Source organism: Nicotiana sylvestris, chromosome 10 (assembly GCF_000393655.2).
Source record: "Nicotiana sylvestris chromosome 10, ASM39365v2, whole genome shotgun sequence".
Lineage (NCBI taxonomy): Eukaryota > Viridiplantae > Streptophyta > Magnoliopsida > Solanales > Solanaceae > Nicotiana > Nicotiana sylvestris.
In genome coordinates, this window is record NC_091066.1 from 143,518,502 (window position 1) to 143,590,590 (window position 72,089).

Below are 72,089 nucleotides of genomic sequence, written 5' to 3' on the forward strand. Positions count from 1 at the left end.
CACAAGCCTCCGGACGAATAGAATCTAGTAAATTTCCAACCAAACAATTCAATTTAAGCCTTAGGAACTACCCACGATAGCAAGGAATTAAATATAGGCCATTTTTTTAAAAAGTCAACAAAAGTCAACACCTGGGCTCGCTTGGTCCAAACCTAAAATTTGGACCAAAACCCGATTATACATTCACCCCCGAGCCCTGATATATAATTAGTTTTGAAATCCGACCTCAATTTGAGGTCTAAATCTCCAAATTTCAAAATTTCTAAGTTCTACCCAAAAATTCCCAATTCCACCATGAAAACCCCAAGATTCTAGGATGAAATCTTGTGAAAGAAGTAAAATATTGAAAGAAATGAGTTAAGAATCACTTACTTACGATTTGGGGAAGAAAAAGTGTTTGGATAATCGCCTCTTGAGGTTTAGGTTTTGAAAAATTGGGAAATGAATCAAAGATCGCGTCTAAGTCCCTTTTTATACAGCTGCAGATGTCGCATTTGTGACCTGAGCTTCGCAATTACTAAGGAGCCATCGCAAATGAAAAGCCCTTCACAATCTTTCTGCCTTCGCAAATGCAAGGAAAGTGTCTCAATTGCGATCACTAACCTCGCAAATGCGAACAAAAGATCGTATTTGCGATCCTGACCCTTCCCAGACTCTCTTCGCAATTGCGAAGATAACCTCGCAGATGTGAGAACTGCTGGCCCAGCCTTCTAATTGCAATTGCGATGAAGGCCTTGCAAATGCAGAACCTGCAGGGTTTGCAATTGCGATGCTTGATCTCATAAATGCGAGATCAGGGGCCTGCAACAAGCTGAAGCACACCAGCTATTTTTCCTATGTTCCAAATCACTCCGTAGCCTATCCGAAACTCACCCGAGCCTTTGGAGTTCCAAACCAAACATGCACACAAGTCTTAAAACATCATACAAACTTGCTCGCGTGATCAAATCACCAAAATAACACCTAGAACTACGAATTTAGCACCAAATTACATGAAATCTTCAAGAAAGTTTTAAAACTTTTAACTTTTCAACCAAAGGTTCGAATCACATTAAATCAGTCCTGATTCTCACCAAATTTAACAGATAAGGTATAAATATCATAACAGACTTGTACTGGGCTCTGGAACCATAATACGGGCTCGATACCAACAAGATCAAATTCTTTAAATTATTACATTTTCAGCCTTTTAATTTTCTTTAAAAAATTATTTCTCGGGCTAGGGACCTCGGAATTCGATTCCGGGCATATGCCCAGGTCCCATATTTTTCTACGGACCCACCAGGACCATCAAAATATGGGTCTGAGTCTGTTTACCCAAAATGTTGATCGAAATCAACTAAAATCAACTTTTTAAGCCAAAAGTTATTATTTCTTCAATTTTCCACATAAAGGTTATCCGGAAGAATGCCCGGACTGTGCACGCAAATTGAGGAGGTATAAAATGAGGTTTTTAAAGCCTCGGAACACATAATTAACTTTTAAATCATAAGATGACCTTTTGGGTCATCACAACTCTTGACATTGGTTTTCTCGTACAGCATAGACAATTTCGTCTAGCGTACGGAGGGGACCTCAGTTGGCGGATAGTAACTGCACTGATATAAATTGCTTAGACTTACGTCGCCCTTCCAAGGAATCTCAGGAAGGCACCACATTTCAGTAATTATGATCCCAAGAACAACAGCCCAGTGTATTTTCACAAGTGGGGTCTGGAGAGGATAGGATGTACGCGCTTCCAAGGAATCCAAGTGTCTTTCTTTTCGGGTAAATTTCACAAATTATCATATAACTATAATATATTTTCACCAAAGTCATATATCTATTTTTTCTCACACAAAAATCATCATAGTGATCGAAAAATACAACTTTTCACTTAGAAAGTGATTTATTCCCCCCCTCTCCCCCTCCCTCCCCCCACACACAAACCCTATCCCTCCTAATATGGGATTTACGATGTAAATCCGAATTTAGTCAGGCCCCGATACCGGATACTAAGTAGGAAACAAGAAAAAAGCATATTTAAACGCAAACTTTCGTGATGTTTATACACCACGCCCAACTCGCAGAAATTATGTTGCAACGCAGTACGCTTGTTTTGTTGCAATTTAATGAGTTCCCTTAATTATCATGATTAGTTATTTTAGAGAATATATATGGTTTGGTCCCAAATGATCGGTCACGTGATTTGATATCATGAGCTTATAATTGTGACGACCCGACCCGTCGTCTCGTGAGTTACCGTCCCGTTTTCCCCATTTTCTATTTCTTTATGCTTCATTATCAGTATTGGGTGTGAACGAGTTGATTTGGATTGGTTTTAGTAGGAAATGAGACATTTAGTCTTTTTAAGGAAGGTTTGTTTTGAAAAAGTCAACCGGACGTTGACTTATGTGTAAATGATCTCGGATCGGAATATTTATGATTTGTATAGCTCCATTAGGTAATTTATTACTTAGTAGCACGATCGAAATTGGTTTTGGAGGTCCGGTGTGGAATTTGGCTTGAATTGGCGAAAGTAGTATTTTAGCGATTTCCGGTTGATAGGTGAGATTTTGATCCAAGGGTCAGAATGGAATTCAGAGAGTTGATGTAGCTTCATTATGTGATTTGGGATGTTTGTGCAAAATTTCATGTCATTCGGAGGTGATTTGGTCGGGTTTTTGATCAAATGCGTGTTTCGGAAGTTTTTGGAAAACTTAGGCTTGAATTCGATGTGAATTGATGGTTTTGATATTGTTTGAGGTGTTTTGTTGATTGGAAAAAGTTTGAATGATGTTATGGGGTGTGTTGGCATGTTTGGTCGGGGTCACATGAGGCTCGGATAAGTTTTGGAAGAGTTTTTGGAAGATTTTTGCCGTTTTGAGCATAAGCACGTAATGATCCAAAGGTCCATTTTTAGTTCTAGAGATCGAAATTTTATTTCGAGATTTCCAGAATTTAAATAATGAATTATAGGAGTGATCTGGAAAGTTTGGTCTAATTTCATCAAGTCGCGATTGGGTTTTTGACGCGAAACATGAGTTAATTATTTAACAAGCGAAATGGATATCGCACTAAGCAAACGAGCTCCGAATTGATTTTTGATTGAAGGACTATGTTCGTATCATTATTTGAGACTCATAGGAACAAGAATCATCAAATTCCGAGTTCGTATGGTGGAGTTAGAGCCTTTTTAGTGAATATAAATATTGCTGGTGGAGAAGGTTCTGGTGTGCACCTTTAGCGACCAGATTTGGGACTTTTAGCGACGGGAATGGGTCTTTTAGCAACCAGATTCGGGTTATTAATGCTGTTCTGGTTTTCTTTGCTCATTTTCACGTTTTTTGGTAAAAGAACACGGATTGGGGCGATTTTTGAGCAAGAAATCATGGGAAATCTTGAGGTAAGTCACTTGTGATCATTTCTACTCCATAATATTGAATTATCATCGAATAATCCGACTAGATTACATGTTTTTGAGGAGTAAATTGGGGATTTAGGCCTAGGGATTTGAAAATAAGATTTGAAGATTTGAGGGTCGAGTTGATGTCCGATTTTGGTAAATTTTATATGTATAGACTCGTGGCGAGATAAGGAATCCGTTGATGTTAATTTTTCTGAATTTTCGAAAAGTGGGCCCGGGGCTCGGGTTTTGCCAAATTTCGGGATTTTGATGTTTTTCAGTTATTTTCGATTGGGTATTGTTCCTACAGCATAATGTGACATATTCGTTCTAATTTTGGATAGATTCGATGCACGAAGAGGCTAATTCAGGGGGCAAAGGCGTCGCGAATTAAAGAAATAGCCGGTTTGAGGTGAGTAATTGATGTAAATGATGTCCTGAGGGTTTAAAACCCCCGAATTTCACATCATAACGCTATATTGAGGTGACTTGCACGCCGGATAACAGGCGAGGGGTAGAGCACCATTGGGGATTGTGACTTGGTCCGTCCCGAGAGATGTTTTTTTACCGTGTTTTCTACTTGAACTAAATTGAGAATCATCCTTACTTAGATTTGATTGTTACATTTGGGCTTCTTGCTAATTATTTGAATCCTTCAGGGATTGATATCACTATTTTCGCATATTTTGCATATCATTTGACCTCAGTCCAAGGTTTTAAATACTGTTTTGCAAACTCAGCCATCTTTCTAAGATTTAAAAACTTAAATAATATTTCTAAATGATATTTCAGGCTGAGAACTATTGTTTTACGAATGCCCAAGGGGCTTATGATGATTTCTGGACTGAGCATGGATCGGGTTGCGCGCCGCAGCAGTGTTACATTGATATTGAGGCCGAGAGCCTAGTTGATTACATTGATATTGAGGCCGAGAGCCTGGTTGATTACATTGATATTGAGGCCGAGAGCCTGGGTGATTATACTGATATTGATATTGAGGCCGAGAGCCTGGGTGATTATACTGATATTGATATATGAGCCTGGGTGATTTGATGTCACGAGATGGCTTGATATTGCGCTTGAGCAGTAGGAGCCCCTCCGGAGTCTGTACACGCCCCCAGTGAGCGCCGTCGACGATAAATAAATATGGATGGCTCGGGCTGCACGCCGTAGTGGGTACCAGAGGGTACTGTCATATGCATTGCATTACACTCATGCATTTATTCCTTATCCGCATTATCTGCCATAATAATTATGTGCTCTTATTTCATTGACTGGTTGCTTCATACTGTTCTAAGCCTGAGGGGCTGATACTGTTCTAAGATACTGAGCCCGAGGGGCCGATTTCTACTTATTATTTTGATACTGAGCCCGAGGGGCAGATTTCTAATTACTATTTTGATACTGAGCCCGAGGGGCAGATTTCTACTTGTTGTTTTGATATTGAGCCCGAGGGCAGGTTTCTACTTGTCATTTTACTACCAAATTACCTATTTTACTGGTTTAAAACAAATTTCACATGATATTTCACTGAATTATTATTTTAAATGATTTCACTGCTTCTGTATAAAATGTTGTGTGCCCTAACGTGTTTTCTTACCTTCAGTCATTATTTATATTTATTATTCACTAGGTCAGAGTACTCACATTACTCCCTGCACCATGTGTGCAGGTACAGGTATTCCTGAGGCATAGAGCGAGTTTTCTGCTGTTCAATTTTCATCGGAGTTATCGAGGTAGCTACATGGCGTTCGCAGACCCGTTTTATCTCTTATCTTCTGTTATTTATGATGTCTTCAGACTTTGTTCCTAATTCCATACTTTGTAGAATTTTAGTAAACTCTGTAGTAGCTCATGACTTGTGACACCCCGGTTAGGGCTGAGTTGGGTTGGATTTCCGTATTTTATCTATACTTTCCGCTATTGGATATTATTAAACCATGTTTATACTATAATTGTGTTAATTAATTGTCTTAAAAGGATGAATTGGGTTGAATGGCTGGCCTTGTCTTCATGAGAGGCGCCATCATGACCAGGTTCGGGAATTGGGTCGTGACAAGTTGGTATCAGAGCCTAGGTTACTAGGTCTCGCGAGTCATGAGCAGGTTTAGTAGAGTCTCGCGGATCGGTACGGAGACGTCTGTATTTATCCTCGAGAGGCTGCAGAACCTTTAGGAAAACTTCATATTCTTGAATTCTTATCGTGCGTCCTTGATTCACCTGGAAAAAAAATAACTCTTACAATTCCATCCACGTGTTCGTATGCGCGAACGAGCGCTCAGTATTAGATGTGCCTTGATGACTTGTAATTCCCCAGACAAAGGGCAAGATGTAATCGCTATGAGTTTGATGTTAGGCCAGTCTGGAGGACTTGAGGCTGGATCCTTGCCTATGGCTTGAGCACCGAAGTGCTGATTGTACGAGCAAGAGTTTTGAAATTATATGTCCAGTATTATCCCTATTAGTGGGAATGATGGTTGGATAGCCACGTGAGGAGTATGTTAGTACCACAAGATATATCTATATGACTTGGAGGTGACGAGGAAGGGCATCAGGATAATAGATGAACTATTAAGTGTTTAATTTTCATTGTGATCTGATGTGTAGCCCCGGGTTATGGGTGCGTGAAGAATCTTTTCATGTCTCCTGTTTGGAGTGAAGTAAATTTCATATTACGGTATGAGTTTATACTCAGGAAGACTAAGTGATTGTGTAATGTGAATGATGGTGGAAGGAATACAAAAATATTAATTAGAAGTGAAACATGTGGGTTATCTCCTGCGGAGTGTTCTAAGGTGGTGCGATTCTTATACTGTCTATTAGAAGATCTCATTTACAAGTAAAGAATATGCGTTGAAATCTAAATTTGGTCACCTAGAGAGTGGGCTTAACTGTTATGGGAGTGAATGCAAGAATTGCAGAAGAGTTAAAATTCTAGATGATTTGTGTTTCCACAAGCTTATGAAGGAGTGAGTTTAATCTCACTATGGTATTACGACAATAATAGAGTATGTGCGTTATGATTTATTGAGTGCGTTTTGATCTATGTCTTTGAGCCAAGTTGGGGAGTTTGCTATTAAATAAGTTGATTACACGATTTTATGCTATATTGGTTCTAGTTTGAGGCGTGTTGGTGAGTCAGTTATTGCTTGCGGGGATTAAGGTCGATCAGGCGGTGGACGGGCCTGTTTTTTTTATGCTATTGCTTCAAATGCTATCATTACAGGAATTGTCCAGTCTGCCACAGAGATGCCTCTGTATTATTCGATCCCGGTTCCACCTATTCTTATGTGTCCTCATATTTTGCTCATTATTTGGGTACGCCCCGAGAGTTTCCTTCTTTACCTGTTCATGTATCAACCCCGGTGGGCGATACTGTTGTTGTGGACCGTGTGTACCGGTCATGTGTTGTGATTATTGAGGGTCTGGAGACCCGAGTTGATCTATTTCTATTGATCATGGTGGACTTTGATGTTATATTGGGCATGGATTGGTTATTTCCGTGTCATGTTATTGGGCATGGATTGCTAAGACAGTTACTTTGGCTATGCCGGGTGTACCGCGGATCGAGTGGCGTGGTATGACTGATTATGTTCCTAGCAGAGTAATTTCTTTCTTGAAGGCCCAACATATAGTTGGGAAGGGTTGTCTATCATATCTAGCGTTTGTGCTAGATATTGGAGCTGAGACTCTTAGTATTGATTCTATCCCAGTTGTGAGGGATTTTTCATCCATTGCATCTCCCTTGACCAAATTGACTCAGAAGGGTGCACCGTTTGTATGGTTGGACGAATGTGAGAAGAGCTTTCAGAAGCTCAAGATAGCTTTGACCACAACTCTAGTGTTGGTTTTGCCATCAGCTTCAGATTCATATACCGTATATTGTGATACTTTACAGATGTTTTATGGCAATATTTTTGGGTTGGTGACCTACATGGCCTGGTCAAGCCAGAGGAATTCCGTTTTGATAACTTGGGTATGTGTGAGCAGATTTGAAAGTTTTCTTAATGGTTTTACCATAGTTCGAGCCAGATATCTTCTACCGGTGTGCGGAACATATTGTATATTACGAACTCCTCCTAAATGGGAGTAAATAGAAGATTTCTAACAGCCGGACTGTAATTTTCCTATAGCCCAGAAATTTCTAATGAGATTTTGTGTTTGCAACAAGATGGCAAGATAGACGTGGTGTGTGGTACATGATTAATATTTTCATGTGCAACGTGGCAGTTCATTCTTAAAGGGAAGGTCACGAGTTCTGGATGGAATAGTCAGTTTCAGGTATTTAGATGAATGTTATAACTGCTCGGTAAGACCTTAGAAGGGTGCACACTATATTTTAACCAACAAATGTCTATTGGTATTTCAACACCCACTTGGTTGATCGACTGCCAATATTTCGATCTTGCTATGTATTGTAGGAAAATTTTGAGAATAATTATCATGAAATGATCGTACTTGAGGGATGTGTCAGTCATTGAGTGCTGAGGTTGTGATCAGTTACTGTGATTTATGTAATCTAGGAATTTGAAGATGAGGAATTCTCAAAAATATACTATTTCAGGATTGTGGCATGTTTGAGGTGAGTGTCTTATCTAAACTGGATGCACTAGTTGAGCTAATTGATGGTGGTAACTATGCGCTGTGAGCGCGAATATATGTGAGGGTTGAACCTGTATGCAAGCACCGAGCTAATATTCATGCTCTGAAGATACGTAGGCTATGATATGCCTAGAGTGGGATATTGGGCTAAGGTATAATGTTTCTCGTATTTGTAACTCTGTTAAGAACTATCTGGACTGTACTTGAGATTTCCAAGATGCTAAATTCCAGAACAAACTTGGTAATTACTAATTCTGTGTTAACTTGCTAATTTGAGCTATGACAGCGCAGTTTGCTCATGCCTACGATATAGAGTGTTATTTATTCCAGTCAATGAGAATGAGAATCTTGTTTCAGTTAGCATATACATGTGTACTTGTTGGATTGCTTCTATATGATATGCTTGGACTGGAGGTCTGTGACCGTGCCAGGTGGATTATGTTATTGGCAGCTAAGTTGCTCGTGAGTTTGATGTCAATGTGAGCTATAGAAGAGTTGGTTATTATTGTTCTATTCATATATCTTGGTTCCACTGTGATTGACGAGCCCATAGCATATTGTTGGGGTGGTACTTGTGGAACTTGCAAAGCGGCTCTTTTCTTTAAGGCATTCTTCCTTTTTGGGGTAACCGGATGGCGCAATAGGGAGGTTTTCCGGTATGGCATTGTATTATGTACTTCTCTGTGGGTATGGTGATTCATTGGTGGTACTAGATATCAAATTGCGCTTGGTTGATGATTTTGAGCATGGTGACTTGGGGCGTCTCATGTGAACTAGTGTCTGGATAGGGTCGTACATTGCAGCGAAGCTATGTGGATATGACCTTCCGGGTTAGATTCGTATGTTATATTACTATGTTGTGAGACGGGTTCTCAACCTTGTGTTGTGGTGATACTGGTGAGCTTGAGGTACGACTCTTTTGTTTGAGTCATTTTCATGAATTGAGTATGCTCGAACTGTTGCTTATTGGCGCGCGTATTGTGCGAGTGGTGGCTTAGACCTGTATTGATGTGTCATATCACTAGAATAATATGTTGGATTAGAAGAGATCAGTGGGATCATTAATGAATACAAACGGATTTGATTTCAGCATGTTGGAAGGATAATATCGAGCTTCGACTCAGAAATTTGATGTAGCATTTGCCAAAGGAGAAGTGGCTTCATGAATGGTTGATATGGAAAATGGTTATGGCTTACCGCATGATTTAGTTAGCATTGGCAGTATGTAAAAGTGTTGAGATGACACTTTAGTTGATAAGAGTTTTTCTATCGGTATTCGGGTGTTGTGTGCAACTGCTGTGATTAGAAGTTATCACTACAAGCGTTTGTGTTATGTGGTCTATCATGTAATTGCACCTGAGGTTGCAGGTATCGGTTATTACAGCTGGTTCGGGCTTATTTTGAATATTGATGTGAGGTTCTAATCTTGTGTATAATTTCGGAAGGTGCAATGTGGTTCTATGGTTTATGGACTAGATGGAGTGTGAAATTTCAGCTATGTTGTGTTATCGGACCTATACGAGATGGGGTAGTATGGGATCACCCACGGGTATATTCTTGGTAAGGTCGTTCAGCTATTGGTTGGCTTCTAGGACAACTCTGGGTACGCTCGAGGACGAGCGTTTGTTTAAGTTGGGGAGGATGTGACGACCCGACCCGTCGTCTCATGAGTTACCGCCCCGTTTTCCCCATTTCCTATTTCTTTATGCTTCATTATCAGTGTTGGGTGTGAACAAGTTGATTTGGATTAGTTTTAGTAGGAAATGAGACACTTAGTCTCTTTAAGGAAGGTTTGTTTTGGAAAAGTCAACCTGACATTGACTTATGTGTAAATGATCTCGGATCAGAATTTTTATGATTTTTCTAGCTCCATTAGGTAATTTATGACCTAGGAGCGCGATCGGAATTGGTTTTGGAGGTCCGGTGTGGAATTTGGCTTGAATTGGCGAAAGTAGTATTTTACCGATTTCTGGTTGATAGGTGGGATTTTGATCCAAGGGTCAGAATGGAATTCCGAGAGTTTCTGTAGCTTCATTATGTGATTTGGGATGTGTGTGCAAAATTTCATGTCATTCGGAGGTGATTTGGTCGGGTTTTTGATCAAATGCGTGTTTCGGAAGTTTTTGGAAAACTTAGGCTTGAATTCGATGTGAATTGATGGTTTTGATGTTGTTTGAGGTGTTTTGTTGATTGGAAAAAGTTTGAATGATGTTATGGGGTGTGTTGGCATGTTTGGTCGGGGTCACATGAGGCTCGGATAAGTTTTGGAAGAGTTTTTGGAAGATTTTTGCCGTTTTGAGCATAAGCACGTAATGATCCAAAGGTCCATTTTTAGTTCTAGAGATCGAAATTTTATTTCGAGATTTCCAGAATTTAAATAATGAATTATAGGAGTGATCTGGAAAGTTTGGTCTAATTTCATCAAGTCGCGATTGGGTTTTTGACGCGAAACATGAGTTAATTATTTAACAAGCGAAATGGATATCGCACTAAGCAAACGAGCTCCGAATTGATTTTTGATTGAAGGACTATGTTCGTATCATTATTTGAGACTCATAGGAACAAGAATCATCAAATTCCGAGTTCGTATGGTGGAGTTAGAGCCTTTTTAGTGAAAATAAATATTGCTGGTGGAGAAGGTTCTGGTGTGCACCTTTAGCGACCAGATTTGGGACTTTTAGCGACGGGAATGGGTCTTTTAGCAACCAGATTCGGGTTATTAATGCTGTTCTGGTTTTCTTTGCTCATTTTCACGTTTTTTTGGTAAAAGAACACGGATTGGGGCGATTTTTGAGCAAGAAATCATGGGAAATCTTGAGGTAAGTCACTTGTGATCATTTCTACTCCATAATATTGAATTATCATCGAATAATCCGACTAGATTACATGTTTTTGAGGAGTAAATTGGGGATTTAGGCCTAGGGATTTGAAAATAAGATTTGAAGATTTGAGGGTCGAGTTGATGTCCGATTTTGGTAAATTTTATATGTATAGACTCGTGGCGAGATAAGGAATCCGTTGATGTTAATTTTTCTGAATTTTCGAAAAGTGGGCCCGGGGCTCGGGTTTTGCCAAATTTCGGGATTTTGATGTTTTTCAGTTATTTTCGATTGGGTATTGTTCCTACAGCATAATGTGACATATTCGTTCTAATTTTGGATAGATTCGATGCACGAAGAGGCTAATTCGGGGGGCAAAGGCGTCGCGAATTAAAGAAATAGCCGGTTTGAGGTGAGTAATTGATGTAAATGATGTCCTGAGGGTTTAAAACCCCCGAATTTCACATCATAACGCTATATTGAGGTGACTTGCACTCCGGATAACAGGCGAGGGGTAGAGCACCATTGGGGATTGTGACTTGGTCCGTCCCGAGAGATGTTTTTACCGTGTTTTCTACTTGAACTAAATTGAGAATCATCCTTACTTAGATTTGATTGTTACATTTGGGCTTCTTGCTAATTATTTGAATCCTTCAGGGATTGATATCACTATTTTCGCATATTTTGCATATCATTTGACCTCAGTCCAAGGTTTTAAATATTGTTTTGCAAACTCAGCCATCTTTCTAAGATTTAAAAACTTAAATAATATTTCTAAATGATATTTCAGGCTGAGAACTATTGTTTTACGAATGCCCAAGGGGCTTATGATGATTTCTGGACTGAGCATGGATCGGGTTGCGCGCCGCAGCAGTGTTACATTGATATTGAGGCCGAGAGCCTAGTTGATTACATTGATATTGAGGCCGAGAGCCTGGTTGATTACATTGATATTGAGGCCGAGAGCCTGGGTGATTATACTGATATTGATATGAGGCCGAGGGCCTAGATTTGATGTCACGAGATGGCTTGATATTGCGCTTGAGCAGTAGGAGCCCCTCCGGAGTCTGTACACGCCCCCATTGAGCGCCGTCGACGATAAATAAATATGGATGGCTCGGGCTGCACGCCGTAGTGGGTACCAGAGGGTACTGTCATATGCATTGCATTACACTCATGCATTTATTCCTTATCCGCATTATCTGCCATAATAATTATGTGCTCTTATTTCATTGACTGGTTGCTTCATACTGTTCTAAGCCTGAGGGGCTGATACTGTTCTAAGATACTGAGCCCGAGGGGCCGATTTCTACTTATTATTTTGATACTGAGCCCGAGGGGCAGATTTCTAATTACTATTTTGATACTGAGCCCGAGGGGCAGATTTCTACTTGTTGTTTTGATATTGAGCCCGAGGGCAGGTTTCTACTTGTCATTTTACTACCAAATTACCTATTTTACTGGTTTAAAACAAATTTCACATGATATTTCACTGAATTGTTATTTTAAATGATTTCACTGCTTCTGTATAAAATGTTGTGTGCCCTAACGTGTTTTCTTACCTTCAGTCATTATTTATATTTATTACTCACTAGGTCAGAGTACTCACATTACTCCCTGCACCATGTGTGCAGGTACAGGTATTCCTGAGGCATAGAGCGAGTTTTCTGCTGTTCAATTTTCATCGGAGTTATCGAGGTAGCTGCATGGCGTTCGCAGACCCGTTTTATCTCTTATCTTCTGTTATTTATGATGTCTTCAGACTTTGTTCCTAATTCCATACTTTGTAGAATTTTAGTAAACTCTGTAGTAGCTCATGACTTGTGACACCCCGGTTAGGGCTGAGTTGGGTTGGATTTCCGTATTTTATCTATACTTTCCGCTATTGGATATTATTAAACCATGTTTATACTATAATTGTGTTAATTAATTGTCTTAAAAGGATGAATTGGGTTGAATGGCTGGCCTTGTCTTCATGAGAGGCGCCATCATGACCAGGTTCGGGAATTGGGTCGTGACAAGTTGGTATCAGAGCCTAGGTTACTAGGTCTCGCGAGTCATGAGCAGGTTTAGTAGAGTCTCGCGGATCGGTACGGAGACGTCTGTATTTATCCTCGAGAGGCTGCAGAACCTTTAGGAAAACTTCATATTCTTGAATTCTTATCGTGCGTCCTTGATTCACCTGGAAAAAAAATAACTCTTACAATTCCATCCACGTGTTCGTATGCGCGAACGAGCGCTCAGTATTAGATGTGCCTTGATGACTTGTAATTCCCCAGACAAAGGGCAAGATGTAATCGCTATGAGTTTGATGTTAGGCCAGTCTGGAGGACTTGAGGCTGGATCCTTGCCTATGGCTTGAGCACCGAAGTGCTGATTGTGCGAGCAAGAGTTTTTAAATTATATGTCCAGTATTATCCCTATTAGTGGGAATGATGGTTGGATAGCCACGTGAGGAGTATGTTAGTACCACAAGATATATCTATATGACTTGGAGGTGACGAGGAAGGGCATCAGGATAATAGATGAACTATTAAGTGTTTAATTTTCATTGTGATCTGATGTGTAGCCCCGGGTTATGGGTGCGTGAAGAATCTTTTCATGTCTCCTGTTTGGAGTGAAGTAAATTTCATATTACGGTATGAGTTTATACTCAGGAAGACTAAGTGATTGTGTAATGTGAATGATGGTGGAAGGAATACAAAAATATTAATGAGAAGTGAAACATGTGGGTTATCTCCTGCGGAGTGTTCTAAGGTGGTGCGATTCTCATACTGTCTATTAGAAGATCTCATTTACAAGTAAAGAATATGCGTTGAAATCTAAATTTGGTCACCTAGAGAGTGGGCTTAACTGTTATGGGAGTGAATGCAAGAATTGCAGAAGAGTTAAAATTCTAGATGATTTGTGTTTCCACAAGCTTATGAAGGAGTGAGTTTAATCTCACTATGGTATTACGACAATAATAGAGTATGTGCGTTATGATTTATTGAGTGCGTTTTGATCTATGTCTTTGAGCCAAGTTGGGGAGTTTGCTATTAAATAAGTTGATTACACGATTTTATGCTATATTGGTTCTAGTTTGAGGCGTGTTGGTGAGTCAGTTATTGCTTGCGGGGATTAAGGTCGATCAGGCGGTGGACGGGCCTGTTTTTTTATGCTATTGCTTCAAATGCTATCATTACAGGAATTGTCCAGTCTGCCACAGAGATGCCTCTGTATTATTCGATCCCGGTTCCACCTATTCTTATGTGTCCTCATATTTTGCTCATTATTTGGGTACGCCCCGAGAGTTTCCTTCTTTACCTGTTCATGTATCAACCCCGGTGGGCGATACTGTTGTTGTGGACAGTGTGTACCGATCATGTGTTGTGATTATTGAGGGTCTGGAGACCCGAGTTGATCTATTGCTATTGATCATGGTGGACTTTGATGTTATATTGGGCATGGATTGGTTATTTCTGTGTCATGTTATTGGGCATGGATTGCTAAGACAGTTACTTTGGCTATGCCGGGTGTACCGCGGATCGAGTGGCGTGGTATGACTGATTATGTTCCTAGCAGAGTAATTTCTTTCTTGAAGGCCCAACATATAGTTGGGAAGGGTTGTCTATCATATCTAGCGTTTGTGCTAGATGTTGGAGCTGAGACTCCTAGTATTGATTCTATCCCAGTTGTGAGGGATTTTTCATCCATTGCATCTCCCTTGACCAAATTGACTCAGAAGGGTGCACCGTTTGTATGGTCGGACGAATGTGAGAAGAGCTTTCAGAAGCTCAAGATAGCTTTGACCACAACTCTAGTATTGGTTTTGCCATCAGCTTCAGATTCATATACCGTATATTGTGATACTTTACAGATGTTTTATGGCAATATTTTTGGGTTGGTGACCTACATTGCCTGGTCAAGCCAGAGGAATTCCGTTTTGATAACTTGGGTATGTGTGAGCAGATTTGAAAGTTTTCTTAATGGTTTTACCATAGTTCGAGCCAGATATCTTCTACCGGTGTGCGGAACATATTGTATATTACGAACTCCTCCTAAATGGGAGTAAATAGAAGATTTCTAACAGCCGGAATGTAATTTTCCTATAGCCCAGAAATTTCTAATGAGATTTTGTGTTTGCAACAAGATGGCAAGATAGACGTGGTGTGTGGTACATGATTAATATTTTCATGTGCAACGTGGCAGTTCATTCTTAAAGGGAAGGTCACGAGTTCTGGATGGAATAGTCAGTTTCAGGTATTTAGATGAATGTTATAACTGCTCGGTAAGACCTTAGAAGGGTGCACACTATATTTTAACCAACAAATGTCTATTGGTATTTCAACACCCACTTGGTTGATCGACTGCCAATATTTCGATCTTGCTATGTATTGTAGGAAAATTTTGAGAATAATTATCATGAAATGATCGTACTTGAGGGATGTGTCAGTCATTGAGTGCTGAGGTTGTGATCAGTTACTGTGATTTATGTAATCTAGGAATTTGAAGATGAGGAATTCTCAAAAATATACTATTTCAGGATTGTGGCATGTTTGAGGTGAGTGTCTTATCTAAACTGGATGCACTAGTTGAGCTAATTGATGGTGGTAACTATGCGCTGTGAGCGCGAATATATGTGAGGGTTGAACCTGTATGCAAGCACCGAGCTAATATTCATGCTCTGAAGATACGTAGGCTATGATATGCCTAGAGTGGGATATTGGGCTAAGGTATAATGTTTCTCGTATTTGTAACTCTGTTAAGAACTATCTGGACTGTACTTGAGATTTCCAAGATGCTAAATTCCAGAACAAACTTGGTAATTACTAATTCTGTGTTAACTTGCTAATTTGAGCTATGACACAGCAGTTTGCTCATGCCTACGATATAGAGTGTTATTTATTCCAGTCAATGAGAATGAGAATCTTGTTTCAGTTAGCATATACATGTGTACTTGTTGGATTGCTTCTATATGATATGCTTGGACTGGAGGTCTGTGACCGTGCCAGGTGGATTATGTTATTGGCAGCTAAGTTGCTCGTGAGTTTGATGTCAATGTGAGCTATAGAAGAGCTGGTTATTATTGTTCTATTCATATATCTTGGTTCCACTGTGATTGACGAGCCCATAGCATATTGTTGGGGTGGTACTTGTGGAACTTGCAAAGCGGCTCTTTTCTTTAAGGCATTCTTCCTTTTTGGGGTAACCGGATGGCGCAATAGGGAGGTTTTTCCGGTATGGCATTGTATTATGTACTTCTCTGTGGGTATGGTGATTCATTGGTGGTACTAGATATCAAATTGCGCTTGGTTGATGATTTTGAGCATGGTGACTTGGGGCGTCTCATGTGAACTAGTGTCTGGATAGGGTCGTACATTGCAGCGAAGCTATGTGGATATGACCTTCCGGGTTAGATTCGTGTGTTATATTACTATGTTGTGAGACGGGTTCTCAACCTTGTGTTGTGGTGATACTGGTAAGCTTGAGGTACGACTCTTTTGTTTGAGTCATTTTCATGAATTGAGTATGCTCGAACTGTTGCTTATTGGCGCGCGTATTGTGCGAGTGGTGGCTTAGACCTGTATTGATGTGTCATATCACTAGAATAATATGTTGGATTAGAAGAGATCAGTGGGATCATTAATGAATACAAACGGATTTGATTTCAGCATGTTGGAAGGATAATATCGAGCTTCGACTCAGAAATTTGATGTAGCATTTGCCAAAGGAGAAGTGGCTTCATGAATGGTTGATATGGAAAATGGTTATGGCTTACCGCATGATTTAGTTAGCATTGGCAGTATGTAAAAGTGTTGAGATGACACTTTAGTTGATAAGAGTTTTTCTATCGGTATTCGGGTGTTGTGTGCAACTGTTGTGATTAGAAGTTATCACTACAAGCGTTTGTGTTATGTGGTCTATCATGTAATTGCACCTGAGGTTGCAGGTATCGATAATTACAGTTGGTTCGGGCTTATTTTGAATATTGATGTGAGGTTCTAATCTTGTGTATGATTTCGGAAGGTGCAATGTGGTTCTATGGTTTATGGACTAGATGGAGTGTGAAATTTCAGCTATGTTGTGTTATCGGACCTATACGAGATGGGGTAGTATGGGATCACCCACGGGTATATTCTTGGTAAGGTCGTTCAGCTATTGGTTGGCTTCTAGGACAACTCTGGGTACGCTCGAGGACGAGCGTTTGTTTAAGTTGGGGAGGATGTGACGACCCGACCCGTCGTCTCATGAGTTACCGCCCCGTTTTCCCCATTTCCTATTTCTTTATGCTTCATTATCAGTGATGGGTGTGAACGAGTTGATTTGGATTAGTTTTAGTAGGAAATGAGACACTTAGTCTCTTTAAGGAAGGTTTGTTTTGGAAAAGTCAACCTGACATTGACTTATGTGTAAATGATCTCGGATCAGAATTTTTTATGATTTTTCTAGCTCCATTAGGTAATTTATGACCTAGGAGCGCGATCGGAATTGGTTTTGGAGGTCCTGTGTGGAATTTGGCTTGAATTGGCGAAAGTAGTATTTTAGCGATTTCTGGTTGATAGGTGAGATTTTGATCCAAGGGTCAGAATGGAATTCCGAGAGTTTCTGTAGCTTCATTATGTGATTTTGGATGTGTGTGCAAAATTTCATGTCATTCGGAGGTGATTTGGTCGGGTTTTTGATCAAATGCGTGTTTCGGAAGTTTTTGGAAAACTTAGGCTTGAATTCGATTTGAATTGATGGTTTTGATGTTGTTTGAGGTGTTTTGTTGATTGGAAAAAGTTTGAATGATGTTATGGGGTGTGTTGGCATGTTTGGTCGGGGTCACATGAGGCTCGGATAAGTTTTGGAAGAGTTTTTGGAAGATTTTTGCCGTTTTGAGCATAAGCACGTAATGATCCAAAGGTCCATTTTTAGTTCTAGAGATCGAAATTTTATTTCGAGATTTCCAGAATTTAAATAATGAATTATAGGAGTGACCTGGAAAGTTTGGTCTAATTTCATCAAGTCGCGATTGGGTTTTTGACGCGAAACATGAGTTAATTATTTAACAAGCGAAATGGATATCGCACTAAGCAAACGAGCTCCGAATTGATTTTTGATTGAAGGACTATGTTCGTATCATTATTTGAGACTCATAGGAACAAGAATCATCAAATTCCGAGTTCGTATGGTGGAGTTAGAGCCTTTTTAGTGAAAATAAATATTGCTGGTGGAGAAGGTTCTGGTGTGCACCTTTAGCGACCAGATTTGGGACTTTTAGCGACGGGAATGGGTCTTTTAGCAACCAGATTCGGGTTATTAATGCTGTTCTGGTTTTCTTTGCTCATTTTCACGTTTTTTTGGTAAAAGAACACGGATTAGGGCGATTTTTGAGCAAGAAATCATGGAAAATCCTGAGGTAAGTCACTTGTGATCATTTCTACTCCATAATATTGAATTATCATCGAATAATCCGACTAGATTACATGTTTTTGAGGAGTAAATTGGGGATTTAGGCCTAGGGATTTGAAAATAAGATTTGAAGATTTGAGGGTCGAGTTGATGTCCGATTTTGGTAAATTTTATATGTATAGACTCGTGGCGAGATAAGGAATCCGTTGATGTTAATTTTTCTGAATTTTCGAAAAGTGGGCCCGGGGCTCGGGTTTTGCCAAATTTCGGGATTTTGATGTTTTTCAGTTATTTTCGATTGGGTATTGTTCCTACAACATAATGTGACATATTCGTTCTAATTTTGGATAGATTCGACGCATGAAGAGGCTAATTCGGGGGGTAAAGGCATCGCGAATTAAAGAAATAGCCGGTTTGAGGTGAGTAATTGATGTAAATGATGTCCTGAGGGTTTGAAACCCCAGAATTTCACATCATAACGCTATATTGAGGTGACTTGCACGTCGGATAACGGGCGTGGGCTAGAGAACCATTGGGAATTGTGACTTGGTCCGTCCCGAGAGATGTTTTTTACCGTATTTTCTACTTGAACTAAATTGAGAATCATCCTTACTTAGCTTTGATTGTTACATTTGGGCGTCTTTCCAAATATTTGAATCCTTCAGGGATTGATATCACTGTTTTCGCATATTTTATATATTATTTGATCTCAGTCCAAGGTTTTAAATACTGTTTTGCAAACTCAGCCATCTTTCTAAGATTTGAAAACTTAAATGATATTTCGGGCTGAGAACTATTGTTTTACGAATGCCCAAGGGGCTTATGATGATTTCTGGACTGATCATGGATCAGACTGTGTGCCGTAGTAGTGTTACATTGATATTGAGGCCGAGAGCCTGGTTGATTACATTGATATTGAGGCCGAGAGGCTGAGTGATTATACTGATATTGATATGAGGCCGATGGCCTAGATTTGATGCCACGAGATGGCTTGATATTGCGCTTGGGATGTAGGAGCCCCTTCGGAGTCTGTACACACCCCCAGTGAGCGCCGTCGACGATAAATAAATATGGATGGCTCGGGTTGGACGCCGCAGTAGGTACCAGAGGGTACTGTCATATGCATTGCATTGCACTCATGCATTTATTCCTTATCTGCATTATCTGCTATAATAATTATGTGCTCTTATTTCATTGACTGGTTGCTTCATACTATTCTGAGCCTGAGGGGCTGATACTGTTCTGAGATACTGAGCTCGAGGGGCCGATTTCTACTTATTATTTTGATACTGAGCCCGAGGGGCAGATTTCTAATTACTATTTTGATACTGAGCCCGATGGACAGATTTCTACTTGTTGTTTTGATATTGAGCTCGAGGGGCAAGTTTCTACTTGTCATTTTACTACCAAATTACCTGTTTTACTGGTTTAAAAGAAATTTCACATGATATTTCACTGAATTATTATTTTAAATGATTTCAGTGCTTCTGTATAGAATGTTGTGTGCCTTAACGTGTTTTCTTACCTTCAGTCATTATTTATATTTATTACAAACTAGGTCAGAGTACTCACATTACTCCCTGCACCATGTGTGCAGGTATAGGTATTCCTGAGGCATAGAGCAAGTTTTCTGCTGTTCAGTTTTCATCGGAGTTATCGAGGTAGCTGCATGACGTTCGCAGACCCGTTTTCTCCCTTATCTTCTGTTATTTATGATATCTTCAAACTTTGTCCCTAATTCCATACTTTGTAGAATTTTAGTAAACTCTATAGTAGCTCATAACTTGTGACACCCCGGTTAGGGCTGAGTTGGGTTGGTTTTCCGTATTTTATCTATACTTTTCGCTATTGGATATTATTAAACCATGTTTATACTATAATTGTGTTAATTAATTGTCTTAAAAGGATGAATTGGGTTGAATGGCTGGCCTTGTCTTCATGAGAGGCGCCATCACGACCAGGTTCAGGAATTGGGTCGTGACAATAATTCCCCAATAGTGGCGGCTCAACAACATCTGAGGCCTAAAGCAAAGCCTTATTCTTTGGCATATATATATATATATATATATATATATATATATATATATATATATATATATATATTAGTTAATGAGAATTATTATTTTTTAAAAATTAGACAAGCGAGGATGTGAAATGAAAAAAATGAGAATGGGGTTTTATAAAGTACAAAAAATTAAATGAATTTAATGTTGATTGCATCACAACTAAAATAGGAGAACCCAGAAAACATACTTCTTCCATCCCAACTTATGTGACTCCTTTTTTTAGTCATCCCCCTTCTTATAAAGTAACAATTCAAACTTAGATTTTTCTTTTTATCCTTAATGAGATGATTTCTGGCCCACAAATTTCTATAATTTATTTTAGATTACAAGTTTCAAAAGTCTTCCTTTATTTCTTAAACTCCATGTCCAGTCAAACACTTTCATATAAATTGGGACGGAGAGAGTATAATTTATGTAAGAAAAATAAATGATAAGTTAGATTATTAGATATAGTTACGTGACTAACTAATGAATAGAGAAGTATAATTCTGTAGAAACGTAAAATAAGATTGACAGAAAACTATTTTGGTTATATTAATTAGTAGAAGAAATTGAGTTATTAAAAATTACAACAAACAACAAACAACAAACCCAGTATGTTCCCAACAGGTGGCGTCTGGGGGAAGGTAGTTTGTACGTAGACCTTACCGCTACCTAATGCAGGTAGAGAGGTTGTTTCCAATAGACCCTTGGCTCATGAAGGGTAGGAAGCAGAAGGGGAAAGCAAGGAAGTAAGAAAGAAGGAAGAGAAAAGAAATAGGCGAAGATAAAGGATAAGTAGTACCAAATAATATGACAATAAAGAAATAAATTTATCAACAATAAGAAATAATTATATAAATAATATGTTGCTATATATAGAGAAATAGTAATTTTGGGGCCCTTAAAATTTTGGGGCCTAAAACAAGTGCTTCACTTGCTTTAAGGTCTGGCCGCCCCTATTTACCAAACAATATAGTTCACATTGATTCTCCTCCCAAGCACGTTGCTATCTGCCAGTGTGAACTATATTGTGCGTCAAAGTGTGATGAACCACTTGTTTTAAAATGAAACTTTGCATTCTGAGGCCTTAAATACCTCTTTTAGCATCACCTCGATTTGTGTGCGCAGTCCGGGTGAATAGCTGGAAAGCTTAAATCTGTGAAAAATGATAAATTTTGACTATAAAATGAATTAATTTGACTTTGGTCAATGTTTTGGGTAAACGGATACGGACCTGTGATTTGACGGTCCCGAAGGGTCCGTAGGAAAATATGGGACTTGGGCATATGCCCGGAATCGAATTCCGAGGTCCCAAACCCGAGAAATGAATTTTTGAAAGAAATTATTTTCTGAAAAATATAAAGGGTTTTGAAAGTGAAATGTTACGTGAAACATGTGGTATCGGACCGGTATTATGGTTCCGGAGCCCGGTACAAGTTTGATATGATTTATATGTGTTGCCAATAAAGTTTGGTAAGAAACGGAACCCGTTTGGCATGATTCGGACCTTAAATGCAAAATTTGATGTTTAAGAAGTTTTGATTAATTTCATTGATATTGAGGTTTAATTCGATGTTTCTGATGTTATGAGTACACGAATAAGTCCGTGGGATATTTTTTGAGGTTGTGTGTATATTTGGTTTGGAGCCCCGAGGGCTCGGGTGAGTTTCGGGTAGGTTCCGGGGTGTCTTAGGATTAAACATGGCTATTGGATGTTTCGAAAAAACTGCAGCTCTCTGAACCTGCTAGTGCGGTCTGCACTGGTTTTATGTTGTCCGCACTGGTGGCTGTGCAGCCGCAGTGGATCTTGTGCGGTCCGCACAGGTTCACTGGTGATTGTGCAGCCGTAGTTGATTTTTTGAGGTCCGCACAGGTTCACTGGTGGTTGTGCGGCCGCAATTGATTTTGTGCGGTCCACACAGGGAGTTTGAGAGGGGTATATTAAGACATGATTTTCAGTTATTTTTCATTCTTCAAAACCCCAAAAATATAAGAGGCAATTTTTCAAGCAACCTTTTTTCTCCAAAATATTGGTAAGTGATCTCTAACTCATTTTCTTCGATCATTAACATGTTTCCACATGATTTCAACCCAAATCAATGATTTTCATGGAGGAAATTGGGTGTTTTGGGTAGAACCTAGGTTTTTCAAAAATTGGGGATTTGAACCTCGATTTGAGGTCCGATTTCAAAACAAGTTATATATTTGAGTTCGTAGGGGAATGAGTAATCGGGTTTTGGTTCGAACCTCGGGTTTTGACCATTTGGGCTCGGGGCGATTTTTGACGTTTTGGGTAAAACTTCAGAAAACTCATTTTTATGCATTCAAATTGATTCATTTAGCGTTTATTGATGTAATTAAGTAACTTGTGACTAGATACGAGCGTATTGGTGGTGGAATCAAGGGGTAAAGATATAATTGAATCGAGAATTATGTTCATGGCATCGAGGTAAGTGTTTGGTTTAACCTTAGCTTGAGGGATTAGGAGTTGAGTCTTACTTGCTATGGCATAGTTGCTATGGGGTGATTCTTTGTTGATATCTGAGTTATATTGTTTCTTTCATTACTTGATGTCTTTCTATTCGGAATTGTTATCTCCCCCATAGCATGCTCCCCTTCCCATATTGACTGGTTATTTATGTATTTCTTTCCGCTGTATATGTATTTGAACTGCACAGGTTATTTGGTAGTCTGGTCCTAGCCTCGTCACTACTTTGCCGAGGTTAGGCTAGACACTTACCAGCACATGGGGTCTGTTGTGCTGATACTACACTCTGCACTATGTGCAGATCCCGGAGCAGCTTTTGGACCGTAGTGTGGAGGTTACCTTCAGTCCTCACGGAGATCCAAGGTAGACCTGCAGACGGCTGCAGACCCTGGCATCTCCTTCTATCCCTATTTTCTATTTCATTTTCCTTTTATTCCGAAACAGTGTATTGTCATTTTCTTCAGACTTTGTATGTAGTAAATCTTAGACCTTTTGTGACACCGTGACTCCAGGTTTTGGGTGCTTTAGGTTTTAAGAGTTGTAATAGATGTAGATTTCAGGTATTTACTGGCTATCTTCCGCTTAATTATTTAAAGTTCTTGTTTTCATGTTATACCCTTATATTTGTTAAAAAGAAATGATTGGATAATGAAGTAAGTAGTTAAAGGATTGACTTGTCTAGCTCACATTAGTAAGCGCCATCACGACTCCCGAGGGTGGGAAATCCGGGTCATGACACAAAGTGTCAATTGCTTATTATTGTCAAGCATATTTAAGCCAGAAATTTCTTCAAGAGTATTCAAACTTAAAAGAAGTAAGAAAACAAAATTTTGGTAAAGGGTGTTCAATATATATTATATACCTCTAAAACCTAATATTTTACTAAGGCACTTTGTCCCTCATCGGAAAATGAAAACAAAATACTTGTGTTATATAGAAAAGCACATCTTCTAGCTCTTAAAAGAGTTGAGAAAAAGTGGTGCCTCGCGTTGTTGTTGCTTGGCTTCGGCTTTGACTATATCCTTATGTTTTTTCTTACTGTTAATTTGTAAAAACTTTTTAAAAATCTTATGTATTGTTAAAATTTATGTAAGACATACAAAACAAAATTAAAAGGAAAAAAGTTCCAATTCAAATTTACACTATTATAAGAGAGTCTAAGATGAATAATTTTCCGGTGATCAGGAGAAGAAATTAACTTCTGTGATCTATTTCAGGGTTCGAAGTCTTGGCACCCTTTAATATAACAATTGGGTGACTTTATGTTTCATGTGATCCCAGTGCTATTTCTCATATACAATTCACCATCAATTATTTTTTACCAGAATCACAGTTTTGTATAAAAATTAAGAAAATACAATGTAATACATTATAATAGCCTATTACCTATATCCACAATGTAATAGACTGTAGTTTCGCCCCTATCTGAGGTGGAGCTGAACAATCCTTCTTTCGCCATTGTACTTGGAGTGGAGAATCAAAAATATACAAGGATAATTACAAATGTTGGTGATGCAAGTTCCATTCATGTTGTTGGCATCTCTCAAATTTCGGGAGTTCATGCAGTAATTGAGCCTATATGGCTTATGTTCACCAAGGTGAATCAACAAATCACATATACGATATCCTTGTGAAATTTCTAGAGGTTTTGTTTAGGGGTCAATATCATGGATCTTAGAAAAGCATGTTGTTAGGAGTCCAATCTCTATCAGCTTAAAACAAGGAATACTTGCCAACGAGTCACCGGAAGTTCACATCGGCTTTGTATTTCATGCCACTCTGCTTGATTTATTTTATTGTATTTTTAATTATTTTGAAATTGCGATAGTATCCATAAATTCAAGGAATATTTTCTAATCCTTCCTATTATTCTGGCACCGATTTCATTATCATCCCAAGTATTGAATATGCATAAAATCTTGCTCAAGCAGTTTTAAACAATGAAAATCGAATTCATGTGTCCTTGGTTTTTTTGAGTAGTTTAATTTATCCCACTGAGAGAAAATTAAATATTTTCTAAATCCAAATGTTAGTTTAACTTTCATTTCATTTGGAGGAAATATTAACTAGTAACTGTTGTTGGGTTTTTATCTAATTTAATAAAAAAAGTGTGAATGGGAAATAGAGGGAAAAGATTTGGAGGAAAATAAAAAATTTGAAGTGTTCCTTTTATTAAAGCACTTTGTCCCTCATCGGAAAATGAAAAGAAAATACTTGTGCTTATATAGAGAAGCACATCTTCTAGCTCTTAAAAGAGTTGAGAAGAAGTGGTGCCTCACGCCGTCGTTGCTTGGCTTCGGCTTTGACTATATCCTTATGATTTTTCTAATCTTCCAGAATCATTTCAATTCGTAATTGAATTGGTGGCCTAAAGCAAAGTCTTAATGAAATGTCTGAAGTAAATAAAATAAAACAAGTTTCAGTGTGCGCCTCACGTGCATCTCGTGCTCCACACGTGCATCTTCTGTTAATTTGTAAAAACGTTTTAAAAATGTTATGTAATGTTAAAATTTATGTAAGATATATAAAACAAAATTAAATGGAGAAAAATTCCAATTCAAATTTACAGCATTATAAGAGAGTCAAAGGTGAATAAGTTTCCGGTGATAAGGGGAAGAAATTAACTTTTGTGATCTGTTTCATGGTTCAAAGTCTTGGCACCCTTTATATAACAATTGGTTGATTTTATGTTTCATGTGACCCCGGTGATATTTCTCATATACAATCCACCGTCAATTATTTTTTATCAGAATCACAGTTTTGTATACAAATTGAGAAAATGCAATGTTATAGTTACATTGTAATATCCTATTACCTATATACACAATGTAATAGGTTGTAGCTTCGCCCCTGACTGAGACGGACTTGAACTATCCTTCTTTCTCCATTGTACTTGGAGCGGAGAATCAAAACTATACAAGGATAATTACAAATGTTGGTGATGCAAATTCCATTTATATTGTTAGCATCACTCAAATTTCGGGAGTTCGTGCACTATTTGAGCCTATATGGCTTATGTTCACCAAGGTGAATCAACAAGCCACATATATGATATCCTTTGGAAATTTCTAGAGTTTTTGTTTAGGGGTCAATATCATGGATCTCAGAAATGCATGTTGTTAGGAGTCCAATCTCTATCAGCTTAAAACAAGGAATACTTGCCAACGAGTCACCGGAAGTTCACATTGGCTTTGTATTTCGTGCCACTCTCTGCTTTATTTATTTTATTGTATTTTGAATTATTTTGAAATTGAGATAGTAGCCATAAATTCAAGGCATATTTTCTAATCCTTCTTATTATTCTGACACCAATTTCATTATCATCCTAAGTATTAAATATACTTAAAATCTTGCTCAAGCAATTTTAAACAATGTAAATTAAATTCATGTGTCCTTGGTTTTTTTGAGTAGTTTAATTTAACCCACTGAGAGAAAATTAAATATTTTCTAAAAACCAAATGTTAGTTTAATTTTCAATTCATTTGGCGAAAATATTATAACTAGTAACTGTTGTTGGTTTTTTTTATCTAATTTGATAAAAAAAAAGTGTAAATGGGAAATAGAGGGAAAAGTGTTGGAAGAAAATGAAATATTTGAAATATTCATTTTATTAAGGAACTTTGTCCCTCATCGGAAAATGAAAAGAATATACTTGTGCTTATATAGAGAAGCACATCTTCTAGCTCTTAAAACAGTTGAGAATAAGTGGTGCCTCGCGCCGTCGTTTCTTGGCTTCGGCTTTGACTATATCCTTATCATATTTCTAATCTTCCAAAATCATTTCAATTTGTAATTGAAGTGGTGACTTAAAGCAAAGCCTTAATAAAATGTCTGAAGTAAATAAAATAAAACTAGCTTCAGTGTGCGCCTCACGTGCATCTCGTGCTCCACACGTGCATCTCGTGCTCCACACGTGCATCTTCTTTTAATTTGTAAAAACTTTTTAAAAATCTTATGTATTGTTAAAATTTAAGTAAGACATATAAAACAAAATTAAAAGGAGAAAAGTTCCAATTCGAATTTACATCATTATAAGAGAGTTTAAGATGAATAAGTTTTCGGTGATCAAGGGAAGAAATTAGCTTCTGTGATTTGTTTCAGGGTTCAAAGTCTTGGCACTCTTTATATAACAATTGGGTGATTTTATGTTTCTTGTGACCCTAGTGCTATTTCTAATATACAATCCACCATCAATTATCTTTTACCAGAATCACAGTTTTGTATACAAATTGAGAAACTGCAATGTTATAGTTCCATTGTAATAGCCTATTACCTATATACACAATATAATAGGATGTAGCTTCGCCCTTGTCTGAGGCGGAGTTGAACTATACTTCTTTCTCCATTTTACTTGGAGCGGAGAATCAAAACTATACATGGATAATTACAAATGTTGGTGAAGCAAATTTCATTTATGTTGTTAGCATCAATCAAATTTCGGGATTTCATGCAGTATTTGAGCCTATATGGCTTATGTTCACCAAGGTGAATCAACAAGACACATATTTGATATCTTTGTGAAATTTCTAGAAGTTTTGTTTAGGGGTTAATATCATGGATCTCAAAAAAGCATGTTGTTAGGAGTCCAATCTCTATCAGCTTAAAAAAGGAATACTTGCCAAGGAGTCACCAGAAGTTCACATCGGTTTTGTATTTCGTGCCACACTCTGGTTGATTTATTTTATTGTATTTTGAATTATTTTGAAATTGAGATAGTATCCATAAATTCAAGGAATATTTTCTAATCCTTCCTATTATTCTGGCACAAATTTCATTATCATCCTAAGTATTGAATATACTTAAAATCTTGCTCAAGCAGTTTTGAACAATGTAAATTGAATCTATGTATCCTTGGCTATTTTGAGTAGTTTAACTTAATCCATCGAGAGGAAATTAAATATTTTATAAAACCAAATGTTAGTATAATTTTTATTTCATTCACAGGAAATATTATAACTAGTAACTGTTGTTATGTTTTTATTTAATTTAATAAAGAAGTGTGAATGGGAAATAGAGGGAAAAGATTTGGAGAAAAATAAAATTTTTGAAGTGTTCCTTTTACTAAGAAAATATTTGTGCTTATATAGAGAAGCGCATCTTCTAGCTCTTAAAAGAGTTGAGAAGAAGTGGTGCCTCGTGCCGTCGTTGCTTGGCTTCGGCTTTGACTATATCCTTATGATTTTTCTAATCTTCCAAAATCATTTCAATTCGTAATTGAAGTGGTGACCTAAAGCAAAGCCTTAATAAAATGTCTCAAGTAAATCAAAAAAACTAGCTTCAGTGTGCGCCTCACTGCATCTCGTGCTCCACACGTGCATCTTCTTTTAATTTGTAAAATCTTTTTAAAAATCTTATGTATTTCATAAAACTTATGTAAGACATATAAAACAAAATTAAAAGGAGAAAAGCTCCAATTCAAATTTACATCATTATAAGAGAGTCTAAGATGAATAAGTTTTCGGTGATCAAGGGAAGAAATTAGCTTCTGTAATTTGTTTCAGGGTTCAAAGTCTTGGCACTCTTTATATAACAATTGGGTGACTTTATGTTTCCTGTGACCCTAGTGCTATTTCTAATATACAATCCACCATCAACTATCTTTTACCAGAATCACAGTTTTGTATACAAATTGAGGAACTACAATGTTATAGTGACATTGTAATAGCCTATTACCTATGTACACAATATAATAGGATGTAGCTTCGCCTCTGTCTGAGGCGGAGCTGAACTATCCTTATTTCTCCATTGTACTTGGAGCGGAGAATCAAAACTATACATGGATAATTACAAATGTTGGAGAAGCAAATTCCATTTATGTTGTTAGCATCACTCAAATTTCAGGAGTTCATGCAGTATTTAAGCCTATATGGCTTATATTCACCAAGGTGAATCAACAAGCCACATATTTGATATCTTTGTGAAATTTCTAGAGGTTTTGTTTAGGGGTCAATATCATGGATCTCAGAAAAGCATGTTGTTAGGGGTCCAATCTCTATCAGCTTAAAAAAAGGAATACTTGCCAAGGAGTCACCGGAAGTTCACATCGGCTTTGTATTTCGTGCCACACTCTGCTTGATTTATTTTATTGTATTTTGAATTATTTTGAAATTGAGATAGTATCCATAAATTCAAGGAATATTTTCTAGTCCTTCCTATTATTCTGGCACAGATTTCATTATCATCCTAAGTATTGAATATACTTAAAATCTTGCTCAAGCAGTTTTGAACAATGTAAATTGAATCTATGTATCCTTGGCTATTTTGAGTAGTTTAACTTAATCCATCGAGAGGAAATTAAATATTTTTTAAAACCAAATGTTAGTATAATTTTTATTTCAATCAGAGGAAATATTATAACTAGTAACTAATGTTCTGTTTTTATTTAATTTAATAAGGAAGTGTGAATGGGTAATAGAGGGAAAAGATTTGGAGAAAAATAAAATTTTTGAAGTGTTCCTTTTACTAAAGCACTTTGTCCCTCATCGGAAAATAAAAAGAAAATACTTGTGCTTATATAGAGAAGCGCATCTTCTAGCTCTTAAAAGAGCTGAGAAGAAGTGGTGCCTCGTGCCGTCGTTGCTTGGCTTCAGCTTTGACTATATCCTTATGATTTTTCTAATCTTCCAAAATCATTTCAATTCGTAATTGAAGTGGTGACCTAAAACAAAGCCTTAATAAAATGTCTCAAGTAAGCCTGAGGTTTTCCCTTTAGACCTGTCGAGTATGCCACCTGACAGGGATATTGACTTTTGCATTTATTTGGCTTCGGGCACTCAACCCATTTCTATCCCGCCGTATCATATAGCCCCAACTGAGTTGAAGAGTTGAAGGAGCAGTTGCAAGACTTGCTTGAGAAGGGTTTTATTAGGCCGAGTGTTTCAGCTTGGGGTGCGCCGATGTTGTTTGTTAAGAAGAAGGACAGATCGATGAGAATGTGTATTGTTTACCGGCAGTTGAACAAGGTTACAATCAAGAATAAGTATCCATTATTGCTGATTGATGATTTGTTTGATCAGCTTCAGGGTGCCAAGGTATTCTCGAAGATTGACTTGAGATCTGGCTACCATCAGTTGAGGATTAGGGCATCCAATGTCCCTAAGACAGCTTTTCGCACTCGGTACGAGCATTATGAGTTCTTGGTGATGTCATTCAGGTTGACAAATGCCCCAACAACTTTTATGGATTTGATGAACCGAGTGTTCAGGCCTTATTTAGATTCAATCGTTATAGTCTTCATTGATGATATTTTGATCTATTCCCATAGCCGGGAGGAGTACGAGCAGCATCTTAGAGTGGTTCTTCAGACCTTGAGGGATAGTCAGTTATATGCTAAGTTCTCGAAGTGTGAGTTCTGGTTGAGTTCATTTGCATTCCTGGGTCATTTTGTATTAGCAGAGGGTATTCAGGTTGATCCAAAGAAGATTGAGGCAGTCAAGAACTGGCCTAGACCAGCATCAGCTATAGAGATTCGAAGTTTCTTGGGATTGGCAGGCTACTATCGTCGGTTCGTGGAGGGGTTTTCATCTATCGCAATCGCGATGACCAGGTTGACCCAGAAGGGTGCCCAGTTCAGATGGTCAGATGAGTGTGAGGCGAGCTTTCAGAAGCTCAAGAAAGCTCTGACTATGGCACCAGTGTTGGTTTTGCCCACAGGTTTAGGGCCTTATACAGTCTATTGTGATACATCTCGTATTGGACTTGGTGTAGTATTGATGCAGGATGGCAAGGTCATTACCTATGCTTCGCGGAAGTTGAAGATTCATGAGAAGAATTATCCATTTCATGATTTGGAGTTGGCAGCCATTGTTCACACGTTGAAGATTTGGATACATTATCTGTATGGCGTGGTATATGAGGTATTCACGGATCACAAGAGTCAGTAGTACTTGTTCAAGCAGAAGGAGTTGAATTTGAGGCAGAGAAAGTGGTTGGAGCTATTAAAGGACTATGATATCTCTATCTTATATCACCCGGTAAAGGCCAATGTGGTGGTCGATGCTTTGAGTAGGAAGTCAGCCAGTATGGGCAGTCTTGCTTATATTCCGGTCCGTGAGAGACCGCTTGTTTTGGATGTTTAGGCTTTGTCCAACCAGTTCATGAGGTTGGATGTTTCTGAACCCAATCGTATGTTGGCTTGCACGGTTGCTCGTTCTTTTTTATTAGAGCGTATCCGTGATCGGTAGTTTGATGATCCCCATTTGTGTGTCCTTAAAGACATGGTGCAGCACGGAGGTGCCAAGCAGGTTACCTTAGGTGATGATGGAGATTTGAGACTGCAGGGTCGAGTTTGCGTGCCTGATGTGGATGGGCTTCGAGAGTTGATTTTAGAGGAGGCCTATAGTTCCCGGTACTCTATTCATTCGGGCGCCGCGAAGATGTATCAGGATTTGCGGCAGCATTATTGGTGGCGGAGAATGAAGAAGGATATCATTGCATTTGTGACTCGGTGTTTGAATTGTCAGCAGGTTAAGTACGAGCATCAAAGGCCCGGTGGTTCGTTTCAGAAGATTGAGATTCCTGAGTGGAAGTGGGAGCATATCACTATGGACTTTGTTGTTGGTCTCCCACGGACTTAGAGGAAGTTCGATACACTGTGGGTTATTGTTGATAGGCTGACCAAGTCAGCACATTTCATTCCTATGGCAGTCTCTTACTCTTCCGAGAGGTTAGCTGAGATCTATATCCGGGAGATTGTTCGTCTTCATGGTGCCCCCGAGTCTATCATTTCGGACCAAGGTACACAGTTTACCTTACATTTTTGGAGAGCCGTTCAGCGAGAGTTGGGCACACAGGTTGAGTTGAGCACAACATTTCATCCTCAGATGGACGGGCAGTTCGAGCGGACTATTCAGATTTTGGAGGATATGGTCAGAGCTTGTGTCATTGACTTTGGAGGCTCATGGGATCAGTTTTTGCCCTTAGCAGAGTTTGCCAACAACAACAGCTACCAGTCGAGTATCCAAATGGCTCCTTATGAGGCTTTATATGGTAGGCGGTATCGGTCTCCGGTTGGATGGTTTGAGCCGGGAGAGGCTCGGTTGTTGGGTACAGATCTGGTTCAGGATGCCTTGGACAAGGTCAGGATTATTCAGGATAGGCTTCGTATAGCTCAGTCCAGGCAAAAGAGTTATGCCGACAGCAAGGTTCGAGATTTGCCTTTCATGGTCGGTGAGCGAGTATTTCTCCAAGTGTCTCCTATGAAAGGCGTGATGAGTTTTGGGAAGAAGGGAAAGCTTAGCCCTAGGTTCATTGGCCCGTTTGAGATTCTCGATCGAGTGGGAGAGGTGGCTTATAGACTTGCAACGCCGCCGAGCTTATCAGTCGTGCATCCAGTGTTTCATGTGTCCATGCTTCGGAAGTATCACGACGATCCATCCCACGTGTTAGATTTCAGCACTGTCCAGTTGGACAAGGACTTGTCTTATGAGGAGGAGCCGGTAGCTATTCTAGACCGGCAGGTTCGTCAGTTGAGATCGAAGAGTTTTCCTTCTGTTCGTGTTCAGTGGAAAAGTCAACCTCCTGAGGCATCGACCTGGGAGTCCGAGTTCGAAATGCGGAGCCGTTATCCCCATCTTTTCCCCGACTAAGGTACTTCCTTCTTTTGTCCGTTCGAGGACGAACGGTTATTTTAGAGGTGGAGAATGTGATGACCTTTTGGGTCATCACTTATTTTAAAATGAAACTTTGTGTTCCGAGGCTTTAAAAACCTCTTTTAGCATCACCTCGATTTGCGTGTGCAGTCCGGGTGCTTAGCCGGAAAGACTAGATGTGAAAATCTATGAAAAATGATAAATTTTGACTATAAAATGAATTAATTTGACTTCGGTCAATGTTTTGGGTAAACGAACCCAGACCTATGATTTGACGGTCCCGGAGGGTCCGTAGGAAAATATGGGACTTGGGCGTATGCCCGGAATCGAATTTCAAGGTCCCAAGCCCGAGAAATGAATTTTTGAAAGAAATTGTTTTTTGAAAAATATAAAGGGTTTTGAAAGTGAAATGTTATGTGAAACATGTGGTACCGGGCCCGTATTATGGTTCCGGAGCCCGGTACAGGTTTGATATGATTTATATGTGTTGCCGCTGAAGTTTGGTAAGAAATGGAACCCGTTTGGCGTGATTCGGACCTTAAATGCAAAATTTGATGTTTAAGAAGTTTTGATAAATTTCATTGATATAGAGGTTTAATTCGATGTTTCTGATGTTATTTTGGCGATATGAGAACACGAATAATTCCGTGGGATGTTTTTTGAGGTTGTGTGTATATTTGGTTTGGAGCCCCGAGGGCTCGGGTGAGTTTCGGGTAGGTTCCGGGGTGTCTTAGGCTTAAACATGGCTATTGGAGGTTCAGAAAAAACTACAGCTCTCTAAACCTGCTAGTGCGGTCCGCACTGGTTTTGTGTTGTCCGCACTGGTGGCTGTGCAACCACAGTGGATCTTGTGCGGTCTGCACAGGTTCACTGGTGACTGTGCGTCCGCAGTTGATTTTGTGTAGTCCCTACAAGTTCACTGGTGGATGTCACACCTCCTCTTTCACCGGCGCCCGCCGGGGCGTATGGGGAGTTTTTCCAATTAAGAGACAATCGAAACGAGATTTATTATTTAATTCAGATTCACCACCTAGGAGATTTATGGTATCCCAGGTCACCGATTGAATCCCGAATCGAGGAAAAGATTGACTCTGTATTACAGTCCGCGAACCAGAAATCCAAGTAAGGAATTCTGTTAACCCGAGAGAAGGTGTTAGGCATTCCCGAGTTCCATGGTTCTAGCACAGTCGCTCAACTGTCATATTCGGCTTATTTATCTGATTTTAATACATGTTGAACCTATGTGCAAATTTTTAACTGTGTACCGCTTTTATTAATATTATTTTTACCGAGAATTGCAACATCGTGAAAATACATCTCGAACCACGTCACATCAATGCACCCGCGGTTGTTGACATATTTCAACTCTGTTGAGATTTGGATTTGGGTCACATAAATGTGCACCCGAGTTTAAGAGGATAACATTATTAAATACGCGCCTAAAGCGACTAGCGTATCATTATTTTGGTAGGGCCGTGAAATTTTGCTAAACGGCCCATCCCGAAATCTAAGTAATTTTACCAACACGTATAGAGGGGCCCCGCAGCTTGTATATTTTTGTTTGTCGAGGCTCGTCTCATTCATTATTTTTAAAAGGAATTTGCAACGTCGTGGAAATGCATCTCGAACCACGTCACAATCAATGTACCCATGATTAGCGACACATTTCGACTTCGTTGAGATTTGGATTTGGGTCACATAAATGTGCACCCGGGTTTAAGAAGGTAATGTTATTTAAAATACGCGCCTAAAGAGACTAACGCTGGGTTATTTTGGGAAATGGCCATGAAGTTCGCTAAGCGGCCGATCCCGAGTTCTAAGTAATTATACATACATTTGTGAGGGCCCCGCAATCTGTGCGTTTTATTTGGCGAGGCTCATCTCGTTTATTTCAAGGATATCCTAAAGTGACTATGATTTTCTATTTATTGGTCTCTAAGAATAAAGAAAAATCCTAATCAATTAGCATTAAAAGTTCGGGCTTCAAGTTCAAGTCCGGGTCCGAACGAAAGGAAATATCTTCTAGTTTGAACCCGCCACCTAATTTAAGATCTGCCGCCTGCCATTGTAAATATTAACAAACCAGCTACCATTTCGATCCAGTTCAACTTTAGCTTTATTATATGAATTGGACTATTGGAATTAACTATGTGGAATGCAAAGCCATTTTGAGCTCTTTTTACGATTTGTTGAAAAATGCATCAATGCTTAAAAACTGACATCAAGCTAACATTTGAGAACTAACATTAGTTACTAACATTATTAACATTGCTATTTAAAATGATGTTATTTACTTAAGTGAACTCGCAATTTCAGAATTAGACCTGTTAAACCAACATGCTGATTTCCATAAACTATTTGAACCTGTTTTGTGACATAAACTATTTGAAACTATTTCACGACTGCTGAAAAAAAGAACTAATTACAGTATATTTCCTAACTAGTAATCACCAACTAAGATTAATTACAATTGATATTCCATGTTTGTAGAAATAGATTCAATCAGTACAGTTTATGCATTCCAAAGTCGTTCCAATACATACTATGAAATATCAAGTGAACTACTGCTTATACATCAAATTAAAAACAAAGAAATAGGGAAAATTCAGAAATCCATTCCAACAACTCTTTACTTCCTTTCCATTAAATTTGAGAGCTTTAGAACGTGTACGTGGATAATGAAAATACAAGAAGATGAAGGAGCAGTCAACAACAGTAATAACACAGCAACGCAGTGACAGAACAACCCAGTGACAGATTAAAAAGGAAGGAACCAGCAGAGTTCCAGCAACACCCAATGAAAATAGTAGCCAATAACCAATAGTAAACTCAAGAAGAACCAATTGAAACCCCAGAAATACCAAACAACAACACCAATAAAGCAGCAACAGTACTAGTTCTGATATTCAGCAGCAAAAGAAAAGACTCTCTTTTCAGTTTCTTAGCTCTCCAAATATTGAACCTTTTAGGATTAAAAACCAGCCTGTTTTTTACTCTCAAATTACTAAACTTTTAAATGTTCAAAATCCAGCCTAAACTCTCTGAAAAAAGGACTGAAAGAGAACTCTTTTCCTTCCAAAAACCAGCCCCTCTTTTCTCTCTTGAAATGACCCTATTTATAACCCAAAAACATGTATGGCAACATATTTTAATCAATCCTTTTTAAACTTTTCATACCATTATGTTTTGTTCCCCACACTTGCATGCCTTGTTCCCCACACTTGCATGCTTTGTTCCCCCACTAGCAAATGTCTTGTTCCCCACTAGCAAATGTCTTGTCCCCCACTGTGTATTAAACAATGCCTTATTTTAATATTATTAGTGTTAAGTGGACAGAGCACTCAAATTAATCATTTTTAAAACTTTAAATCCCATAATACCCCTGAAACTATGAAATTACCATTCTACCCCCATCAGCTATATCTAATCCTCCTAATCAATTAACCAAACTATAGCAACTATAACCAATCTTAAGTGAAAAATCCTAACAATTGACTAATTAAACACATGAAACTAACAACATTAGGACAATTCAACAAGGCCAGATTCATATCAGAACAAACTTAGCAGAACAAACAAGTATATCTAAATCACTAAACATAATCATCAATTGAACTCAAAATAGTAGGAAAGTCATTAAAACACATACACATATAATTTCAACGAATATGCAGTAGGATACTTCATGCGAAAACTTTATCAAAATGAACCCACATTAAAACGAAACCACAAATAGATCTGTGAATAGCATAGATTCGAGGTAAGAGATATGACCTTTACTACTGCACTTTCTTGCTCCGTTACGCACAGTGAAAATGAAACTCCAAAGAAAAAGCAAAAAAATTCGTGAACGAGCTATGGCTGACCTTTATGCTAACGATCCGACATCGAACAATGATAAACTTTCGATGAAACACAGCTTCGTTCACAACACTGTTTCGATGCTTGACTAACAAAAACGGACTCGGACGGAACCTCGACGCACTCCCTCGACGTACGAGTGAGCACGACCTCGGATGGTTGGTCTTGTTTTGGACTGGAGGGTGGCTGGTCTTGTTTTGGACTGGAGGGTGGCTGGAGAAGGTGAGGCGGGCTATTTTAGGTGGTCAACGAGCTGATGGAGTCGACGGTAGTGGGGCTGGCATGAAGGGAGGTGGTCGTGGTGGGCGTGAGGCGGGCTGTCGACGAGTGTTGGAGTCGTCGGTGGTCGTTGGACATCGATGGAGAGGGCTGCCATGGATGTCGAGGAGGGGTCGTTGGTTCGAAGAAGAAGAAGGATGGAAGCCATTAAGGTCGTTTGGAGCTGGAGGGGTCGTTTGGAGAAGATTAAGAGAAGAGGGCAGCCATGGGGGTGGTCGTGGGAGCTGGAGGGGTTGTTTGGAGAAGAAGAAGATGGAGGGCAGCCATGGACGTGGTCGTGGGAGCTTTTAGCTGTTTGGAGAAGATGAAGAGGAGAGGGGGTGGGTGGTTTAGGGTTTGTTGTTAGGGGTTGGAAATGAGAAAATGAAAAATGGAAGAAGGGGGGTGGTCGTTTGGGCTATAGGGCAGACCGGGTCGGGAATGAGGTATGGGCTGGGTATCTGGGTTTCAATTTCAAAGGGGAAGAAAAATTATTTGGGATGATGGACTTTACATTGATTTGGCCCAAATATGACTTAACACTCTTTTATTTTGCCTTTCTTTTCTTAAACTAATAAAACTAAAAATTCCAAAAATCCTAAATTAACTTATAGGACTAGATTAATTTATAAAAGTACTAACTAACTTTTAATAACAATTAACACACACAATCAAATAAAATCACATAACTTGGACATGAAATGCTAAAAATGCAAAAATACATTATTTTGTAATTTTCTTTCTCTTAAAAACAAAACATGGTTCAATTAATTCCTAAGTGCACAATTAAATCTCAAATGTGCATGCAACATATATTTTTTGTATTTTTTTTAATTAAAGTAGAAATAAACATGCACAGACAAAATATAAATAAATCACAAACAACACAACACCATTTTATTTTTTGAATTTTTTGGGAGTAGTTCTCATAGGGCAAAAATCACGTGCTCACAGTTGCCCCTCTTTGTCCGAAAACACAAAGAGTTTTTGTGCAAAGATAAAGTGAGCGGATACGAGCGATTTTTGCCCGTTGGAATACTCCGTGTGAAGCATTTTTGAAAAGATTTAACTAAACCTTTGCTTCAAAGGTTTCCTACATATCCCTGGCTAGAAGGGAATCAGGTTAATGTAGTTTGGGAAGTTTTGGTAGCTAGGACTACCATGGGACTGCAATGTTACTGTTGTTGCATGCTGTTATTACTGTTTTCCGACCTCCTTACTACACCATTGCTAGAAAGAAAACAAAAGGCTAGACTAGACTAATGATTACATAATCTTATCTATCTTCGACTTGCTCTTGTAGTCTTCTTTCAGATTTCTGAAATGGGATTCATGCTGGGGGTATTTTTGTTGTAACCCTCCACATTACTGACTTCTGGCTTGATCTTGAAATGTATTCCTCTGTTCTGCAGGTGGGCTCCTGACTTCAACTTGAATGTGTACTCCTTTGTTCTACAGGCGGGCTCCTGACTTCTTCAACTTAAAATATAACAACCTCCATTCTACAGGCGGGCTCCTGACTTCTTCGACTTAAAATTAACAACCTCCATTCTAGAGGCGGGCTCCCGACCTCAACTACGACTCAAAATGTAATACCTCCATTCTTCAGGCGGGCTCCTGACCTCAACTACTTCTTAACAATATAGCACCTCCATTCTCCAGGCAGGTTCCTGACTTCTATAAACAATTTAAAGATAATACCTTCATTCTCCAGGCGGGCTCCTGACTTCAACTACGACTTAAAAGATAATACCTCCATTTTCCAGGCGGGCTCCTGACTTCAACTACTTCTTAAAAATATAGCACCTCCATTCTCCAAGCGGGTTCCTGACTTTGATAAAAAATTTAAAAAGATAATACCTCCATTCTCTAGGCGGGCTCCTGACTTCAACTACTTCTTAAAGATATAGCACCTCCATTCTACAGGCGGGTTCCTGACTTCGATAAACAATTTAAAAAGATAATACCTCCATTCTCCAGGAGGGCTCCTGACTTCAACTACTTCTTAAAAATATAGCACCTCCATTCTACAGGCGGGTTCCTGACTTCAACAGCTTCTTAAAAATATAACTCCTCTATTTTTTAGGTGGGCTCCTGATTTAAACAATTTCTTAAAGATATAACACCTCTATTTTTCAGGCGGGACCCTGACTTCAACTATAATTTGAGATATAACACCTCCATTCTTTAGGCGGGATCCTGACTTCGACTGCAACTTAAAGATATAACCCCTCTATTCTCCAGGCGGGCTCCTGACTTCACTACTTCCCAAAACATAATACCTCCATTCTACAGGCGGGCTCCTGACTTCAACTACAACTTGAGAATATAACAACCTCTATTTTCCAGGTGGGTTCCTGACTTCAATAAACAATTTAAAGATAATACCTCCATTCTCCAGGCGGGATCCTGACTTCAATAAACTTTAAAATGTAACACCTCCGTTCTTCAGGCGGGCTCTTGACTTCAATAAACTTTAAAATGTAACACCTCTGTTCTTCAGGCAGGCTCCTGACTTCAATAAACTTTAAAATGTAACACCTCCGTTCTTCAGGCGGGCTCCTGACTTCAATAAACTTTAAAATGTAACACCTCCGTTCTTCAGGCGGGCTTCTGACTTTAATAACTTCTTAAAATTATAACACCTCCATTCTCCAGGCCGACTCCTGACTTTAATAAACTTTAAAATATAACACCTCCATTCTCCAGGCGGGCTCCTGACTTCAACTATTTTGTAAAATGTAATACCTCCATTCTCCACGCGGGTTCCTGACTTCAACTTCTTCTTAAACAAAGCGTTTTATTGATGTTGTTCCTTCCTGCCTCCCGAATCATTTTCCTTCTAACTTGAATCATCCTCTTTCAGAACTGATTCCCTCAAAACTGGTGTTTTATTCCTCTGAAAACTGATGGGGATAACACCGATATTTTATTCACAAATATGTTATTTTCCTTCTTCAAAGACTACTTCCTTTAAAGTGGGTGCTTTCACTTCTCTGAAACCTGCCGGTGATAACTCTGCTGGGGAATTATCTTCCTTCTTTAAGACTAGTTACTTTCCTCCTCTTAACAATGGTGGAGATGATATTGATTCAAAGACCACTACCCTTAAAACTTGGGTTATCTTGCTTCTTCCAAGATTGCTTTCTTTAAAACTTGTATTGCCTTCTCCCGTAAACTGCTGGGGATTCCACTTCCTTCAAAACTTGTGTTATCTTCCATCTTCCCCAAGTGGCTATCTGATTTCAAGAAAATTTTCGCAATGAGAGAAAATTTTCTGCCCCAGTTTGATAATCTTCTTTGTGGCCACGTCTTCCTGCTGTCAATAACATTTCCTTTCCCTGCTTCAAATCAAAGAAAATGTGTTAGTTTAAAACGTGGTGAGTGGTCGTGCCACTCTTGCTAGGGATGGTTTTTCCCTTCTTCCTTTCCCTGCTTTGCGCTTTATTACAAAACTTGTTGGGGATGATATTATTTGCTGGGGATGATATTCCTGTCGGGGATGGTTTTTCTTTTCTCTTCCTTCCCCGCTCTGTGTTGTCCGACCATCCCGGAACTTGGTCGATAATCTGTCGGAGTTGTTCCTGCATCTCGCAAATCTGCTGGGGATCCTCTTGGAATTTGATCCATAACTTTTCAACTGTTGTTTTTTCTGTTTTTCTCCAATTTTCCCTGGAAATTCGGTCCTCCTAGAATCTAGACTCATTCATCATTTGGTCTTGGGACAAACTTCTTTTCGCATTGTCGCCTTATCTTTGGCCCGTCCTATCCACATTGTGTTTTTGCACCATCTTGGCAACTGGTAATAAGCTCTAAAAAATCCTTTTCAAAAACAAACTGCTGGGGAGATAAAGTCTTTAGACCAAGAAATGAAAAAGTGATTATTTAAAAAGATAGAAAAAGAAGAAATTTTTCTAAACAAATGCTGGGGAAAAGGAAAGAAAAGAACTTATCTGAATGATATAACCGATCCCAACGATCATGTCGTGCATTCCAGATTAATCAACCTAGTCTATTTGTATCAATCAATCTTTCGGGCGGGCTCATCTTGCTGGGGATAAACAGGCACTCAACCCTTTGCCAAATGCGGATCCTTTCCGCCAATCTTGTTTTGTCGCCTCATAGTGCCCTTCGAGGGGTTTTCACTAATAAAACTCTCTCATTTCTCTCAACTCCCGTCGCCTTATGGTGCCTATGAAGGTTTTCACCGATAAGACTCTCTCGTTTTATTTCTCTCAACTTACGTCGCCTTGTGGTGCCTGTGGAGGTTTTCACCGATAAGACTCTCTCATTTTATTTTATTTTTTCCAGCTGGGGATCAGAGTGTTACCGATATGACTCTCGCTGCTAGGGATTCTTTCGGCTACCAATTCATTTCCAGCTTATGATCCTCTTCTCTGCTGGGGATCAGAGTGTTATTCCCAACTTCCGTTTGCATGACTTGGCACTTCTCGGATACTGATCGGGAGGTCTTTTTTGGACATCAATATGGGTTTTTGTGAATGGCTAAAAGAAAAAGGGTAAAAGGTTCAAAATAATTTTGATGTGTAAAACATTACAACTCTTGGAATCAACTTTCTTTCCCAAAATTATAAACACAACTTCTGCCCCAGTTTTTCTTGCTTGGGGATTTTTATTTTTTTATTTTTTTTGTTACACTATGACCGAGCCATGAGGCGCCTACGTATCCTTTTTGAGGAATCAGGTCAAACGTAGTTCCCAATTCCTTTGTTTTTCTTGTGACTTTTCTTTTATCTTTATTATCATTATTTTTCTCTTCTCTTTTTCTTTCATTTTCATTACTGATTCCAAAAGAGGGGTATGAAAGAATAAATAAGGCTCAAAAGGGGAAGCAAAGGTTAAAGTGTTTGGATAGAAGAAAGAATTGCCTCCGTCATTTCATTCTCCGATAAATGTCAAGTACAAACAAACAACAATTAAAATCAAAGGAATTACACATAATATCTCTTGACTGCGTCAGAATTGATAGCCATGTCAATGCATCTTCCCTCGACATCTGTCAGACATAAGGCGCCGCTAGATAACACTCTGGTTACAATAAACGGCCCTTGCCAATTCGGGGCGAACTTGCCCTTTGCTTCGGCCTGATATGGCAAGATTCGTTTCAGCACCTGCTGTCCTACTTCAAATTTCCTGGGACGCGCCTTCTTATTATATGCTCTTGCCATCCTCTTCTGATACAACTGGCCATGACATACTACTGCCAATCTCTTTTCATCAATCAGACTCAACTGCTCCAATCGGGCTTTGACCCATTCATCATCATCAATACCAGCCTCAGCGACAATTCGAAGGGATGGAATTTCAACTTCTGCCGGTATCACTGCTTCAGTTCCGTATACCAACAAATAAGGAGTTGCACCTACTGAAGTACAAACAGTAGTGCGATAACCCAACAATGCAAATGGTAATTTCTCATGCCATTGTCTGGATCCTTCTATCATCTTTCTCAGTATCTTCTTTATGTTCTTGTTGGCCGCCTCGACCGCTCCATTTGCCTTGGGACGATATGGTGTGGAATTACGGTGTGTAATCTTGAACTGTTGACATACCTCTTTCATCGAAGAATCTTCTTTGCCAATACATATCCGCTCATATGTGGCCCACAAACTCCAGCATGTACCTCTGTCATAACTGTCGTGGCTTGACTAGCATCTATACATCTCAGCAATCCCAAATCTGGTGTTCTTTTATACAACACTCCTCCACTGAGGAAAAATCCATTTGCCAGTCGCCGAATGGCTCTCTTTTGATCTCCGGTGGCCTGCTCCGGGTATATCCCCATCCTGAGGTATTGCTTGACATCATTAAACCATGGCTCACCATCCATTTCTTCCTCTATCCTGTTGCAATAAGCATGCTGATCACGGACCTGGATATGCAATGGGTCAACATGAATTTTGTCGGGGTGGTGCAACATCGATGCTAAAGTGGCCAAAGCATCGGCAACCTCATTGTGAACTCTTGGGGATGTGTCTGAACTCCACTGATCGAAATTGCTTGCTCAGATCGTGCAAACATTGTCGATATGGTATGAGCTTCAAATCCCTTGTTTCCCATTCACCCTGAATCTGATGCACCAAGAGGTCCGAGTCTCCCAAGACCAAGACATCCTGGACATCCATGTCTGCGGCTAACCATAAGCCCAAAATGCATGCCTCATATTCAGCCATGTTATTGGTACAATAGAAACGTAGTTGTGCCATAACAGGATAATGATGTCCTGTTTCAGAAATAAGTACCGCTCTTATTCCAACTCCTTTCGCATTTGCGGCTCCATCAAAGAAGAGCTTCCAACCTGGTTCCTCAGATAATTCCAACTCATCTATATGCATCACTTCTTCATCAGGAAAATACGTCCTCAAGGGCTCGTATTCTTCATCAACAAGATTCTCGGCCAAGTGATCAGCCAATGCTTGGTCCTTCATGGTCGTCCTCGTCACATAGACGATGTCGAACTCCGTGATTAATACTTTCCATTTCGCTAACCTCCCTGTGGGCATAGGCTTCTGGAAAATATACTTCAGTGGATCCAAGCGGGAAATGAGATAAGTAATATATGATGACAGATAATGCTTCAATTTCTGGGCTACCCAAGTTAGGGCACAACATGTCTTCTCGAGTTGAGTGTACTTAACCTCATAGCCTGTAAACTTCTTGCTGAGATAATAGATGGCTTGCTCCTTCCTTCCTGTAATGTCGTGTTGCCCCAGTACGCAGCCAAACGAATTCTTCAGGACTGTTAGATAAAGAATTAACGGTCTTCTCGGCCCAGGTGGAACCAACACAGGTGGATTTGATAAGTATCCCTTGATTTGGTCAAATGCTTCCTGACATTCTGCCGTCCATTCTACCGCAGCATCTTTCTTCAGTAGCAAAAAATGGGCTCACAAGTTGCCGTGAGTTGCGCAATAAACCTGCTGATATAATTCAACCTTCCCAACAGACTCATTACTTCTGTCTTGTTCTTCGGCGGTGGAAAATCTTGAATGGATTTGATCTTTGACGGGTCCAACTCAATTCCTCGCCGACTGACGATGAATCCCAACAACTTTCCAGATGGAACACCAAATGCGCATTTGGCTGGGTTGAGCTTAATATCGTAAATTCAAAGTCTTTGGAAAAGCTTCCTTAGGTTTGCTACGTGGCCTTCCTGATGCTTGGATTTTATGATCACATCGTCCACGTATACCTCAATCTCTTTGTGTATCATGTCATGAAACATAGTAATCATTGCTCTCATGTACGTTTCCCCAGCATTCTTCAAACCAAATGGCATTACCCAGTAGCAATAAGTCCCCCACGGCGTAATTAAAGCCGTCTTTTCCGCGTCTTCATCATCCATCAGAATCTGATGATACCCCGCATAGCAATCTACAAAAGACCCGATCTCACGTCTGGCACAGTTATTGATCAAGATATGGATGTTGGGTAATGGAAAGTTATCCTTTGGGCTTGCCCTGTTCAGATTGCGGTAATCAACACACACCCTGATCTTCCCATCTTTCTTGGGCACTAGCACCACATTAGCCAACCAATCAGGATATCGAGTGACCCGAATAACCTTTGTTTACAGCTGCTTGGTTACTTCATCTTTAATCTTCACACTCATGTCTGTTTTGAACTTCCTCAATTTCTGCTTGACGGGAGGGCATGCCGGGTTAATGAGCAATTTGTGAACCACTAAATCTGTGCTTAACCTCGGCATGTCATCATACGACCATGCAAAAATATCTTTGAACTCAATTAGTGCTTTGATTAGTTCTTCCCTGATATTCGGTGCAATGTGGATGTTTATTTTAGTTTCCCTGATATCATTTGCATACCCTAAATTGATGGCTTCTGTGTCATTTAAGTTGGGCTTGGATTTCTCTTCAAACTGGCTTAACTCTCTATTTATCTCTTCGAAGGCTTCATCCTTATCGTATTCTGATTCATCATCATAATTGACCTCTCGTACAATTAGTTCGGAATCAGATTGATTTTTTAGACTGGGTTGAAGATCCGTTGTGCATGCCATGTCATTAGAACCAATATAAAGAGAACTGTTCAGAAAGAGAAAAGAAGAAAACAAAGTTAAAACAAAATAAGAAGAAAAAGCTTTCACTTTATTAAAATACGGGATAACAGAGTTTAACACTTTGCCGAATACAAAACAAAACTGCATTACAACCCTGGAATAATCCAAAAATACAAGAAAGAAAAATCAGAGCCCACTACCAAGACTCCCTCCGGGTAGGAAGGGGAGTAGCCATCAAATTGTTGATATTTGCCCTAGGCCCCACAAACTGTACATCTAACCTACTGGACCCTTCTCCAGCTTCTATCATGTTGACATCGGCGAACAGCCTCTCAAATCCCTCATTCAAATCTCCATCTAGCCCAATCAGTGGTCCGAGAACTTTCGGGACCGACAACTTTCTGATACCTGCTCTGATAAATGATCTGGATAGGCGCGGGATTGGCTTGGGAAGGATCCAGACTCTTTTCTTCAACTTGCGGGCCCGTCTCACATTCGCCGTTGTAGGCTTGAACCCCAACCCAAAGGTATCCAGATTTTTGGGCAAAAAAACCGGCTGAACAATACCCTGAAGATTAGCCCCTAAACCTTTGCCTGGCACAAACCCGTTCTTCAACATCTCCGAGGCTACCATGACAGTTGCAGCTGCTATTTTGGGGAGTGGGAATATTTCACCTTCGGGAACTTTGTCCACTGAAACCGTATCGAAAACCTGGTAAACCCACGGCCCTTTGTCATCGTCAGTCTCTATGAAGGGTACGATGGCATCACTTACGGCGCTTGAATTGTCTTCCCCATGTAATACAATTTCTTGCCTATCCCACTCGAATTTGACCATCCGATGTAAGGTAGAAGGCACTGCTTTGGTGGCGTGGATCCAGGGTCGCCCCAACAGAAGAATATATGACACTGCCATGTCTAACACTTGAAACTCCATGGTGAACTCGACTGGACCAATTGTTAATTCAAGTATGATATCACCCACTGTGTTTGTACCACCACCATCAAACCCTCGAACATAGATGATGTTCTTGTGAATCCTGTCACCATCGACCTTCAGTTTGTTCAATGTGGCCAAAGGACAGATATTGGCACTAGACCCATTATCAATCAGTACTCGAGTGACTACCGACTCTTCGCACTTCACGATCAAATAAAGGGCTCTATTATGTTCTGTACCCTCCACGGGCAACTCATCGTCTGACAAAGTGACCCTGTTGACCTTGAAAATCTTGTTTGCTATTTTCTCCAAATGATTCACAGAGATCTTATCCGGAACATGGGCTTCGTTCAGAATTTTCATCAATACCTGGCGATGCTCATCTGAATGGATCAACAACGATAACAATGAGATCTGTGTCGGGGTCTTCCTCAACTGCTCCACAATGGAGTAATCTTGCGCCTCTTCCTCGGTAACTGGATTCTTTGTTGCTACTGGATTGTCCCTCCTTAACTCTACGGGAGCAAAACATCTTCCCGAACGAGTTAACTCATGTGCCTCATATATTTCCTCCACAACTTCCTTCCCCCCATGCATTACCATTACTTATTTGTAGCTCCATGGCACAACTTTCTCGCTGATTATCGGCAACTACATTACTGGCCTGATAACAACTGGTCCTATGCATGCCCCCTTCGCGGCTACTGGCTTGCTCGATATCCCTTGCACCGTTACTTTGACTGGCTATGGATTCTTGGCAACATCAGACGAACTCTTCCCCATCACCACCACTGGCTTGCCTTCTACTCTTTCTGACTGTACTACCACTTTTCCACTGATCAACTTTTCTTTCGGACTGGCACGGATCATCATTACCGTTTGTGAGGGCTTCTTGAGCTTCCCTCCTTCGTGTACTAGTTCGATTACCTGGGCTTCATGGTGTGCCGGCAACGAGTTCTGATTGATGTTAGGTGCCTCTGGCTCCTGGACCTCGATCCTATTTGTGTCAATAAGATCTTGTACGACAGTCTTCAACTTCCAACACTTCTTAGTATCATGCCCGGGAGCCCTCGAACAATATTCACAACTTACCGAGTGGTCCAGATTTTTGGGAAGGGGATTTGGCAATTTGGGCTCAATAGGCCTAACTGCCTCAATTTGTGGAACAGAGTAGTATAGGTTTCTCCCAGCGAAGTGAATGTTCTCTGCCTCTGCACCCTTTCATTCCTGAAAGTCTGATTCCCACGGAAACCTGGTCCCGAAGGATTCCTGTAGACCCTTGGTGGTGGATACATGTTTTGTGGAGGTGAATATGTGTTTTGTGGGGTGGATATGTATTCTGGGGAGCCAGTGCACGCCATTGCGGGCGAGCTGGAGGCTAGGTGTAAGTTTGGGCGTGATGGACAGAGAAATGTGGCTCTTATGGTGGGTAGTAGGGTTGTGGAGGGCCGTAAGGAATGTGTGGGTAATTTGAGTGATGGGGTCTAGGTTGGTAGTGAGGGGGGGACCTCTGGATCTGGACCAAGTACCTGCCTCGACTGTTAGGACATCTTCCCTTTTCTTCTTTCCGAGCGCACCTCCTGTGCCGCTCTGGATGGCCTGAGTGGTTGCTTTAATCGCTGAATAGCTCAGGATTTTGTTGGACTTAAGTCCCTCTTCAATCATACCGCCCATTTTTACTACTTCGTTGAACGATTTGCCAACTGATGTCACCAGGTGACCGAAGTAAGTTGGCTCCAGAGTCTGTAGAAAGTAGTCCACCATTTCCCCCTCTCTCATCGGAGGATCAACTCTTGCTGTCTGCTCTCTCCAGAGGAACCCAAATTCTCGGAAGCTTTCCCCGGGCTTCTTCTCAAGTTTCAGCAATGTGAGACGGTCAGGGATGATCTCAAGGTTGTACTGAAAGTGACCAGCAAATGCTTGTGCTAGATCGTCCCAGGTGTACCACCTGCTCGGATCCTGTCTTGTGTACCATTCCAGTGCAGAACCGCTCAGACTCTGACCAAAGTAAGCTATCAGCAGCTTAACTTTACCACCTGCTCCTCTCATCTTGCTGCAAAAACCTCGCAAATGTGCCATAGGATCGTCGTGCCCCTTGTATAGATCAAACTTTGGCATCTTGAACCCTGCCGGCAACTGAACGTCAGGGAAAGGGCACAGATCTTTGTAAGCCATACTGACTTGGTTGCCTAACCCATGGATATTCCTGAAGGACTACTGCAGGATTTTAAACTTTCGAAGCACTTCGTCTTGCTCTGGGATCTTAGCCGGCTTTTCAGTCTCTACCGGAAACTCGAAGTGAGTATTATAAGTATGAGGCTCGGGTGCTTTGCAGGTTGGCTCAGGGAGGTAATATTGGTTATCGTGAGCCTGAAACAACGGCTCGCTGGATGATCTTTGCAGCGTGGCTAGTGGGGGTGCCACGAAAACAGGAACATTTGGTGGAGAAGGGTTCTGATTGGGTTGTGACGCTTGGGGATCATAGGCATTTCTTCCCTGATAGTATTGGTGACTAGGGAAGCTTGTCGAAGGGCCGGGGGGAGGGTATTCCGGCGTGTGCCCTGGTGGGAGAGTGGGAATAACGGGAGGGTTAGGCACTTTTTGTACCCTGGCTAAGGCCAACTGCATTTCTTTCATCTCCTGTCTCATCTTATCCATTTCCTCCTTCAGCATTTGATTCTCCGTCCTTTCATCCTCGACACTTTGGTCTGAACAAGTCATGTTTTTTTAGTACGGGCCCTTTGGATCTGGTTTGGTAATGGTAATCTTCCAGAACGTTCTAACAAACTAACGGGTTCGAAATCTCTGGATAAACAACAAACTTGTTAGCGTTAGAGTTTAACACATATTGCAATTTCATGTTGGGGGATGCAATGTTCCTAGGCAGTTTAACCATTTCTAACATGTCTTTGCTTCGACCGCATGCGTCATTCCGACTTACTTTGTTTGTGCCTCATTTAAGTGCTTCTTAAACTTTCTCTCTCTTTTTATTTCTTTCTTTTCCTTTCTTTTATTCACTTTGCCTTTTCTCTTTTTCTTTTTAGTGGTGGTCGAATCTTATGTGAATTGCCTACGTATCATGTCCCTACATGAATCAGACCGGGCGTAGTTCTGCCACAAGTGCGGAAAATAAAGACACCATTTTTGGATTTTTCAACCTTTACTAGCAAAACGTTTTATTACAAGGCAAAACATTTTGAAAGGAAATTGACAGACTTGATACAGACTACAGACTTTATGCCAAAAAGGGAAATACAAACTTCGACAAACAGCAGACTCTAAGGAGAATACAGACTCAAACTATGAATGTTTCAGAGTTTTGAATTTTGGCACCCGCGGGGCGTCGTTCGGCCTCGCCGCGGGTTTTGGTGCAAGGCCCCTTTGCAGATCTTTCAAATCTTCCATGATCTGGTGGACATAAATCATTATTGAAGCAAAGAAGGTGGCCCTTCACCACCTAAATCATCCCACCATAGCCGCAACTTGAAAGGGATTTATTGGAAACGGTTCATTTTGCATTGTGCTCATCCTGCACATTTATTTAGGGGTGGGCATATATCGGGTAAAACCGATAACCCGAACCGTTAATTCTTTATTGGGTTATCGATATTGGGTTATTGGGTTAACGGTTGGGTAACGGGTTAATTTTTTTTATTGGGTTATCGGTTCGGGATCAGTTTGCATTTTTGTTATTGGGTAAAAACCGATAACCCAATAAGAATAATGTAATTTACTAATTTACCCTTAAGTATATACTAGGGTTATTTATTTTCCTAATTCCCTCTTCACTCTTCAGCCTTTAGTCGTTTGTCTCTCAGTTCTCATTCTAGTTTCCGTCGAAGCCCCCAAGAGTCAAGACGCAAGACTCACCACCAGTTCTCCACCAGACATCAGTAGATATTGCACAAAAGTGGGAGCGTGCTTTTGTTAAGAAACAACAAAAGTTGGCAGTTTACACGTTCTAGCAGTTTGATCTCTTTGTTTTATATATTGCAAATTTTTTTAGTTGTTTTATCTTATCGGGTAAACTGATAACCGAACCGATAACGATATATAACCGATTAACCGATAACCGATAACCAATATCTTATCGGTTTGGTTATCGGGTTATGATATTTGTAAACCGATAACCGATAGGCAAAACCGATAATGTTCAAAACCAAACCGAACCGACCGATTCCCACCCCTACATTTATTAAGGTGATTAAGAAATAAAATTTATTTGACTCAACAAATTGACTATTTTTTAATTTTTCACAGATTAAAAGGAAGACCAGGCTCCGCATACGGCCTTTCAGCACTTCGGGAACGAAGATTTTAAAGCTGGGTGAGTCAACCGGTCAAAAATCCAAAAATGACTAAAAGTGGCCGTTTATGCAAAGTCAGCCTTCTTGCGTCCCTTTTGGGAACATTCGGCTATTTCGACAAAACGACGTCACCCGACTTATTTATGAAAAAAAAATTGACATTTTTTGTAAAGGGGAGGTTGGACCCGATGAGGGTTGCCTACGTATCTCACGCCCTGTGAGAATCAAACCGGCGTAGTTCGGGTAGATAAAACAAACTTCTTTTGAAAACAAGACTCTTTTCAACGGCAAATAAAACCATTTTTCATAAATAAAACCCTTTTTTCATTTTCTTTCTTTCATTTTCTCAAAAATTCGACAGAGTTTCGACGCCATTTGGACATTGATTTTCTTTCAAAACAAGCGATTAACCATCTTTATCTCTCTTTCCTCAAAGTATTCAAAAGCCGATCAGCATGCAAGTCCGAAGCAAACAAATGCACAGGTAGCAAGTTGGATGCATCAGGATGGTCTTTTGTCATTTTGGTACACCTGTCCTAGACAGACCCAACCCCTGTGTTGAGCCTCCAAAGTCAAATGCACATGATGCAAACAAACATTCCTATTAGGGATCCGGCATGAAGCTGAGTTATTCTAGGTTTGTAACTTGGGTATTTGTTCTAGACTGTGTACCCGAGCGGACAACTCGAGTCGAGGAGGGGGCTACATACCGGGGACCAGCGAGATCGTCCGGCTTTGTAACTTGTCCGGCCTCTTTCTTATTTCAAGGTATGACACTAACAAAATAGGGAGTCTCAACCAGCAAGCACATCCCCGGACGTAAGAAGAGAAGGGTTTCGGCACAGATTATATACAGTTCAGATAATATCAAAGCGGTAAAAGCAGCATTTAGCACATTAGGCCCAAACATGTAAAATTCAGATAATAAACAAAGCCAAATATAATAATTTATCTAAGCTTGAATTTTGAACCCTGAACCAGAGATTCTGGGTTCCTTCCCCAGCAGAGTCGCCAGAGCTGTCACATCTCCTCTTTCACCGGCGCCCGCAGGGGCGTAGGGGGAGTTTTTCCAATTAAGGGACAATCGAAACGGGATTTATTATTTAATTCAGAGTCGCCACTTAGGAAATTTATGGTGTCCCAAGTCACCGGTTGAATCCCGAATCGAGGAAAAGATTGACTCTGTATTACAGTCCGCGAACCAGAAATCCAAGTAAGGAATTCTGTTAACCCGGGAGAAGGTGTTAGGCATTCCCGAGTTCCGTGGTTCTAGCACGGTCGCTCAACTGTCATATTCGGCTTATTTATCTGATTTTAATACATGTTGAACCTATGTGCAAATTTTAACTTTTTACCGCTTTTATTATTATTATTTTTACCGAGAATTACAACATCGTGAAAATACATCTCGAACCACGTCACATCAATGCACCCGCGGTTATTGACATATTTCAACTCTGTTGAGATTTGGATTTGGGTCACATAAATGTGCACCCGAGTTTAAGAGGATAACATTATTAAATACGCGCCTAAAACGACTAGCGTATCATTATTTTGGGTAGGGCCGTGAAATTTTGCTAAACGGCCCATCCCGAAATCTAAGTAATTTTACCAACACGTATAGAGGGCCCCACAGCTTGTGTATTTTTATTTGTCGAGGCTCGTCTCATTCATTATTTTTAAAAGGAATTTGCAACGTCGTGGAAATGCATCTCGAACCATGTCACAATCAATGTACCCATGATTAGCGACACATTTCGACTTCGTTGAGATTTGGATTTGGGTCACATAAATGTGCACCCGGGTTTAAGAAAGTAATGTTATTTAAAGTACGCGCCTAAAGAGACTAACGCGGGGTTATTTTGGGAAATGGCCATGAAGTTCGCTAAGCGGCCGATCCCGAGTTCTAAGTAATTAATACATACATTTGTGAGGGCCCCGCAATCTGTGCATTTTATTTGGCGAGGCTCATCTCGTTTATTTCAAGGATATCCTAAAGCGACTATGATTTTCTATTTATTGGTCTCTAAGAATAAAGAAAAATCCTAATCAATTAGCATTAAAAGTTCGGGCTTCAAGTTCAAGTCCGGATCCGAACGAAAGGAAACACCTTCTAGTTTGAACCCGCCACCTAATTTAAGATTTGTCGCCTGCCATTGTAAATATTAATATACCAGCTACCATTTCGATCCAGTTCAATTTTAGCTTTATTTTATGAATTGGACAATTGGAATTAACTATATGTAATACAAAGCCATTTTGAGCTCTTTTTACGATTTGTTGAAAAATGCATCAATGCTTAAAAACTGACATCCAGCTAACGTTAATCACTAACAATTGAGAACGAACATTAGTTACTAACATTATTTACATTGCTATTTAAAATGATGTTATTTACTTAAGTGAACTCGCAATTTCAGAATTAGACCTGTTAACCAACATGCTGATTTCCATAAACTATTTGAACCTGTTTTGTGACATAAACTATTTGAAACTATTTCACGACTGCTGAAAAAAAGAATTAAATACAGTATATTTCCTTACTAGTAATCACCAACTAAGATTAATTACAATTGATATTCCATGTTTGTAGAAATGGATTCAATCAGTCCAGTTTATGCATTCCAAAGTCGTTCCAATACATACTATGAAATATCAAGTGAACTACTGCTTATACATCAAATTAAACACAAAGAAACAGGGGAAATTCAGAAATCCATTCCAACAACTCTTTAGCTCCTTTCCATTAAATTTGAGAGCTTTAGAACGTGTACCTGGATAATGGAAATACAAGAAGATGAAGGAGCAGTCAGCAACAGTAATAACACAGCAACGCAGTGACAGAACAACCCAGTGACAGATTAAAAAGGAAGGAACCAGCAGAGTTCCAGCAACACCCAATGAAAACAGTAGCCAATAACCAATAGCAAACTCAGGAAGAATTAATTGAAATCCCAGAAATACCAAACAGCAACACCAATGAAGCAGCAACAATACTAGTTCTGATATTCAGCAGTAAAAGAAAAGACTCACTTTTCAGTTTCTTTGCTCTCCAAATACTGAACCTTTTAGGATTAAAAACCAGCCTGTTTTTTACTCTCAAATTACTAAACTTTTAAATGTTCAAAATCCAGCCTAAACTCTCTGAAAAAAAGACTGAAAGAGAACTCCTCTTTTCCTTCCAAAAAACAGCCCCTCTTTTCTCTCTTGAAATGACCCTATTTATAACCCAAAAACATGTATGGGCAACATATTTTAATCAATCCTTTTTAAGCTTTTCATACCATTATGTTTTGTTCCCCACACTTGCATGTCTTGTTCCCCACACTTGCATGCCTTGTTCCCCACACTTGCATGTTTTGTTCCCCACTAGCAAATGTCTTATTCCCCACTAGCAAATATCTTGTCCCCCACTGTGTATTAAACAATGCCTTATTTTAATATTATTAGTATTTAGTGAACAGAGCACTCAAATTAATCATTTTTAAAACTTTAAATCCCAAAATACCCCTGAAACTATTAAAATTACCATTCTACCCCCATCAGCTATATCCAATCCTCATAATCAATTAACCAAACTATATCAACTATAACCAATCTTAAGTGAAAAATCCTAACAATTGACTAATTAAACACATGAAACTAATAACATTAGGACAATTCAACAAGGCCAGATTCATATCAGAACAAACTTAACAAACAAGTATATCCAAATCACTAAACACAATCATCAATTGAACTCAAAACAGTAGGAAAGTCATCAAAACACATACACATATAATTTCAACGAATATGTAGTAGGATACTTCATGCGAAAACTTTATCAAAATGAACCCACATTAAAACGAAACCACAAATAGATCTGTGAATAGCATAGATTCGAGGGAAGAGATATAACCTTTACTACTGCACTTTCTTGCTCCGTTATGCACAGTGAAAACGAAACTCCAAAGAAAAAGCAAAAAAATCCGTGAACGAGCTATGGCTGACCTTTATGCTAACGATCCGGCGTCGAACAATGCTGAACTTCCGATGAAACACGGCTTCGTTCACAACACTGTTTCGACGCTTGACTAACAAACACGGACTCGGACGGAACCTCGATGCACTCCCTCGATGTACGACTGAGCACGACCTCGGATGGTTGGTCTCGTTTTGGACTGGAGGGTGGCTGGTCTCGTTTTGGACTGGAGGGTGGCTGGTCTCGTTTTGGACTGGAGGGTAGCTGGAGAAGGTGAGACGGGCTGTTTCAGGTGGTCGACGAGTTGATGGAGTCGACGGTGGTCGTTGGTAGTGGGGCTGGCGTGAAGGGAGGTGGTCGTGGTGGGCATGAGGCGGGCTGTCGAGGAATGATGGAGTCGTCGGTGGTCGTTGGACGTCGATGGAGAGGGCTGCCATGGATGTCGAGGGAGAAGGAGGGGTCGTTGGTTCGAAAAAGAAGAAGGAGGGCAGCCATAGAGGTCGTTTGGAGCTGGAGGGGTCGTTTGGAGAAGATGAAGAGAAGAGGGCAGCCATGGGGGTGGTCGTGGGAGCTGGAGGGGTCGTTTGGAGAAGAAGAAGATGGAGGGCAGCCATGGACGTGGTCGTGGGAGCTTTTAGCTGTTTGGAGAAGATGAAGAGGAGAGGGGCGGGTGGTTTAGGGTTTGTTGTTAGGGGTTGGAAATGAGAAAATGAAAAATGGAAGAAGGGGGGTGGTCGTTTGGGCTATGGGGCAGACCGGGTCGGGGATAGGGTATGGGCTGGGTATCTGGGTTTCAATTTCAAAGGGGAAGAAAATTTATTTGGGATGATGGACTTTAAATTGATTTAGCCCAAATATGACTTAATACTCTTTTATTTTGCCTTTCTTTTCTTAAACTAATAAAACTAAAAATTCCAAAAATCCTAAATTAACTTATAGGACTAGATTAATTTATAAAAGTACTAACTAACTTTTAATAACAATTAACACACACAATCAAATAAAATCACATAACTTGGACATGAAATGCTAAAAATGCAAAAATACATTATTTTGTAATTTTCTTTCTCTTAAAAATAAAACATGGTTCAATTAATTTCTAAGTGCACAATTAAATCTCAAATGTGCATGCAACATACATTTTTTGTATTTTTCTTAATTAAAGTAGAAATAAACATGCATAGACAAAATACAAATAAATTACAAACAACACAACACCATTTTATTTTTTGAATTTTTTGGGAGTAGTTCTCATAGGGCAAAAATCACCTGCTCACAGTGGCTGTGCGGATGCAGTTGATTTTGTGCGGTCCGCACAGGGAGTCTGAGAGGGGTATATTAAGACATGATTTTCAGTTATTTTTCATTTTTCAAAACCCCAAAAATATAAGAGGCAATGATTCAAGCAACCTTTCTTCTCTAGAACATTGGTAAGTGATCTCTAACTCATTTTCTTCAATCATTAACATCTTTCCACATGATTTCAACTCAAAATCAATGATTTTCATGGGAGAAATTGGGTGTTTTGGGTAGAACCTAGGTTTTTCAAAAATTGGGGATTTAGACCTCGATTTGAGGTCCGATTTCAAAACAAGTTATATATTTGAGTTCTTGGAGGAATGGGTAATCGGGTTTTGGTTTGAACCTCGAGTTTTGACCAAGTGGGCCCGGGGACGATTTTTGACTTTTTGGTCAAAACTTTAGAAAACTCATTTTCATGCATTCAAATTGATTCATTTAGCGTTTATTGATGTAATTAAGTAACTTGTGACTAGATACGAGTGAATTGGTGGTGGAATCAAGGGATAAAGCTATAATTGAATCGTGAATTGTGTTCGTGGCATCGAGGTAAGTGTTTGGTCTAACTTTAGTTTGAGAAATTATGTCACGACCCTAACCCCGAACCCGGTCGTGATGGCACCTCTCTTGAAGACAAGGCCCACCAGTCTAACCTAATTCATCTTTTAAAGCAGTTAATTAACACAAATATAGATAAAAATGCGAAAGTCCAGCCCGACAGCCATGACCGGGATGTCACAAGTCACGAGCATCTATAAGAATGAAATTTCCACTTTACAGTCTAGAAATACATTGAACAAGAATAATCAATAACATAGAAAGACAGTGGTGCTGCGAACGCTGACAGTCACCTCGCTAAAACCTCTACAACTCTGCCTCCACGCAGCCAATACCCGCTACCGGGTGAACAAATACCTGCAACTGCACGCAAGGTGCAGGGACTAAAGTGAGTACTCCAACTCAGTGAGTAATAAAGGTAAATAATAACTGAGCAGCAAGAAATCACGTAAAGCAACCAACATGCTATATAAAAGCAATGTAAAACTCCTTGAGAAAAATCAGTGAAACTGTGAATTCTTTAGAAAATACCTTGGCTCAGTTTTAAACCTCTTTTGAAACTAATCTTTTCAACAGTTGTGAAATAATTTCAAAACAATTAGTGCCGCTATGCATAGAAATCCGCCCCTCGGGCACAAATACCACAATTAAACAAGTAAAAGACAAGTGAGTATGCAAAATGAACATATAAACCTCGCCCCTCGGGCACAAATTAGTTCCTGGTCAGCCATTGTTACCTGACCTCACGGTGTTATTCCTGGTCAGTCATTGTTACGTGACCAAATTGCATCATACAGTGTCATTGTTACCACTGTCCTGGTCAGTCATTGTTACCTGACCAAATTGCATCATACAGTGTCATTGTTACCACTGTCTCAAATCACATGGGTACCCGCGCTCACTGTGGGTGTGCAGACTCCGGAGGGGCTCCTACAGCCCAAGCGCAATAATAACATAAGGCCTGAAAGCCTTCTCACTTCACTCATAAGGCCTGAAAGCCTCCTCACATCACTCATAAGGCCTGAAAGCCTCCTCACATCACTCAAGACACCGCGTGGCATAAATAGTAACTCAGACCCTCGGCCTCATATCACTCAGCATATCCTCACATATGGCCCTTGGCCTCACTCAGTCCGAAAATCATCACAAGCCCCTTGGGCATTTGTAAAACAGTAGTTCTCAGCCCAAAATATCATTTAGAAATATCATTTGAGTTTCAAATTTGTATAAAAGTGGCTGAGTTTGTAAAACAATAATCATCAACAGGACTGAGTTTAAATATAAGTCAAAACAGTGAGGAAATAGTGATAAAAATTCACGAAGGATTCAAATAATTAGCACGAAGCCTAAATATGGCAAACAGCCCAAATCATGATGATAACAAATTAGTTTCAATCAAATATGCAGTAAAATCATCAATACGGGATGGACCAAATCATAATCCTCAGTATTAAAGGACCCTGCGCTCTTCATCCAGCGCGTGTCTCACCTCAATATAGCACTATGATGTACAATCCGGGGTTTCAAACCCTCAGGACATCATTTACACTCATTACTCACCTCAAACCGACCAAAGCTCTACCTCGGTATGCCTTTGCCTCTCAAATTAGCCTCCTTGTGCGACGAATCTGCTCAAAATCACAACGAATATGTCGCATTATGCTAAAGGGACAATACCCAATCGAAAACACCTGAAAAATATTAAAATTAACGAATTTGGCGAAACCCGAGCCCCGGGCCCACGTCACGAAACTCAGAAAATTTTACATCAACGGGTTCCTTGTCTCCGCACGAGTCTAACCATACCAAAATTATCAAATTCCCATAACATTTCGACCCTCAAATCATCAATTCTATCCGAGAGGGTTTCTAACTTTTTCCGCTAAATTCACGGATTTAATGCCAAAATTTGTAATAGATTCGAGTAATCTAACCAAAAGTGAGTTAAGAATACTTATCCCGTTGTTCTCCCTGAAAATCTCTCGAAAAATTGCCTCACCCGAGCTCCAAATCGTCAAAAATGGAAAAATCTCCCGAACTTAACATTTTGTCCGGTACTGTTCATGGATACTGTTCACGGGCCACTGTTCACCCCGTGCGGTTACTGTTGACGCGCGGTTACTGTTGACGGTACTGTTCACTGGGTACTATTTCTGCAATTTTTCTCCAAATTTTCCTAAGTCCGAAATTACTCCGAGACACCTCCGAAACACTCCTGAGCCCTCGGGGCTCCTAACCAAACATATGCACTAACTCAACAACATCCTACGAACTTAACCGTGCGATCAAATCGCAAAAATAACGTCATATACCATGAATTAAGCTTTAAAATCCAAGAATTCTTTCAAATTTCATAAAATATCAAATTTTCCATCTTGAGTCCGAAACACGTCAAATGACGTCCGTTTTCAACCAAACTTTACAAAAAGTGCTTAAACCATATATAAGACCTGCACTAGGCATCGAAACTAAAATACGGGCCCGATATCATCACTTTCTAATCAAATTTCATTTCCATTTTCCTTAAATATTTTCAGAAAACAATTTTACTCAAAAATTCATTTCTCGGGCCTGGGACCTCAGAATTCGATGATTCTTATTCCTATGAGTCACAAATAATGATACAAACATAGCCCTTCAGTCGAAACTCAATTCGGAACTCGTTTGCTCAGTGCGATATCCATTTCGCTCGTTAAACAATTAACAGATGTTTCGCGTCAAAAACTCAAACGCGACTTGATGAAATTAGACCAAACTTTCCAGATCAGTCCTATAATTCATTATCAAAATTCCGGAAGTCTCGAAATCAAATTTCAATCTCAAGAACTAAAAATGGACCTTTGGATCATTACGTGCTTATGCTCAAAACGACAAAAATCTTCCACAAACTCTTCCAAAACTTATCCGAGCCTCATGTGACCCCGACCAAACATGCCAACACACCCCATAACATCATTCAAACTTTTTCCAATCAACAAAACACCTCAAACAACATCAAAACCATCAATTCACATCGAATTCAAGCCTAAATTTTCCAAAAACTTCCGAAACATGCATTTGATCAAAAACCCGACCAAATCACCTCCGAATGACATGAAATTTTGCACACACATCCCAAATCATATAATGAAGCTACAGAAACTCTCGGAATTCCATTCCGACCCTTGGATCAAAATCTCATCTATCAACCGGAAATCGCTAAAATACTATTTTCGCCAATTCAAGCCAAATTCCACACCGGACCTCCAAAACCAATTCCGATCGCGCTCCTAAGTCATAAATCACCTAATGGAGCTAGAAAAATCATAAAAATTCCGATCCGAGATCATTTACACATAAGTCAACTCTTGGTCAAACCTTTCAAATTCAAAGCTTTCAACTGAGACTATTCTTCCAAATTCATTCTGATTAACCTGAAACCCAACACCAATGATTTACATAAGTCATAATACACCACACGGGGCAAGTAATGCCCAAGAACTGGCGAGCGAAGTGCAAAATCTCAAAACGACCGGTCGGATCGTTACATCCTCCCCCACTTAAACTCACGTTCGTACTCGAACGTACTCAGAGTTGTTCTAAAAGCCAACCAATAGCTGAATAACTTTACCATGCATATACCCGGGGGTGATCCTACGCCACCCTATCTCATATAGGTCCGATAATACAATGTAACTGAACTTTCACAATCCAACCTAGCACATAAACCTTAGAACCACATTTCCACTTCTAAAATCATCTATAATATCAGAATCTCACATCTATATTTTGAATAAGACCGAACATGATGTATTCACCCATACCTGCATCGTCAGGTGCAATTATATGACATACCACATAACTCAAACATATGTAGAGATAAATTCCATTCATAGCAGTTGTACGCAACAACCGAATACAGGTAGAAAACCTCTTATCAACTAAAGTCGCATTCCAACACTTTCATATACTGCCAATGATAATGAAACACACAATAAGCCATATCCATTTCCCAGATCAACCATTCATGAAGCCACTTTTTTTATGGCAAATACCAAAGCAAATTTCTGAGCCGAACCTCGATATTATCCTTCCAACATGTTGAAACCGAATCTGTTGTATTCATTGATGATCCCAACGATCTCATCTAATCCAACACAATTACTCTTCCCGCTCAACTTCCATTATGAAACTCCAATAGAACCTCACCATAGGTACCTATAACCAACAGATCGTAATGTCTCACAACACTAAAAGGTAACGCATAGATCCCCATAATTGCTAATAGCTCAAAACAACCGAAGCAACACATCCTCCGCCAACAGCAACTCGAAGTCAACAAAACCGTCTCGATGCCGGACACATATCCCATATTGGTCTACCAATGGACCATACATCAACTCTAGTTACACACAACCGATAAATAATCCTTCGAAGGTCCACAATGACTAAATCATAGCACATACTAATACCTGACTAACTTACCCACATTTTTGTCATCCACAACCACAATTTAACTTGTATATGAGAACTCCTAGTCTCCAAATCCATAAAACACATGAATTACCATATCTGATCCTAATTCTGCCACTCTCATATATATAACTCAACTCTAGTACCCAATCACTTCACGAGAGATACAAAAACATTCTTCTGTGCCACCAAGCAAACTCGAATATCAACAGTCAATCTAGCCAGAAAGTGCCGCAATACTACCGAAGTGCCATCCACTTTATCATGTTACCCTTTTTCTGAACATATACTATCGTCAAATCACTTCTAATTAGAAATATCATTCCCTTAACCATCTGAGTCTACCCGCTACCTAAGAGTTTTATGAACTTCCTTTCGGAACTGAACTGTAACTCTACACAGGCAAATCTCGATCCTCCACTACATACCGCACATACCATACCATCCTGGTATAACATGAGAACTTCATCTCCCTTCCGAGCCACACGAATATACGTACTCAACTAATCAAGAACTTTCCATTGGTCCCATCTAGAAGAAAAGTCACTACACATCCCATGTTTCGCATGGCCATAGAAAATATACATCTCCAAACCGCGGTAAAAACCATCAAGAACTCTCCGAATTCTCTTTGCACAAATCAGACCTGCCAGGACTGAATCCTTCTAACTCGGCCAAGCTAAGCAAGACATCAAAACCCAAGAGAATTGCTGCAAAATACTTGTAAGAGCTCATTACCTCGAACACGCACAAGGAGTTAATCATATCCTTACCATACTGATTCGGTCTACTATCAAGCTATTTCATCTATCTAATTTCCCTTCTGATTCATTTTCAACTTGATATTCCCTCTTCCTGTAGCACCACAATTCCTCAACCCAGGCTCACTACACGAGACCCGAGTACAAGACCACACTATCTAAGACCCATAAGCCGCTGAATACTCTCTCAAATATTCCCAGAAACACCACATTCCAGAATACTTTACTCTAAAGAACTTCCTGTGAATCTAAATCCGTTACCTTTACTTTCCTGATACTGATACATAGAATCCCATAATTAACATAAAAATGCCACAAGTCTTGACCTCTTCCAATGAAAATACAGTCTCTAACCACATACACATTAGAACCATTATTGAAAGTCATTCATTCTTATTCAAACTGCAACTTACCTGACCTAACGAACAGAACCACCCGTGCCTCATTGGCACTCCGATACCGCAAAATGAAATCCTCATCGCAATACAACCAAGCAACTTCCTACTATATGTGCCGAGCATTCTTTACCAACAACACTCTACACATTCCATGATTTTTTATTTTTTAATATTTTTTATGAAGCATAATATAACCTTTGTCAAAAAAACATTCCTCTACTCGAGTCATCCTCGGTCTCAATTTCGGCAAGCCATAACTGATTCGCCCGTACGCCTCAAACTGGAACCAACATAGCACCTAACTATGCAATTACCTAATCAATAGCATCTCCCCCACTTGGCCCGAAGCCATAGATCAACACACACTCAATGACTCACAACACTTATACTCTATTGATGTCATAATACCATAGTGAGATTAAACTCAAACCTTCATAAGCTCGTGGCACACAGACCATCTGGTACTTCATATCTTTTACAAATCTCGCATTTACTCTCATAACAATTAAACCCACTCTCTTAAGCGTCCCACATTCAAATTTCAGCACTTATACTTCACTAGTAAATGAGATCTTCTAACGGACACATAAGGATCACACAACCCCAAAATTCTTCGTAGTGGATAACCCACCTGCTTCGCCTTAACTAACATTTATGTATACCTCCCACCATCATAAACTGTATGCAGTCACTTAGTCTTCCCGAGTATGAACTCATACCGTAACATGATTTATTTTTTTCACTCACAACTGGGAAACATGAAAAGATTCTTCACACGCCTATAACTCGGGGTTATACCTCGAATCAAGTTGGAATTCAAGAACCTAATAGTTCTTCTATCTTCCAGCAGACCCTTCTTGTCGTTTCCAAATCATATGAATAAATCTCGTAGTACTAACATACTCATCACATAGTTACTCAATCGTCACTTCCACTAATAGGGACTATACCGAACATATAAGTTCAAAACACTTACTCACACAATCAGCACCTCGGTGCTCAAGCCATAGGTAAAGATCCGGCCTCAAGTCTTTCAGACTGGCCCAACATCAATTTATAGAGATTACATCTCGCCCCTCGATCGGGGAATTACAAGCCATCAAGGCACATCTGATACTGAGCGCTCATGCATGCATATAAACGCGTGGAAATATTTCAAAGAGTTACATTTCAAGCTGAATCAAAGGACACACGATAAGAATTCAAGAATGTGAAGTTTTCCTAAAGGTTCTGCAGCCTCTCGAGGATAAATACAGACGTCTCTGTACCGATCCGCGAGACTCTACTAAACCTGTTCATGACTCGTGAGACCTATGTAACCTAGGCTCTGACACCAACTTGTCACGACCCTAACCCCGAACCCGGTCGTGATGGCGCCTCTCTTGAAGACAAGGCTAGCCAGTCTAACCTAATTCATCTTTTAAAGCAGTTAATTAACACAAATATAGATAATAATGTGGAAGTCCAGCCCGACACAGCCCTAACCGAGGTGTCGCAAGTCACAAACATCTATAAGAATGAAATTTCCACTTTACAGTCTAGAAATACACTGAACAAGAATAATCAATAACATAGAAAGACAGTGGTGCTACGAACGCTGGCAGTCACCTCGCTAAAACCTCTACAACTCTGCCTCCACGCAGCCAATACCCGCTACCGGGTGAACAAATACCTGCAACTGCACGCGAGGTGCAGGGAGTAAAGTGAGTACTCCAACTCAGTGAGTAATAAAGGTAAATAATAACTGAGCAGCAAGAAATCACGTAAAGCAACCAACATGCTATATAGAAGCAGTGTAAAACTCCTTGAGAAAAATCAGTGAAACTGTGAATTCTTTAGAAAATACCTTAGCTCAGTTTTAAACCTCTTTTGAAAATGATCTTTTCAACAGTTGTGAAATAATTTCAAAACAATTAGTGCCTCTATGTATAGAAATCCGCCCCTCGGGCACAAATACCACAATTAAACAAGTAAAAGACAAGTGAGTATGCAAAATGAACATATAAACCTCGCCCCTCGGGCAATCATATAGAATAGTACCAGCCCCTCGAGCACAAATTAGTTCCTGGTCAGCCATTGTTACCTGACCTCACGGTGTTATTCCTGGTCAGTCATTGTTACCTGACCAAATTGCATCATACAGTGTCATTGTTACCACTGTCCTAGTCAGTCATTGTTACCTGACCAAATTGCATCATACAGTGCCATTGTTACCACTACCTCAAATCACATGGGTACTTGCACTCACTGTGGGTGTGCTGACTCCGGAGGGGCTCCTACAGGCCAAGCGCAATAATAACATAAGGCCTGAAAGCCTTCTCACTTCACTCATAAGGCCTGAAAGCCTCCTCACATCACTCATAAGGCCTGAAAGCCTCCTCACATCACTCAAGCCACCGCGTGGCATAAATAGTAACTCATGCCCTCGGCCTCATATCACTCAGCATATCCTCACATATGGCCATTGGCCTCACTCAGTCCGAAAATCATCAGAAGCCCCTTGGGCATTTGTAAAACAGTAGTTCTCAACCCAAAATATCATTTTGAAATATCATTTGAGTTTCAAATCTGTATAAAAGTGGCTGAGTTTGTAAAACAATAATCATCAACAGGACTGAGTTTAAATATAAGTCAAAACAGTGAGGAAATAGTGATAAAAATTCACGAAGGATTCAAATAATTGGCACAACGCCCAAATATGGCAAACAGCCCAAATCATGATAATAACAAATCAGTTTCAATCAAATATGTAGTAAAATCATCAATACGGGATGGACCAAGTCACAATCCTCAGTAGTAAAGGACCTCGCGCTCTTCATCCAGCGCGTGTCTCACCTCAATATAGCACTATGATGTGCAATCCGCGGTTTCAAATCCTCAGGACATCATTTACACTCATTACTCACCTCAAACCGGCCAAAGTTCTAGCTCGCTATGCCCTTGCCTCTCAAATTAGCCTCCTTGTGCGCGAATCTGCTCAAAATCACAGCGAATATGTCGCATTATGCTAAAGAGACAATACCCAATCGAAAATACTCGAAAAATATCAAAATTAACGAATTTGGCAAAACCCGAGCCCCAGGCCCACGTCTCGAAACTCAGAAATTTTTACATCAACGGGTTCCTTGTCTGCCCACGAGTCTAACCATACCAAAATTATCAAATTCCCATAACATTTCAACCCTCAAATCCTCAATTCTATCCGAGAGGGTTTCTAACTTTTCCCGCTAAATTCACGGATTTAATGCCAAAATTTGTAATAGATTCGAGTAATCTAACCAAAATTGAGTTAAGAATCCTTACCCCGTTGTTCTCCCTGAAAATCTCTCGAAATATTGCCTCACCCGAGCTCCAAATCGTCAAAAATGGAAAAATCTCCCGAACTTAACATTTTGTCCGGTACTGTTCATGGGTACTGTTCACGGGTCGCTGTTCACCCCGTGCGGTTACTGTTGACGCGCGGTTACTGTTGACGGTACTGTTCACTGGGTACTATTTCTGCAATTTTTCTCCAAATTTTCCTAAATCCGAAATCACTCCGAGACACCTCTGAAACACACCTGAGCCCTCGGGGCTCCTAACCAAACATATGCACTAACTCAACAACATCCTACGAACTTAACCGTGCGATCAAATCGCCAAAATAACGTCATATACCATGAATTAAGCTTTAAAATCCAAGAATTCTTTCAAATTTCATAAAACATCAAATTTTCCATCTTGAGTCCGAAACACGCCAAATGACGTCCGTTTTCAACCAAACTTTACAGAAAGTGCTTAAACCATATATAAGACCTGCACTAGGCATCGAAACTAAAATACGGGCCCGATATCATCACTTTCTAATCAAATTTCATTTCCATTTTCCTTAAATATTTTCAGAAAATAATTTTACTCAAAAATTCATTTCTCGGGCCTGGGTCTTCGGAATTCGATGATTCTTGTTCTTATAAGTCACAAATAATTATACAAACATATCCCTTTAGTTGAAACTCAATTCGGAGCTCGTTTGCTCAGTGCGATATCCATTTCTCTCGTTAAACAATTAACAGATGTTTCGCGTCAAAAACCCAATCGCGACTTGATGAAATTAGACCAAACTTTCCAGATCAGTCCTATAATTCATTATCAAAATTCCGGAAGTCTCGAAATCAAATTTCAATCTCAAGAACTAAAAATGGACCTTTGGATCATTACGTGTTTATGCTCAAAACAGCAAAAATTTCCAAAACCTATTCTAAAACTTATCCGAGACTCATGTGACCCCGACCAAACATGCCAACACACCCCATAACATCATTCAAACTATTTCCAATCAACAAAACACCTCAAACAACATCAAAACCATCAATTCACATCGAATTCAAGCCTAAGTTTTCCAAAAACTTCCGAAACACGCATTTGATCAAAAAGCCAACCAAATCACCTCCGAATGACATGAAATTTTGCACACACATCCCAAATCACATAATGAAGCTACAAAAACTCTCGGAATTCCATTCCGACCCTTTGATCAAAATCTCACCTATCAACCGAAAATTGCTAAAATACTATTTTCGCCAATTCAAGCCAAATTCCACACCGGACCTCCAAAACCAATTCCGATCACTCTCCTAAATCATAAATAACCTAATGGATCTAGACAAATCATAAAAATTCCGATCCGAGATTATTTACACATAAGTCAACTCTTGGTCAAACCTTTCAAATTCAAAGCTTTCAACTGAGACTATTCTTCCAAATTCATTCTGATTAACCTGAAACCCAACACCAATGATTTACATAAGTCATAATACACCACCCGGGGCAAGTAATTCCCAAGAACTGGTGAGCGAAGTGCAAAATCTCAAAATGACCGATCGGGTCGTTACAAATTAGGAGTTGAGTCTTATTTGCTATGTGGTAATTGTTGAGTACGACGTATAGGCATGGTGACGAGTATCTATACGTTGGTGTCTAGCATGGCTATGAGTCTTTATATTGTGATTATCATGACTTTGTTGTATCTTTCGTGCCTTGGTGATGGTTTCTAATTGTTGTATAAAGTTTGTGGAAAGAATTGTGACCTATGAACATTGAGGAGCGTTGGCTCAAGTTATATAATGAATTGTGAAGGTATAAGTGATAATTGAACCTCTAGAGCATTAGATCGAGTTGTGAATTGAATTGTGAAATAAAAGTGAGAAGGAGAAGAGATCATTATGTTGTCACCCTTGCCGGGCTATTGTTGATTTATTTGTTATCTCCCTTGCCGGGATGTGGATGTTATTGATGTTGTTCCCTTGCCGGAATTTAGTTGTTGACTTGTTGCTCCCTTGCCGGGATTCTCATTTCAAATTTCCTTTATTTCATTGCCCTATTGTTTGTGATTGTTGTTGGGTGAAGAAGAGAGTTAAAGCACGAAGGATGATGTCGTGCATTATTTGTTTTGTGAGGAAAGAGTGTAAAGCACGAAGGGTGATGCTGTGCCGCACGATGTACCATTTCATGCCTATTATATTGATTTCATGGTGAGGAAAGAGTGTAAAGCACGAAGGGTGATGTCGTGTCGCACGACATACCATTCCGTGCAGATTATATTGATTATGTGGTGAGGAAAGAGAGTAAAAGCACGAAGGGTGATGTCGTGTACATTTTTATTATATGATTGCTTTGGTGAGGATGAGAGTAAAAGCACGAAGGGTGATGTCGTGCATTTGTTGATTTCTGATTCTTTGTTGATATCCGAGTCATATTGTTTCTTTCATTACTTGATGTCTTTCTATTCGAAATTGTTATCTCCCCCACAGCATGCTCCCCCTCCTATATTGACTGGTTATTTCTGTATTTCTTTCCGTTGTATATGTATTTGAACTGTACAGGTTATTTGGTAGTCTGGTCCTAACCTCGTCACTACTTCGCCAAGGTTAGGCTAGACACTGACCAGTACATGGGATCGGTTGTGCTGATACGACACTCTGCACTATGTGTAGATCCCGGAGCAGCTTTTGGACCGTAGTGTGGAGGCTACCTTTAGTCCTTGCGGAGATCCAAGGTAGACCTACAGACGTCCGCAGGCCCTGGCGTCTCCCTCTATCCCTATTTTCTATTTCATTTTCCTTTTATTCAGAAACACTTTATTGTCATTTTCTTCAGACTTTGTATGTAGTAAATCTTAGACCGTCTGTGACACTGTGACACCAGGTTTTGGGTGCTTTAGGTTTTAAGAGTTGTAATAGATTCAAATTTCAGGTATTTACTGGCTATCTTCCGCTTAATTATTTAAAGTTCCGCTATTTTCATGTTATCGCCTTATATTTGTTAAAAAGAAATGATTGGATAATGAAGTAAGTAGTTAAAGGATTGGCTTGCCTAGCTCACATTAGTAAGCGTCATCACGACTCCCGAGGGTGGGAAATCTGGGTCGTGACACAAGTGTCAATTGCTTGTTATTGTCAAGCATATTTAAGCCAGAAATTTCTTCAAGAGTATTCAAACTTAAAAGAAGTAAGAAAACGAAATTTCGATAAAGGGTGTTCAATATATATTATATACCTCTAAAACCTAATATTTTACTAAGGCACTTTGTCCCTCATCGGAAAATGAAAACAAAATACTTGTGTTATATAGAAAAGCACATCTTCTAACTCTTAAAAGAGTTGAGAAGAAGCGGTGCCTCGCGTCGTTGTTGCTTGGCTTCGGCTTTGACTATATCCTTATGATTTTTCTAACTGTTAATTTGTAAAAACTTTTTAAAAATCTTATGTATTGTTAAAATTTATGTAAGACATACAAAACAAAATTAAAAGGAAAAAAGTTCCAATTCAAATTTACACTATTATAAGAGAGTCTAAGATGAATAATTTTCTGGTGACCAGGAGAAGAAATTAACTTCTATGATCTATTTCAGGGTTCAAAGTCTTGGCACCCTTTAATATAACAATTGGGTGACTTTATGTTTCATGTGATCCCAGTGCTATTTCTCATATACAATTCACCATCAATTATCTTTTACCAGAATCACAATTTTATATAAAAATTAAGAAAATACAATGTAATACATTGTAATAGCCTATTACCTATATCCACAATGTAATAGACTGTAGTTTCGCCCCTATCTGAGGCGGAGCTGAACTATCCTTCTTTCGTCATTGTACTTGGAGCGGAGAATCAAAAATATACAAGGATAATTATAAATGTTGGTGATGCAAATTCCATTTATGTTGTTGGCATCTCTCAAATTTTAGGAGTTCATGCAGTAATTGAGCCTATATGGCTTATGTTCACCAAGGTGAATCAACAAATCACATATATGATATCCTTGTGAAAATTCTAGAGGTTTTGTTTATGGGTCAATATCATGGATATTAGAAAAGCATGTTGTTAGGAGTCCAATCTCTATCAACTTAAAATAAGAAATACTTGCCAACGAGTCACCGGAAGTTCACATCGGCTTAGTATTTCATGCCACACTCTGCTTGATTTATTTTATTGTATTTTTAATTATTTTGAAATTGCGATAGTATCTATAAATTCAAGGAATATTTTCTAATCCTTCCTATTATTCTGGCACCGATTTCATTATCATCCCAAGTATTGAATATACATAAAATCTTGCTCAAGCAGTTTTAAACAATGTAAATCGAGTTCATGTGTCCTTGGTTTTTTTGAGTAGTTTAATTTATCCCACTGAGAGAAAATTAAATATTTTCTAAATCCAAATGTTAGTTTAACTTTCATTTCATTTGGAGGAAATATTATAACTAGTAACTGTTGTTGGGTTTTTATCTAATTTAATTAAAAAAGTGTGAATGGGAAATAGAGGGAAAAGATTTGGAGGAAAATAAAAAATTTGAAGTGTTCCTTTTATTAAGGCACTTTGTCCCTCATTGGAAAATGAAAAGAAAATACGTGTGCTTATATAGAGAAGCACATCTTCTAGATCTTAAAAGAGTTGAGAAGAAGTGGTGTCTCACGTCGTCGTTGCTTGGCTTCGGCTTTGACTATATCCTTATGACTTTTCTAATCTTCCACAATCATTTCAATTCGTAATTGAATTGGTGGCCTAAAGCAAAGTCTTAATGAAATGTCTTAAGTAAATAAAATAAAACAAGCTTCAATGTGCTCCTCACGTGCATCTTCTGTTAATTTGTAAAAATGTTTTAAAAGTGTTATGTAATGTTAAAATTTATGTAAGATATATAAAACAAAATTAAATGGAGAAAAGTTCCTATTCAAATTTACACCATCTCAAAGATGAATAAGTTTCTGATGATAAGGGGAAGAAATTAACTTTTGTGATCTGTTTCATGGTTCAAAGTCTTGGCACCATTTATATAACAATTGGTTGATTTTATGTTTCATGTGACCTCGGTGCTATTTCTCATATACAATCCACCGTCAATTATATTTTATCAGAATCACAGTTTTGAATACAAATTGAGAAAATGCAATATTATAGTTACATTGTAATAGCCTATTACCTATATACACAATGTAATAGATTGTAGCTTCGCCCCTGACTAAGGCGGAGTTGAACTATCCTTCTTTCTCCATTGTACTTGGAGCGGAGAATCAAAACTATACAAGGATAATTACAAATGTTGGTGATGCAAATTCCATTTATGTTGTTAGCATCACTCAAATTTCGGGAGTTCATGCAGTATTTGAGCCTATATGGCTTATGTTCACCAAGGTGAATCAACAAGCCACATATATGATATACTTTTGAAATTTCTAGAGTTTTTGTTTAGGGGTCAATATCATGGATCTCATAAATGCATGTTGTTAGGAGTCCAATCTCTATCATCTTAAAACAAGGAATACTTGCCAACGAGTCACCGGAAGTTCACATTGGCTTTGAATTTCGTGCCACACTTTGCTTGATTTATTTTATTGTATTTTGAATTATTTTGAAATTGAGATAGTAGCCAAAAATTCAAGGCATATTTTCTAATCCTTCTTATTATTCTGGCACCAATTTCATTATCATCCTAAGTATTGAATATACTTAAAATCTTGCTCAAGCAGTTTTAAACAATGTAAATTAAATTCATGTGTCCTTGGTTTTTTTGAGTAGTTTAATTTAACCCACTGAGAGAAAATTAAATATTTTCTAAAAACCAAATGTTAGTTTAATTTTCATTTCATTTGGAGAAAATATTATAACACTATTGTTGGATTTTTTATCTAATTTGATAAAAAAAGTGTAAATGGGAAATAGAGGGAAAAGACTTGGAGGAAAATGAAATATTTGAATTGTTCATTTTATTAAGGCACTTTGTCCCACATCGGAAAATGAAAAGAATATACTTGTGCTTATATAGAGAGGCACATCTTCTAGCTCTTAAAACAGTTGAGAAGAAGTGGTGCCTTGCGTCGTCGTTGCTTGACTTCGGCTTTGACTATATCCTTATCATTTTTCTAATCTTCCAAAATCATTTCAATTTGTAATTGAAGTGGTGACCTAAAGCAAAGCCTTAATAAAATGTCTGAAGTAAATAAAATAAAACTAGCTTCAGTGTGCACCTCACGTGCATCTCGTGCTCCACACGTGCATCTTCTTTTAATTTGTAAAAACTTTTTAAAAATCTTATGTATTGTTAAAATTTATGTAAGACATATAAAAAAAATTAAAAGGAGAAAAGCTACAATTCAAATTTACATCATTATAAGAGAGTCTAAGATGAATAAGTTTTCGGTGATCAAGGGAAGAAATTAGCTTCGGTGATTTGTTTCAGGGTTCAAAGTCTTGGCACTCTTTATATAACAATTGGGTGACTTTATGTTTCCTGTGACCCTAGTGCTATTTCTAATATACAATCCACCATCAATTATCTTTTACCAGAATCACAATTTTGTATACAAATTGAGGAACTGCAATGTTATAGTTACATTGTAATAACCTATTACCTATATACACAATATAATAGGATGTAGCTTAGCCCCTGTCTGAGGCGGAGCTGAACTATCCTTCTTTCTCCATTTTACTTGGAGCGGAGAATCAAAACTATACATGAATAATTACAAATGTTGGTGAAGCAAATTCCATTTATGTTGTTAGCATCACTCAAATATCGGGAGTTCATGCAGTATTTGAGCCTATATGGCTTGTGTTCACCAAGGTGAATCAACAAGCCACATATTTGATATTTTTGTGAAATTTCTAGAGGTTTTGTTTAGGGGTCAATATCATGGTTCTGAGAAAAGCATGTTGTTAGGAGTCCAATCTCTATCAGCTTAAGAAAAGGAATACTTGCCAAGGAGTCACCGGAAGTTTACATCGGCTTTGTATTTCGTGCCACACTCTGCTTGATTTATTTTATTGTATTTTGAATTATTTTAAAATTGAGATAGTATCCATAAATTCAAGGAATATTTTTGTAACGACCCGACCGGTTGTTTTGAGCTTCGGCGCGTCATTCAGCAGGTTGAGGCCATGAGCGGCTTCATCTCAGGTATATTGACTTGTGTGTATGGTCAGAATTAAAATTCAGGAAGTTTGGAGTCAAATCTAAATGGAAATTCTCATTTTGAAAGCTTAAAATTGAAGAAATGAACTAGGATTGGAATTTTAAGTAAACGACCTCGGAACTGGGATCCGAAGGTTCCAGCAGGTTCGTATGATAATTTCGGACTTGGGCGTATGCCCGGATCGGGTTTTGGATAACTCGGGAGCGTTTTGGCGCCTATTGTGGAAGATAGCATTTTAGAAGAAATTGCATCAGTTTGGTTTAAAATGCATTTCAGTGTTATTGATGTCCGTTTGGGATTCTGAGACTGGGAGTAGCTCCGTATGGTGATTCTGGATTTGGAAGCGCGATCGGAAGTGAATTCGGAGGTCCGTAGGTCATTTTGGAGTCGTTCGGCTAAAGATGGAAAATTGAAGGTTTTTGAGAAAATTTGGCCGGAAGTGGAAATTTTGATATCGGATTCGAAATGCAAATTTTATGGTTTGGATAGCTT